The sequence below is a fragment of the Photinus pyralis genome, unplaced genomic scaffold (assembly GCF_008802855.1).
Source record: "Photinus pyralis isolate 1611_PpyrPB1 unplaced genomic scaffold, Ppyr1.3 Ppyr1.4_LG7, whole genome shotgun sequence".
Lineage (NCBI taxonomy): Eukaryota > Metazoa > Arthropoda > Insecta > Coleoptera > Lampyridae > Photinus > Photinus pyralis.
The window spans coordinates 40,004,887-40,076,517 of NW_022170738.1; the positions used below are offsets into that span (position 1 = coordinate 40,004,887).

The 71,631-nt window shown below is 38.3% G+C and overlaps 6 protein-coding genes and 1 long non-coding RNA gene across 8 annotated transcripts; 3 read left to right on the forward strand and 4 right to left on the reverse strand.

Annotated features, from left to right (window-relative positions):
• Positions 1-10,693: 10,693 nt before the first annotated feature.
• Positions 10,694-14,672, reverse strand: LOC116177101 (SLIT and NTRK-like protein 3). Its single transcript, XM_031495975.1, has 2 exons — positions 14,570-14,672; positions 10,694-12,248 (listed from the first exon to the last, which is right to left on the reverse strand). Exons 1-2 carry the CDS (start codon positions 14,570-14,572, stop codon positions 11,097-11,099), a joined length of 1,155 nt encoding a protein of 384 aa, XP_031351835.1. The 5' UTR covers positions 14,573-14,672; the 3' UTR covers positions 10,694-11,096.
• Positions 14,673-20,264: 5,592 nt separating this feature from the next.
• LOC116177188 lies at positions 20,265-24,179 on the forward strand. Its single transcript, XM_031496083.1, has 4 exons — positions 20,265-20,440; positions 20,491-21,789; positions 21,840-21,966; positions 23,183-24,179. The coding sequence occupies exons 2-4, from the start codon at positions 20,517-20,519 to the stop codon at positions 24,111-24,113; spliced, it is 2,331 nt and encodes a 776-aa protein (XP_031351943.1). The 5' UTR covers positions 20,265-20,440; positions 20,491-20,516; the 3' UTR covers positions 24,114-24,179.
• LOC116177189 (DNA polymerase epsilon subunit 4) lies at positions 24,111-24,691 on the reverse strand. Its single transcript, XM_031496084.1, has 2 exons — positions 24,380-24,691; positions 24,111-24,327 (listed from the first exon to the last, which is right to left on the reverse strand). Exons 1-2 carry the CDS (start codon positions 24,596-24,598, stop codon positions 24,187-24,189), a joined length of 360 nt encoding a protein of 119 aa, XP_031351944.1. The 5' UTR covers positions 24,599-24,691; the 3' UTR covers positions 24,111-24,186.
• A 747-nt stretch (positions 24,692-25,438) lies between these two features.
• Positions 25,439-38,138, forward strand: LOC116177187. The gene is given in 10 exon segments (XM_031496082.1): positions 25,439-25,730; positions 25,886-26,849; positions 27,956-28,285; positions 28,338-29,087; positions 32,527-33,992; positions 34,813-35,029; positions 35,080-35,370; positions 35,473-35,984; positions 35,986-36,633; positions 37,062-38,138. Coding segments are annotated over 9 exon segments (5,763 nt in total). The 5' UTR covers positions 25,439-25,730; positions 25,886-25,972; the 3' UTR covers positions 37,734-38,138.
• A 4,058-nt stretch (positions 38,139-42,196) lies between these two features.
• Positions 42,197-48,603, forward strand: LOC116177176 (TNF receptor-associated factor 4). Of its 2 annotated transcripts, none has more exons than XM_031496071.1 (5): positions 42,197-42,346; positions 43,440-43,544; positions 43,598-43,759; positions 47,057-47,374; positions 47,419-48,603. In XM_031496071.1, exons 2-5 carry the CDS (start codon positions 43,473-43,475, stop codon positions 48,031-48,033), a joined length of 1,167 nt encoding a protein of 388 aa, XP_031351931.1. In that variant the 5' UTR covers positions 42,197-42,346; positions 43,440-43,472; the 3' UTR covers positions 48,034-48,603. The 2 variants fall into 2 exon arrangements, with proteins under 2 accessions (XP_031351931.1, XP_031351930.1); XM_031496070.1 differs by lacking the exon at positions 42,197-42,346 and adding an exon at positions 42,595-42,923.
• Positions 48,510-49,516, reverse strand: LOC116176240 (NADH dehydrogenase [ubiquinone] 1 beta subcomplex subunit 11, mitochondrial-like). Its single transcript, XM_031494723.1, has one exon. The coding sequence runs from the start codon at positions 49,514-49,516 to the stop codon at positions 49,079-49,081; it is 438 nt and encodes a 145-aa protein (XP_031350583.1). The 3' UTR covers positions 48,510-49,078.
• A 1,779-nt stretch (positions 49,517-51,295) lies between these two features.
• LOC116176893 lies at positions 51,296-58,780 on the reverse strand. Its single transcript, XR_004146550.1, has 2 exons — positions 58,617-58,780; positions 51,296-51,616 (listed from the first exon to the last, which is right to left on the reverse strand). It is a non-coding gene; the product is annotated as an uncharacterized LOC116176893 (long non-coding RNA).
• Positions 58,781-71,631: the final 12,851 nt, after the last annotated feature.

Below are 71,631 nucleotides of genomic sequence, written 5' to 3' on the forward strand. Positions count from 1 at the left end.
CGTGAATTTAATATAACATTTGATAAGCTAAAGAATGGACGGCTCAAGTAGAGTTCAAAGCAAACCCAAACCCTATTTGACAAAGACTAACATCCCTAAGACTCTTACATACTTTGTTAATTAGCCAAAGGCAAAGGCAGATTCGTACACAGAAAATTGAAGTCGCTAATCAACCCGAATGAGTTTAAAATATCAAATGAAAATTAATAACTGGTCAACGAAAAACACCCTCATTCAAATGTCACATTATGTCTTGATTAGTGTTCTGAACAGGCCATTAATATTTTGAAATTGTCTGTAATGAATCTGTAAGTAATAAAAAGTTAAGCACTTCTCAGTCTCTCCGATATGTTAGGTTATAAGAATAAGAATATGATGGATTTTACATTCGCCTACATAAGAGGAAGAACAGGGACTCCATTTGCGGGGAAAGAGGAGGGCAGTGCCCCCCCCCCTCCCTGTACTGCAAAAATATTTTTTTGCGTTTCTCAAATACCAACAAAAGTTCAAGTTAAACAAGGAGAATCTTGGAGCTTAAAATTACAGTAGGTGTATGTGGTGAAAACTTTCACTTAATATGTCATAGGCCTGCATCGCTTAGCGCTGGACCCCCCCCCCCTCAACCTTTCCAAAGAAAAAAATTAATGAGGCTAAGACCTGAAGGATTGCTCCCCACCTCCCCCTACGAACAACAACGGAACTGCCCACGATGTATTCGAACTAAAGTTTGGTGCCTACAATTTTTTCGAAAGGGGACCAAAAGTGGTACTTTTCATGACCTGTGGAAAAGTAAACGTCGCCTCAAAAATTTCAAAATTTGGGGGGGGGGGGTGCTATTGAAACCTTATTTAATCCTCTAACTTATTATTGAACTTTACTTCTTCTTCGTCCCATAAAAGATTTGCTTCTAATGTTGACCTGAAAGGTTACTGTTCGTGACTATATTTTGAAAAGCTACCAAGAATTTTTTAATGTATTTTTTTATTGCAAAAAATGGTGAAATAAGTGTGCAGAGTTACAGAATCGTTAATCAGGAAAACAAAAAACCTTCCCCATATTTCTAATTCAATTTGTGAATTTAAATAGCGACTAGTTTCGACAGATTATCATCTTTCAAGTTACACAATAGTTATTTACATAAAAGTCCTGGCGAGGAAATAATAATAATAATAATAATGTTTATTAGACCATTAGACAATGTAACATGATATTGATCAAGTCAATGACAGAGGTTGTGTAAAATATCATATAACTAAATATAATTTAAATAAAATATAACATACATAATTGTATTACTAACGATACCGAATGTAATTAAGTACACGAATCTGACAAATACTCTTCCACTGAATAGTAACACTGGGACAATAAAAAATGCATTACCTGAACCTTAAATTGTATTGTAAAAAATATTGAAGTGCGAGGCCCGTTTGGGGCCGAGTACTTTAATTTCCGAGTCAGGTAATGGCATTTTACTGACGTGTTTTGTATTAAATTTTACCCGAAATCGTATTTTAATATAAAATTTCAATTTTTATATAGAACTTTTGATTAATGTCAATCTGTTATTGATGACAGAAGTCATTATAGACATTTGGAAATGTCAAAAATGCGGCCTGTAAAGTGACAGGTGCGGCCAGTAAAGTGACAAGCGGCAGGAAACGTAGTCTGGGTCTATTGGGTGGTGAGAACTTCCTTTCATTAGATGGTTTTAGAAAAGTTAAAAACGGGGCTTTCCACAATAAAGTTAGAAAATTCCTTTTTTCATTGGTTGGGTCCTGACGAAGTCCTTTACAAAAGTGAGCGAAACGTTAACTTTTTGTTCTACATTGACAGGTTCGCATCTTAACTTATGAATCATAAATCGCTTATTAACAATTTAATTTTTATTTTCTTTATTCGCAGGGATGCATTCCCCCCCCCCCCCTTCTGTTGCCATTGCGCTGGGCCGCGACATATGCCAAACAGGGTGGTGGATTTTCTGGATTGGAGAGGTTGTGGGGGGGGGGCTAACTGGGTGTTGTCCCACTCGAAAAGGTACGGCCACAGTTTCGCTACTGGAATATCTGCATTAGAGGGAACTGTGCTTCCTGGTGATAGCCTCTTTTCATTCCGAGGCACGTAGATTCTTAGTGACCAACAGGATATGGTTTCTTCCTTTTGTTTTTAAACCCGCAATATCACAGTTGCCCGATGTTCAGTCTCCTGGTGATCGTTTTCCTTCTAGCAATTCCCTTATCTCTTTTCTTGTGAGGTTGCTGTTTTTCATCATTATGCTGAGTGCCTTCCGTTTCGCCCTCCTCAATGTTTGTCTGTTGCTCTTTGTTCTTCCGTATTCGGATTCGCTGTGTGACTCTGAATGCGTTGATTATTCTGTGCTTACTCAGTGTGCTACTTATGTACGCTCCCAGATATTTTAACTTGTGCTTCATGGTTATCTTCCGGCTATTATGATCTTTTCTCCTTCTTTGTATTGGGTATTGCTTCCTGGGTCAAGTAGCTCTTTTCTTTGTTTATTTGTAGGCCTGCCATTTCCAGGTATACCTCGCTGGTTTGGACGAAGTTGTCCGTGATTATGAGTAAGTCGTCGGCGTACGCCAATAGTGTCGGTAGTTGTAATTGGCCATCTGTGCTGGAGTTCCTCACCACCTCACTCCTTGTTTGCTCTATGGCGTTATCCAGTGCTATCACGAAGAGCCTTAGGGAGAGCGGACATCCTTGTTTGATTCCTCTGGTTTTCATTTGGTGCTCGATCTCCTTCCCATTGTATACTAGTATACTCCCTTAATCATTTTAATTTTACTTCAGTTTTCTTCCGTTTTTTCCATCAGAACCAGTTGCCCAAGGCAAAATGTCAACAATGAGACTCGACCCTTTTGCTAGCCATAACCGAAGGGACAACAGACACACTATTTTTACGAGCTATAGCAAATTTACTTTTTGAAATGGATTTGAGACGAGTATAATATAAGATTAAATTCTTTCATTTGCTCACAATACGTTAATACCTCTTGAATTACAACTTATAGACAAAAAAAGACACAGCTAAAGCCTATAATAATCGACTCGATAGCAGCCTGATGGAAAGACACGCTGCTCGAGGTGTGGGCAGGAAATGACGCCGCAGTTTCATCTCCGGCCTATTTCCTGTTGCGTTGCGCCGCTCTAATACAGGCACCTACTATATACTCGACCATATTCATGGCGTAATTCTCTTAAATGTTTGAGAGAACCCGCAAAAATGTTCGCATCTTTTCGCAAATGCGACCCCTTTACGTTGTCCCAACACCTTCAGCGAGTTGTAACTCGACGCATAAAAAACGTCGTTTGAAGGGCGCGCCGGCAAACATACGTCAGACGTCAAGCTGATTGATAGGCTATTTAGAATAATCCGGACACGTGACCGTGCGAATGTGCAGTAACCGCCCTAGTGGATTAATCCACCCTCATTGAATTACTTAAGTTGGATTATGTTAAAGTTATTTTTCTACAAACAACACTCTGTCGTTAACGTAAGTCAAGTTGTATAGTCATACGTATTTTTGTTCTACCTTAATAAGGGTGGGAAATAAACAAAAGCACAACCTCAACAATAGGATAAAAAACGAAGGAGAACGTGAAAATTATTCATAAGGATAATGGCCCTAAATATGTTCCTATGGGTATACCTACCTTTGAATTTTCGATCGGTGGGCAATGATGAAATTCTACTTCCCCAAATAAAGCCAGCTTTTCATTTTGCACTTTCACATTTTCTGCAATTTGTTGACCACTACTTCCAAAGATACAATTAATAAAAACGTACAGCGCCTCCCAGTATTTAGTTACGGTGGATAAAATTGCACCTTATTATAAAATATAAATGCGGTCGGATTGAAATGGTTACATTAGGGTGGCTGTTATGCGGAGTATAAACATGCGGGAGAACGTCTCTATCATTAAGATAACGAACGTTAATCCGGTAACCAATTGCAAGGTCCCAGATAAACAACACCCCCAGAAAGGACCATGATGTGACAGGGGCTGTGACAATTTCTGCCACCCGCCGATAAGGATAGATTCGTCTTGGTTAAAGAGATGCAGAAGGGACACTTCGCGTTTTCTAGCCGAACGTCTATAAAACCGGACGATGCATCGAATACTCTTCGATATTGCAAATCTATTATCGTTGTAATTTTTGTGAGCAAATTGGTTTTTTATTGCACAAGTTATTGTCACAAATTTAAAAATTGCATATACCTAACTAACATTACGGAAACTTACTCAAGTTCGATGCGAATTCTCCTCTTCATTTGCCCCTAATATTTTATCCTCTCTTTTGAAGTTCTCAATATCCTTTGAAATATCTCTCAAGACTTTCTTTCCAGAAGTTGCCACCTTAAGTTCTCCTCAAAGTACTTTTAGGATCGCTTCTGACTTTTTTGCTCAACTTTTCCTTAAACCAAATTTTCATGTTCCTGTAAGTTTTTCGTAAAACTCAAGCTTCTTTCAAGTTTCTACAAAATTTGTTATTCTCAAGTTCTTATTGTGTCACTTAATTTCCTCTTCAGTTTCCTTCAACGTTCTACTCAACTTCACTATCCGCCATGAGGTGATTTAAATCAGAGATTTAAATTGTATTTAAAATCAAATAGTTTTTATTGCAAAAATCAATTTAAAGTACTTAGTACATTTGATTTCTATTTTCCGTCATTTTGTAATCAAAGATGAAATGAAAGTTTTGAAATTGTGCTCTGCGCGATAGTGACGTTAAATTAAATGATAATGTCATTAGAGTAGTTTCCAAGATATATCCATTTGAAAATCGTCCAATGGGGAAACGTCTCCCCAGCCTGCCACAAACATCGCGATAAAATATTATACTGCTCTCTAAAGATTCCTTGTTTCATTAGGAATCCACTGATACAAGACAAGGTACTTGGCATTGGATTTCGAGATATCTTGAGTTACCTACGTCAAAACGGGTCAGATAGGCTGCAGTTTTGTGTGACGCCAATTTTCGTAAAAAGTTTCCACAATATTAACGTCAATGTTGTTATTGTTTCTGTGAATTACTTTCTTGTGAAGCATTTTCTTTATTTTTAATCAGGAATGCATCTATTTGGTCAAATATTTTTTTGGTAGTTGTGACTTTTGGATGGCCGTTTATTTGGACTCCTAAATACACCTCCAAAAGCCTTTCCCGTTATGCCTTTCGATTTTTTTCTCGGTCTCTGCACTGTCACTCAAAGTCAACTTCCCCCACCAATATCCTGAAGCTCCATCAAGCCTTTCGGGTTCAGTGCCTTTTTTCTGTTAAGAATGCAATGACGGTTTAGTGTAAGAGGCTGTAAACCTGGACGGATTATCGCATAGAGGGCTGTGGAGCAGATTAAGATAAGACCATTTTATAGCAAATACAATTTCACAAAGTTGCAAAATGAATAAAGTTCAAAGTACGCCGTCGTGGTTATTGACCTCAATCATTTTGCGTAATTAATTAGCTTCTCTATAATTGTTTAATGTGCTACCCTTCTGTTATACCGTGGGTTCGAATCCCAACACCAATAAAAAAAATCCCCAGCAATCACCGATGCTGTCAAAATGTCCAGCATGGGTCTACCATCCTGGTCCAATTGCCAAAATAACCCCGGGCCAACCTCCAAAATACCTTGGGTCAACTACTGAAATCCTACCCTGTGTCACGCCCCGGGCCAACTTCCGAAATACCCCAGGGTCCATTGGCAAAATTTAACTCGGGCTTACTGCCGAAATTTTTTCCCACAGTCCCCAGAATTTTTCCAGTGCCCCAATACCTACTATTGCACCATATGAATTTTGGGCCGTCCACTAGTCACATCTAACAAACAAATAATTGACCAAATAGAAGCATTCCTGATGGAAAATAAAGAAAATAGATATTTAGATAAAAGTTAGGAAAATGACACATTACTGGCGAGGAAATAGTTTCCGAGTCAGATAATGTCATTTTACTAACGAGTTTTGTATTAAATTTTACCCGAAATCGTATTTTAATATAAAATTTCAATTTTCATATAGAACTTTTGATTAATATCAATCTGTCACTGACATGAGTCATTTTATACAGGGTGTCAATTTTAAAACTTGCAGTCGGCCATATTTTCCAAACTAAAGAAGATATTGAAAATCGTGCAAAACCGTTTCGGTGGGTATCGAGGAGTCGAGTGGGAACCAGAATGACGTTATGAGTGACAACCCCCCACTCGCTTAACCCGCTTAACCTTAACAAAAAAATTAAATGTTGACAGAGGGATTTATGGCAAATTGGCCAAGAACTTCAATCTGAGCTGCTTCATTTAGTAATCTTGGTAGCTTCGTTTTTTTTACCCCCGAAACGGTTTTGCGCGATTTTCAATATCTCCTTTAGTTTGGAAAATATGGCCGACTGCAAGTTTTAAAATTGACACCCCGTAGATATTTAGCAATATAAAAAATGGCCGGTAACGTGACGGTGTGGTCGGTAAAGTGACAGGTGCGGCCAGTCTGTTTTTCCTCTGTCATGGAAACTAAAATTTCCTGACAGAAAGTAGGCATAAAAATGAAGGTTTCAGGACGATTTTGGGTAAATTAAATTAAATTCCTTACACAACGCACAATATAAAAGGAACTTATTTATACAGAGTGTTTCAAGTAAAAATTGCACCCCGTAATGAATCATTTTTCTAAATCTAAGGGAATATTTCAAATTTAGTTCATTTTTCTGCTTTTACGTTATTCACCTCCTTAAAAAATCTCAATGGTACATGGAATTCCGTGTTACGTCTCTTAGAAGCTCATTTTCTAATCAAACTTTCACTTCAATTTCCTTCGCTTGGATTGAAAGAAAGTATAAGATTATACACGGTCGGTTGTATCAAGATAGCTCAACGTCAGTTCAGTTGACCGACTGAATGAAGAAAATTAAAATTTAAAAAATTATCCAATCAAGTTTTTTTTTAATTATTTCTAAATTTTTAAGGGGGTTGGGTTTCATTTTTTCAGTTTCTCCCAAATCCGAGGTTCCTTTCAAGCTCCTCTCACTCATATTTCCTTCATAAGCTTGTTTCAATTTCCCATTGTAAATTTTGTTTTATTGTCAGTCTTAGAAATAGTGATTCCGTGTGTGATAAATGTATTTCTTCAGAATGACTTATTCCAAATGAAGATCCTCATCCTCAAGATTTCGTTTGACTGAAATTTATAAAGATAGCAAAGTCGATCATACGCGACTTGTATTTTACTTACATGCGGGGGAAGATTTTCGTCAAGTATCGCCCAACACTTTTAGATTTTATTGCGTTACCATCAATCGGTTAGCGAAGAACTAAATTCCCCTAAGCAAAAATGTCATCATAATTTTGTTTGCGTTGGTTGGCGTCTTTTGCTGTTTCAATTGTGCGCATTTAGAACAGATTTAAAGCGACCGCCAAAAGTAAGGAAGTACAATCTTTATGAATAACAAGGAAAATGCAGACTAATACGGAATGTGTATACTATTTTACTACTAGGAAGTAAAATGCACATATAGTAGTAACAATACTAGGCATATTCTGACAAGGTTGACGCATAAGCGTTTTCTATTAATTGAAGTAAGTAGGGAAGTCAAAATCTGGAATATAAAAAGCAATACAATAAACATTATCAGTTTTAATAATAGTATCGTCAAGAAGGTACGTTTCCAACCTCTTGGCGATGATCATAACGTGCTTGTTACTATTGTTGCTAAGAATTTCGATGCAATGTGTAGTGCCCAGTTTCAAAAACAACATAATATATGTAAATTTGTTTTATAATCAACCAATAAGTGGTTGCATTTCACCTGACACCATTCGATTAAATGATACTATTTTCAAAATAGCCGCAGTAAATGAAGATATTCAAGATTAAATTACGGTGCAGTTCAGGGAATTTCAAGTAAACTTCGTATCGAATTTCGCAATACCAGCATCGAGAGATTATAAGAGAAGGGGCCTTTTTGGATCTTCCCCGACTTGATGAAGTGTTTTTCGTCGGAAACGAGCTCTTCTGGATTAGCGAAAATGCATTTTAAGATTTGCTGTCGTTAACTGGAGTGTACCTGTTGGATAATAAGATCACAGATGTGTCGCCGCGTGCCTTTAATAATCTTCCGAAATTAACCGACGTGTCTTTTCACGGAAATAAATTAGAACATTTTGACCAAGCTTGGTTTTATAAGACGCCAGCCCTTGATTTCTTAACATTGACAGAGAATCGCCTGCGTAAGATTCCACGAGGTGCCTTTATCAACCTGCCGGTTATTGCGCATCTATGGATCAATAGAAATGAAATAGAGTTCGTCGACAAGGACGCCTTTATAGGATTAAGAAATTTGCGAACTTTGAATTTGGCTAATAACAAATTAAAAAGTTTTAACTTCAACGCCCCTTCGAAATTGGCGAGTGTTTATATTTACAATAATAACATAACGTACATATCTGATGAAGTACTGGACGTAATACGACCCAAAATGTTACTTGACATACGTAATAATCCTTTGCAATGTGCATGCCTGGATAAAATAATAAAATGGGGTGAAGCCTTGAATATAAGTGTTCCACTTAGGGAATTTCAACAGACCGGTGCCATTTGTATATTTCCAAAGGCGAAACCGAGCCAGTGCCTTAAAAGAAGTGATAATGATTTCCAAGAGGGATTCTGGGTTAGTTTTGGACGTGAATACACACCAATCGAAGATTTTGATTTTTTCAGTTAAAAATAAACCTGATCAGTAGTTATTTATGAATTTTAGAGCGTGCCATTACTCTTTTGCTTGTTCGAATAATAAAATTTACCTCTCTATCTCTGGTTACCATAACCAGTTCCTTCTAAAGCGTTCGTTCTGGTACACATCTGTGCTGATCTATGTTAGGAAAAACTGAGTAATAAAAAAATAAAACACTTGATAGGGATAGAACATAAGCTATAGTTGACGTCACAATCGATAGTGATTTAATTCAATGATCTCTCAATAGTGTGATGTCAATATTGGAATTTAAATTAATTTTTAGAAAAAAAAGGGGCCAACTCGTAATCGGATGCTTCCCCAAAAACAGAGCTATATCTTTAAGTGAATCTCTAGCAAACGAAACAATTACAATGTAATGGTATCGAAAACCAATATAACAAAATAACAAAATTTACATTTGAACAACAAGTCGCAACGTTCTTGTTTAGCTCATGAAGGGCGCGTAGACTGCAAATCTGTAAACAGACAAAAACAGAACAAACAACAAAAGCGTTGCAAAAAATATCGCGTAAAGTAATGTAAGGTTTGACACTGAGGCAAATTGTATACTGAGAACTGCAATAATTAATACTTAAAATGACCTAATAACTCGAATGATTTTAACCTAGCAAAAGTAAAATTGGATTCGACTACTAATTGTCCTTACTTAATTTTAAGAAAAATACTTAAAAAGTACATACAACAATAGCAATGTAAACAAACTAGTATCAGTAAATTCTTCAAACTAAAACAAACCGTAACTGAAGAATCGTTGGTTTTGGTCTCGGACCAAGTATCGTTAAATTCAAAACGTGTTTACAAAGCAACGGTGTCTAATATCTCCAATAACACATCTAATCGGAAGGATATAATGCAATAAAACTAATAGAAATGAATAACGTAGTAACAAAAAGGATCGGCAACAAATGGGTACATTTCCAGGTATAAATCTCGATGTAGGACAATGGGCCCATTATGGGCGACCTCAAACGACAACAGAATGAACTCCTTTTTGATCTCCCTTTGTGACTCTCCAAAATGCTTTTAATTTCTCCCACCTTCATTGCATCCTTCTCTAATAATTCTTTCTTTTCTTCACGCTTAAATTACACATCGTTCATTCTCTTTAATTCATCCTCCTTCTCACCTCCCCCTTTCACGACTGCTCAAATCCGCTTTATTCTTTTTTCCGTTCACCTTCGCCCTCCCTTCGCGCCTGCTTTCTTTATGTATTCTTCCATCATGCTATCTTCTTTCAAGTTTGCTATGCGTTTTTTCATCGTACGCCTCCTTTACACTATCTTTGACCTCCTTTCTTCATACTGACCCCTGCGCGAATCCACGTATTCGTCATTTGTGCGTTATTTTTTCCACGTTTAGCCTTCCCTTTTTCAGATGTCTCCTTTTCACGTATCCTCCGTTCACACCCCCTTAGAAGATCTATTTCCCACAGCTTCCGGTCCCGGAGAAAAATGACTTTAACTTTAGACTAGGGCTGTACCGGGATTGGACGTGGTAGGTGACTGAAAAGGGCGCTCTTTTATCGATTAAAAAACTCCAAGTCGCTGCCAAAATTAAGAGAGTTGGGAATTTTTTATTGAGTTAGTGTCATTGTCAATCGCTACCGCATTTCTCAAATTTGCATTTTCCCTTCAAAAGGAGCAAAACCGAAGGGGGAAATACGCAGGTGTAAGGGATGCCAAATAATAGATGTTATTAGTAAAATTTAATGGGTAATTTAAATTACGTAGTTATTTTATCAACTACAAATATACAGGGCGTAACAGATGAGTTTATTTGCCCAATCCAACATGGAACATTTTTTAGCTCATTTTTTATGAAACATTACTTGCCTTTTATTTACAATTTCGCAAGCAATGCTAGATTTTTAAGACTTTGATCATTACGACACCCTGTATATTTGAAACTTAAGGTAAATAAGTAACATGCCTTTCCAATTTCCTATAATACACTATTTTCACACGAGTAACAGTGCGAGCTTCTAACCTTTTCTACTAGAAGACAAAGAATGGGTTTACATTCAATACAGAGATTTTGGTTGGAGAAAGGTGATCGTCCTTTTATGAAAGCGTTAAAGTAATACAAAATGAACTGGAACCCTTAATCTAAATTTGCGTGCTAAGGACAAACGTACTTAGAATATTCTACTAATTTTGCTTTAGAATGTGAAAGCACTCGTGCTAAAGCGAGATCATATCTAAATGACGCATTAGATTTTTAACGTTTCGCTCACATAAAAAAAAAGGGTAGCTACGAACCATGCTGCAGATTACTATTTTAATTTATTTTTATTTTTGGTGGGTCGTAAATTATACGTAGCAGGCGTTTCTTAGCGAAAACTACATGTGACATTGTTTCGCTCCACATGGAGCTCTTTTAACCTCAGCAGCCCCTTTAATGCGTCACGATCCAGGCACGTCTCTAACAAATTGTCTTGCAAATACAGTTTTTCCACCGAAGACAAACCTTGGAATGCGTTGCCGTCGACCGTTTGGATGAGGTTTCCATTCAGGTACAGTCTACGCAATTTGTTTAGCCCCAAAAACGTACCACTCCTCAAATGGAGGATGTTGTTGTTGCTCAATACTAGCATCGTTAAGGAGGTTAAAGGCACAAAGGATAATGGTCGGATAGCGGAGATGTTGTTATGTTCCAGATACAACACGAGTAACATTTTCAGCCCTTCAAAGCTCACATCTTCGAACGTGAGCTGATTTCTGGATAAATCCACGTAGGTAACGAAGTTTAAGTGAGCGAAAAAGAGTCTTGGTAAGCTAATTAACGCGTTGTTATTCAAGTAGAGACTCTCGATCGCCCCGGAATTAAATGCAATCTCATCCAAGTCTTCCATGTTGTTGTGCGAAATTGATACGACTTTCAGCTTCGGTACGTGGGCAAATGCCTCCCTTTCCAAAATACTAATGTTATTGTAATCCAAATACAAATACTGCAAATTCACCAAAGGGCGGAATACTTCTGGAGAAACGGACTCAATTTGATTACCATCCAGGTGCAGGTAACTTAAACTTACAAGCCCCCCAAACGTTAACTCGGTGAGCACACTTAAGTTATTGTTTCTAAGTGTGAGAATGTCCAAAGATACCAGAGATTCAAACACATTTTCCGTTAAATTCCAAATATAATTGTTGTCTAGCTCCAGGGCTTCCAGAGTTGTTAAGCGTTCAAAGGGAATCTTCCCAACTTCACTGATATTGCAATCATTAAGTTTTAAGGTTGTGACGTTTGCTGGAAATTGTCCGCTGGTAAGATTCGGAAAATTGCAGTCGACGCACTCCAATTGAAGTTTGGGGTTCTCGAAAGCGATGTGGTGCATTAGCGTGTCCAAGGTGTCAATTTCGGAAAGGTCTGCGCACTTGATGTAGTCGGTCTCTGCGTAGTACCAGTAATTATCTTTGCTGCACTCTTGTTGATGTGTTGACGCGAAAAGTGCGAGCACGAAGCCAAAGCGGAATGTTGATAGCTGAAACAAAAATGCGTTTAATAAGATTTGCCACGTAGTATTACTTACATATTCAATTATCTTGAGACCATAGACTACTTTTGTATACAGGGTGGGCCTTTAGTGTGTGGGTGGAAGATTGTGGGTTTATCAACTTCATTGTAGGGGAATGTTGAACAACCCTTAAGCCCACAACCCCAAAATATTTTCAACGAAATTGTAATTGTTATACAGGGTGATTTATATCAAATTTGCATTTTTTTAATGGCACCCCCTGTATATTATTACATATTTCGATGTCAATTGTAGTGTGATTTTATCTATTACACATGATATCTAAAATGAGTTGTTTTGCTGCAACTCGTCGTTTTTTTCAAAAAGTAGATGCCCAGTAAAAATTGAATATCGCAGTTATCATAAAACATAGAAGGCCGTGACTCTGCAGTGTTACTAATCATGAAATGTACTAACAGACGCCGAACGGCTAAAGTTAAACTTCTTTTGTGTTAAAAAAATTACTCTGTGAATTTTCAAAATTTTAATCGAATGTAACTTGATTTTTTTTAATGAAACTACCAAGTTTTTTTTATCGCATGAAATGTAGGATTTTATTACCGCTCCAACGATATAAACATGTCGTATGTATCTCTTACCTACTCATTGCAATTCAACAATTTCTAATAATTCAGTGTTTTTCAATTTTCAAAACTTCTCAGTAATCAGTAGGCCGTTAAAAATTAGAAACACCAATTCAAATGATAAAACATTTACTCCCAACAAAACAAAACAAAAACTCTTGTTTTTCATAGCCTCTTTTGAAAGATAAAATAATGATTAAATAAATCAATTTGAATAGTAAGCCATGAAAGCCATATTGGAAAATATTAAAACAAAATAAAATTAAATAACATCTGTCAATTTAGTTCGAGGTTTAGTTCATTGACATTTACAATTCTGTTTTTGATTGCTAAAAATGGAAAGTTTTTCTTTTATTTTATTTGGTTTTATTTATTTATTTTTTTTTATTTTATTACGGGGCATCTACTTTTTGAAAAAAGACGAATTGCGACTAAACGACTCATTTTAGATATCATGTGCAATACATAAAGTCACACTAAAATTCACCAAGAAATCGAAATATGTAATAATATACATGGAGTTCCATTTAAAAAAATGCAACTTTAATATAAATCACCCTGTATAACAATTGCAATTTCGTTGAAAATATTTTTAGGTTGTACCCTTACGCGTTCTTCAACATACCCCGACAATGAATTTTAAATATGGCCGTTAATGAATCCACAATCTTCCATCCACACACTAATATAATATATTATTAATAGTCCACCCTGTATAATATTGTGACGACTTTTTTGTTGTTTGTTGTTATCGATCTGGTTGCTCGATGCTTTATTTAAATCCTTATGCCATCTATGTAACTTCTTTGTAATTTAGTTTTATAGTCGTTCGAGGTCGCGCAGAACTTTCTTTAATTTCTTCCGACGCGCGCACTTTGTGTTCAAAACGCATTCTCGATTATTACTTGCAAGACGATACACGCAATTGCTTACTTGACAATTTTGTCGACCATTTTTGGGATATACTGGCGCTGTGTTAAATTGAGTGAAGTTTTCTCTCTTTCTTCCAAACTTCACTGACGCTATTTTCGGATTTATCTTACAAGTTTTAAGGCCGTTTTGCAGTATGTAACAATTACGCGTCAACTTTTACTTTGATTAATTGGATTAATTTTGGATTTTCGCAATATTAATATATGTGTATACACTGTACACATACTATTTTTAATATTTCTAATGTGTCAACCGGAATTACGTTAACACGTAAATTTTTTAAGGAAAGCCCTTAGATTATAGATCAGAACTCATTATCACATGCGGGATTACCTATACTTTAATATGGATCCGTTCAGACAGTTGCAATTTTTTTCTAAAAAGTTAGGAAACATCGATAGATAATTTTTGTATCTCAAAAAGAATACAAAGCAACAATGAAACCGGACCAAGAATTGAGTCTTGTGGTACCCCAGACGTGATAGGGAGTTGTGTAGAGCAGATACATTGAGTGTGCCTAACCCCCATTATCCAAGGTAGTTTTCACGCTTTCCACCACATTCCTTTTTCAGATTGAATAAACCTATCTGCTACAAATAAACGAAATTGCGCGTAGTTAAAAAAAGGACGGATCTCTGTGATGACAATAAACAATTAATTAATTATGCTATACAGGTGAAGGTTAAAGAGGCATACTATTTAATTAAGTGATTACCATTGAGAGTAAGTGCAATAATAATAATGTCAATGGACATCAGTAAACATTCTTACCATAATTTAGAAAAAATGACGGTCAGCACACAACTGTTTCATTTAATGCGTTATTGGGGTTATCATCGAAGCATGTATGTTGAGTAACTGCGTTGTAATTTCCGATAAGTAAATACACGTTCGTAGGTCACAGACAAACTATTTCAGCATACATTGGTACATGGTAGGTATTTGTTACAGATTGGGGGATATAAATATAAATGTTGAGTGCGCATATAGTGTCTATTCAAGTTTTGGCGATGCGGTTCACAGCGTCTGTTTTCTATTACCTACATGTAATGACAAAGTGGTAATTAGTCGTCATTTAAATATTTAGTAATAACGAAAAGTTTGGTTTTACTGCAACAATTTGACCTTAGCATCCTGGTTCTCCAATGTTTAACGTAGGATGACTGCAGGAATTTCCTGGTTAAAATAGACAATTTCGAACCTTGTTGCAACGTATTGGTACCAAAGGTTTGCCTGGAATCGTTTTGACTGCGTGAATAGGAGAATTGAACTTAATATCACGATCCTGTGCAGAAACAAAGACTGTCAAGGTCCTTTCTCGAAAGGTCAAGAGTGCTTTTAACGCTGCTTGCTCTTGTTGATGGGAGAATATAGTACCGGGGGATCTGGGAGGGTATGGCGTATCCCCCAAAAATACTCTTTAACAAATAACTTAATAACTTTCTTCACTTACCCTTAGCACTCTCGTGGTAGTCTTCGGGAAAATATAATCAAATCTTCATGTCCAGACCCCCCGGTTCTTCCACAAGAGTATTCAGCCTTAAAGACACTCATGATACCTGTTTTAATCATCGAATGAAAGATGTTAACTTTCCCATAAAACTTTATTTTATAGCAGAAGCACCATATAAATGATTGTCAAACTTCTAAAAATTCTGAATTTAATTTATTCATCAAAAATAGAAAGGTTGGGTTCTTCTGTCGTTTCTGTGGAAACAGTATTGTTTTCTGTGTTGAACATCATTTTATTTCGTGCCCCGCGTCCCATTTTTAATAGGAATGACAGATGTCTTTACATTTATTTCATTTTATCTAAGTACTGCTATAAAATAAAACTTCTATAGGTATAATTTTTATTGCATTTAACTGAATCAACTACTTACCATTCTATACAGTATCCGAACAACTCAAGGCTGTGTTCAGAACTATAAGGCTTAGATCCTAGTCTCTACAAGAAAATTTATTTGTATTTGTTCAATTTTACGCATAGAAAGAAATTTTAAAGGCAAAATATTCGGGAGTTTTGTTCAGGGAGTTCGGGATAGCCCTTTAATATAGCTCATAAGAACTCTAATCTAAATCTAAATGAGTAGCAAGGTTGGTGATTGGCAATTTATAATAAGAAGACTATAGCGAATCTTTAGTTTTGAGACCGAACTACAAATTACTCCCGTGGAAACTTTTGGTAGGGTTTTGTTTAGTCTCTAGAATTTTTTATATTACAACATGCAAAAACAACATATAATGCAGATTTTTTGTAAGGTCTCTTCACCTCTCAACAACCTTACTCTCCGGATAAACTCCATTTTGACGCCATAGTTGGTAAGATACCTATCTGGACCCATGGTGGTGCACATCGTATGCGAAAAGGTGGATGCGGCATCACTAACCACCTTCGGAAAGAACCTTGCAAGCACCAAAGAAGGTACCACCATTCGAGCAGTTCTTGACCTTCCTAGAGGCAAGGTTTCAATAATTGGAATTCGCCAAGGGCAACAAAGCTGTAGAAACCACCAACAACAGAGGCCGGGTGGAAAAACGTTGGGCACGAATATACCACACCAACTAGGATGCTCAATCTGTAAAGAATATCACCTTGTGCCAGTATTCGGCGTAGGGCAGACTGGTGCGCGGAAAAATCGAGCTCGAGATCAAACCCAGGTTACCTAGTAGCTTCATCGTTACCGGGTTAGGGACTTCGCATCCAAGTAAAAAAGGAGAACCAAAAGCCGACCCTCACTACAACGTTCCTGGTCCAATCGACATTGTAATTGGGTCTGATGTACATGATGGACTAAACAAACTGCAAAATACGGAAATGGGCTGGATTGTCGCTAGGAAAGAAGGTAAACCCATACAAATCATGGACTTCATCACGGACGAGAGCGTGCTGACGAAGTTTTGGGAAATAGAAAAAAATCCAAAACCAAGAGACAAAGAAAAAGGCAACCTCCCGCGTTGTACAAATGGAAGGAAGTTTTCCTACGATCGGGACTTCGAATCCAATTACAAATCCTTTATGCGGAACTATGCAGAGCTAGGACATGTGGTAGGTATCCTCGGAATGCATATTTCTTCTATAATTGGAGATAGAAAAATAGCGTAAGAAGAAAAAAATCTGGTAAAGGTACATATTGTCACAAAATTAATTTAGTGAACAATATAACAATTTAAAAACCACAATGCAAGATAATAATAATTACCTACACAACTGATGAAAAAAATGTTAAGAGGTCTAATGTAATAAACTAGTGCAATGTATTTAAACTTGTCTTAAGTTATACATATAATAGTTTTTCGTTTGTTTTCTTCGCTTCCTGTTGTAAATTTTGTGTTTTTGTTTAAATTTCCACAGCTACTGCGATTGGTTCTAAAACACATTAAGCTTTCTAAGGTAATTATAACATATTTTATATCATTGTAAAGGTAATTTCAAGTTCTTTAAGAGTTTTGTTTTCTGATGCTCTTTTGTTTTTGTATCATTTTTTTAAATAATATGTAGCTTTATCAGAAATTGAAATTTTGCTTGGACACTTTTTTGCTATCTCTAATAATAAAAGAAATATAAGTTTGGACATGCATTGGTCGTAGGTTTTGGCACAAAATATTTATCGATTTTTTTTAATGAAGAAATTTATTTAAATCCTCAAAAATTACAAATCAATACTTAACTAAACTATAAGTAGTTTTTGGGAACAAGAGGTTTGTGGTGTTGTCGAAGCCAATTTTGAGATCTCTTGAGTAATGGCATGATACTAGGTCTAGCCAAAATCATCAGCTTGATGTTCGTGGACAAACTGAAGCAATTTGAAAAGGAAGTTATCCGTGACTATTCAAAGCTTTACCCTTCACACTTCCCACAAAAGATCGGGATACACCCCTGTTAGAAATTGCGCACCAGAGAAGGATTTTATCTGCAAATTATCAGGGATTCCTCTACGTTATCCGTATAAGATCCATCGTTTCCCTTCATTTCAGAATTACTCAGAATGAAATACTTTTTCGTCATCCAAAATAATGATTTTCTCATTGGCAAAGTGTACCCTCAGTTGACGATGGCATTTTGGTATACGAAGGAGTTGTGCTTGAGAGTATTTGGGGCACTTACATTGCTTTCATTTTTGCGGGATTAATCCCGTACAGAAATGGAGCGGGATCCCGCGGATTGCGAAATTTATCGACCAAGCTTACCACGGGCACGACATTGTTTAAAACGCGTAGCGGGAAAGTGCAGATATCTACAGGCGGTCCGTAAACAGTAAGAATATTGGCTTTCCGTTTTTCTATACATTCACAACTCCCATGTATTTCATTTATTTCTCAATTTGTAGCGTATTTTCCAAAAGGCAAATTAATGCTATTGTCCGCCTGTCCGTCTGTACCACTACTAATCATCCAATTGCAGCCGTGCAAAACTAACAGGCGATCAAAAAAGGATTGACGTCGAGTCGCGTGTGAACAAAAATTCCAAAGGTGACTCGATAGCAACTCTTTTTTGATCGCCTGGTATAAGCCAGTGTTTTGTTCAACTTGGGGGTCGCGAGTAAAAGAAAAATTCAAATGTTTGTAGGTTCTATATACTACAATGAAAAACTACAATTTAGTGCGAAGCTTGTGTCTGTTTATTTTTCAATAATTTGTTGACACGTGGTTTTATTTTTGATACGCGAAAGATTCCTGATTGAACCTTATTTCATTTGTTTATATGTATATTTTTTCAAAGACGTTGACCAATTAACTCAGTTGTCCAAGGAATCCTTGGATTCCATCCTTAGCTATTGGATACTTTCATGGTAAGAGAACTACATCGTGTTGGTGTACGTGCCGATAGCTACGTATGATGAATTTGAACAATGGAAGTTGCAATTAATGTAGCTCCCGAAATTTGGATCACTTCAATTAAATCAGAAGGTAAAATTGTGCTCAATTTCTCATGTTGCAGAATTCTTACGATTTTTTTGCACAGTTATGATTAACTGTACTTAGGTGTTTATTTTAGATCGATATAGGTCTAAGCAAAGAGTATACAACGAAGTAGGTATATACTCTTTGGTCTAAGTAATGAACATTAAATACGTAGTCTTTAAAGTAGGTAATTTTATTAATGCGCCAGGGGGCAGTGGCGTAACTACAATGCCTCAAAGGTACACAATGAGGACGGGCCCCGACTTAAAAGGGGCTCCGGAAAAAAATGTACAAAAATTTAATTCGTGTATACAAAATCCTGAAAAAAATTGAAAAAGAAACGAAGGGCCATGCACATGCTTACATTTACAGTTTATAGATACAGTCCGCAGAAAATTCTGAATCATGGTTCACGGAGGGTAAATAAATAGCATTCCGAAGTCTCTTACATAAAGTACATGCAATACTTTGTTAATTAGCGGGACCTTCTCCAATCCAGAAGGTATCTGGAGGTCCTGGATATAGTAACCTTAGACTGAAGTTGTATTTCGAGATGAATGCCGCTAAGTAATTTTAACACTCCAGCGGAGTAACAGACATTTAAAAAAGGGCAGATTCATACACAAAGAATTGAAGTCGCTAATCAAACTAAACGAGTTTAAACATTGAAGGAACTGGCCAATATTAAACAAATCAATATAAGGATAATATTTTAAGTGAAACAATTAAATAACAAACAAATGCAGGGGTTACGCACCCCTAGTTACAAATAGTCACAATAAAACGAAGAGTTATAAATAAAATTAAGTACATTATTACCTTTTGTTATGGCACAAATACCACACAAAGCTTGACAATTAAAGTTCGAACAAAATCAACTGGATTCTGACTGAACGCAGTGACGCAAAATGTTACAATGGACCTGTGAACCAATGATTTACAAAATGCAAAATCAGTAAAGCTAAATCAAGACACTATTTTCTACATATACAGATTAACATCGTTTAAAAATTGTTGATATAAGCAAAGAGTAACTTACTCTTTGATATAAGGAAAGGGCCCTCAAATATTTTTGAAGACGGGCCTCTAAAATGAAGTTACGCCACTGCCAGGCGGTTGCCAGGATTTTCAACTTGCAAAGAGGTTGCCTATTCAGAAGAAGGTTTAAAAACACTGGTTTATAAACAAAGAATACTTATATAATAATGTATAAGGGATCTGACGATCCCTAATAATTCAGCAAGTAGGTAGGTAACTACCAAATCATCACAGGTACAATACAAATATTCTTTTTCGTAGATTGTAATTCGATGTGGCAAATTGAATTGAAATACCGCGATTAATCAAAGTACTTTTTCCAGTATTTTATTTGAAGTAGACACTGTCCGAAAGGCATTAATTTTGGAAGACACTGTACGTATTGGACCAAGTGTTGCCCTCTTCAGTTCATATAGGGAACCTTTCACCACCCACTTTTACAGATTGGTTGTTATCTAAACTTAAAGTGTAGATTCCGATGTTAACAGTTTACTAAGCTAACCTCCAGATGCCTGCTTGATCAACAGATGCGTAACTAAATTGAGGATTTTTCTTCCCCAACATCTTCGCACAGGTTATTACAGTAAACATGTACTCCAAATGCAATAATATTTGGATTCCATAGCCCACTAAATTGCAGTAGTAATTCGAGATTCCGTACATCCTTCAGTAATTACAATAGCACCATTTACTGTCTTCGTAAGTAGCACTAAACTGCCTCAGTGTTGACTAGTGACCTTTTGTTACAGCTCTCCTTTAATCATCTTTTAAAGAAATGACGGAATCAACTAAGAAATCGGCAAATGTCGCAATGGAGCAAATAATTGAAAACATGACGTCAGGAATGCATAATTTAGAGGGACAGTATGTTCAGATGAACGCGGCACCGTCCGAACATTCATGGAATGCTCCAAACCCCAATCCCTACATACGATATTCGAACATCGCTCCCGATCCTCACATGGTATACTCGTTAAACCCACAACTGCCGCACTATCCTAGAAATATTCCCTACAACTATCTGCCACACGCAAACTTATATCCTGCCGAGCCGTACGAGAACGACGTTCAGTGCAACTCCAATTACGTGATGTTTCAAAACAAGGACATTCCCGCATTTTACCAAACTGACTACAAGTATTTCCTACGGCATGACAAGCCACCCCCGCATGGCGATCATTTAATTCACAACGCGAACGACGTAAGTGCGACTTCGAACGCGAATCCCACTCAGTTGATCGACAACGTTGTGGGGAATTGGGTGCCGAACATGACCGGAACGTATTCCCCCTTCGGTAGCACGCAACCGCTGAAAAAGGGCATCGCGAACATTTTCGAGGTACAGCAAGACACGGGCTGCTTCAACAATATCGCCTCGTTCGAAGATTGCAAGCTGCTCGACGGCGAAAACAAGGAGGAAGTGCACACTTTCAATTTTAACCGCGACACGAAAAAACCTCGCATGGTCGCCGAGGTGAAACCCATGCGCCCGACGTATTCCGACGTTCTATCGAAGTGTGCGCCCCCGGTCACGACGAAACTCGAAAAAATTGATCTCAAAGACACCAAAATACGAAAAGAGAACATCAAGAAAAGCGCCAAATGCGAGAAGGTCACGAAGACGTCGGCGCAACAACCTCGTTTGAAGTGCGATCCGAAGGAGGAACGCAATGCGGCCAATACGAAAACCAAGAGCGCCAAGTGCGAGAAGGCGGACGAAAGTCGTAAGTGGGCGTCACTTGACAATGTCAGCGAGTTAAACGACGACGAAAGGCGCAAGAAGAAATCCGAGGACAGCCCGTTTAATACCAAGGCGTCCTTTAGAACTGGTGGCCCGGTTAAAGTTGGAAAGTTCGGATCCGACTTTGAAGATGTCGACACCGGGAACAAAAGTGACATATTGAATATAACTAAGACAACTGTACGTAAGGGGAGTAGGTTGAGTGTTAAACAGAAAAGCTCCGAGTGTTTCGTCAACGGTGAAAAGCCGCCGCCGGGCGCGAAACGTGGCCAGCGGACGCGCAAGAGGGAGAATCGCATGCCGTTCGGTAAAGATCTGTGAGGTTTTTACAATGTTACATCGTACGTTTTTTTTTAGCAATTATCGGGCAAAAAATGAAGCAATACATTCCGGGATGGTGGAAGCTGTTTGTTCATTTCTGTTTGTGGCTTATTCATTTGATATTTGATATCTGCATTTTGAGCATTCATTTAAGCCGGGATGTGTAAGTATACCAGAGTGTCTCAAGTATCCCCCTTTTTTATAGTAGGGATCAATTACACTTTTATAGCTCCACCACTAATTGAAATGTATACAGGGTGCTTTTTTGGGAGCTCTAGATAAACGTGAAATAGGCAGGTTTTTGAAAATGTGTAATTAGGAGTTACCAAATACCTTAATATATTAACATTGAATTTATATTAATACAGGAACTCGCTACTATTTGCATTTGCGTAACGCAAAACAAGGAAAAGAGCGCCATCTACACGGCCCGGTGTGGAATGAAGGAGCAAATTAATTATACAGGGTGGTGACTTGCGTACGCATCATAGGGATTTCAATGGAAAATTCATAACATGATGCGATTATTGGCTCCCCAAATTATTTTAGAGCAAAAATGTATTAAGGTTTTTTGTAGAAAAAAAATTTTTACGTCAATCAACCGTATTACTTTTCAATTTTTTGCATAATAAAGACGGAAAATTGGAAAAATTCAATCCCCATCTTTTTCAATAATCTGCTATGCCATGGAATTTTCTAAAACAAAAAGATCTCCAGTTATCAATTAGCAGCAGTTCGAAATGGCTTTTATGATCGACTTGGTTACTATCTTGCAGTTAATCGTGACTTATTCAAACATTTATTGTAAATTGTTATATTAGGAAACCGTTTCTAGTAATTTGGTCTTTCTTCATGTTGAATTCGCTGTTCTAAATATAATACTTTTTGATAGAATTTGATTTGTTTTATAGCAGACATTCCATGGCATGTCGGATATTGGCGTACTTTTTGTATTATAAAATTCCATGGCATCACAGATTATTGAAACAGATGGGGGTTTTATTTTTCCAATTTTCCGTCTTTATTATGCAAAAAATTGAAAACTAATACGGTTGATTGGCGTAAAAAATTGTTTTCTACAAAAAACCTTAATACATTTTTGCTCTAAAATAATTTGGGGAGCCATAATAATCGCATGTTATGAATTTTACATTGAAATCCCTATGATGCGTTACGTAAGTCACCACCCTGTATACTGGGTGTTGAGAATACAAAGTCTATTCGACATGGGTTTGAAGACTAAAATAGGCAAATGTAAAAAATATCGCATTTTCACCAAGAAAATGCAATTTTTGGCTTTTTTTCTTTGAGGGTTCCTGTAACACGATTAGGCTGTAGCATAAAGTTCAACTTGAATTCTAATTGTACGCAATTTCCAGGATATGCAACTTTTACAATTGGATAACCGTTCAAAGATCATCATTACTCGATATAACCGTTACCATTCTAGGGCGAGTACGATTTTTTAAATGGCTATGGAGTAAATTCGCGAAGAAAAACGACACGGAAGAAACAAACAGACCGTTCTTGCATTCGGGTTTACACCACAACATTACGATGCCTTCGACCGGTGAGGAAGCGATGAAGCGGCTGCTCGCCTGCAAAGGTAAAGATCCCTACAGCATTCTGGGCGTTACTCCGACGTGTACAGATGACGATATAAAAAGATATTACAAAAGGCAAGCCTTCCTCGTGCATCCCGATAAAAATCAGCAACCGGGGGCGGAGGAGGCGTTTAAAATTTTAGTCCACGCGTTCGATATGATCGGGGAACCGGAAAGGAGAGCTTCGTACGATCGGGGGGTTGCCGAATCGGCGCAGGTCGAGCAAGCCTGGAGCGAGCTCACTGAACTTTTAGCGCAATTACAAAAGAAAGTGGAGGCAGCTGCGAATACGATTCGTTGTAGCGCTTGTGGCTTACGACATAAGCGCATAAAGGTAGATCGTCCGAGCTACGCGGCGCGAAACTGTAGCAACTGTAAAATTCATCACGCGGCTAGAGAGGGAGATATATGGGCGGAAACTCGTTGTCTGGGATTCCTGTGGCACTACTACGCTTGTATGGAGGGTGGCGTTTACGACATTACAGAATGGGCAGGATGTCAAAAAGAAAGCTTGAAGCATTTACGACCAAACTCACACAACGTTCAATATCGAATAGCACTAGGAAAACAAAACAATCAGTCCCGTCATCACAACTCGCCCAGAAGTGAAAGACCTCCGGATCTTGAAAATTTACTAAACAGTTTGTACGGGAATCAGGACTCAACGATGAATTCAAAACGTAAAAATAAAAAGGCAAACAAGTAATATTAAACAATATATTCCTCTTCATGCTTTAGTTGTCTGACGAATTACATTTTGTTTATACAAAAATTGAGTTTTAATCTAATGCCCCTTCTAAAAAACAAAGCTGAGGTACGCTATCGATTACTGTATTAATATCACGCCTTTGAACTGTTTTCCTTTTTGACTGCATTGCGTATTTCGCGGCTTCTCTTCCCAAATACTGCAAGAACAGCTCCTAGAAAAGATAAAATGCGTTATGTGCGTCTAAAGATAAATCTCGCGCTTACTGCTGCCTTTGTGACTAGGACAACACTATCCTGACTAATTTTCCCATTCTCTGGGTCCAGTTTCATTATAGTTTTTACTCTGGTTAGTGGTAGTTTTGGTAGTTTCTTCGGCTGTTCCTTTTCCGGTTGTGGGGCTGTTACATTTGTAAACAGTTCGCCGTCGTCTACGTTAATCTCTAAATCGGAATTTGGCAGAGTTGAGTGCGCGGATTCTTCCATTTTTCAAGAAAACATTAATCAAGTTCAAAATACTGGGAAAGAAATGTAAATAAAAAAAGTAAGGTTAGAAAAGTATTTGTGATTGTGAATATTGCATCGCTCACAGTATACATGGTGGTGCAAAAAGATGTGTATGATTGACAATTCCAAATTCGCACTACTGCGACCATTGCGTACTGAATTAATGACTTGTATAAACATTCCTATACATGGAAGTCCACCATTCGCCTGCTTCTTTGTCATTCTAGTTTTAGGTTGTCATTTCAAAATTAATGAAATTTCGTACCGTAAATCCTCTATACCTACTGAATATCGCTTAATCTCGAGATATTTTATTTTTATTTTACGTTTCTTGATCTCATACACGAAAACAAAAGTAAGAGATACGTCGATTAAATTATTGGAAAAAGCTAGCTATTGATACAGAAAATCAGATATATTATAGTAACAATTTTGGATTAACATGTGCTTTAATCTATCTTTGAAACTCGCTTTTGTTGGTGCATCTATTATCTCCTTGGGCAGTTTGTTATAGATCCTAATCGTCATACACTTAAAACTGGCATAAGTGGGGATTATACGTAATATCGAGATGTAAGTCGGGATTATATTTAATCCCAAGATGTATGTAAGTTTTTAACTTTTTTCCGTTTTGTTTTTTCTCCAACTGAAGACATCACAAGAAATCGTTTTTTGAGATTTCTAGTTATGCATTGGGTAACAAAATTTAAGAATATTTTAAATGAAAAGCATCAGTTTTTATTACTTGTTTTGTAAACCTCCTGTATAAAAGAACAAGTGGAACTACTCCCTTGTTTAGTTCATTAGAACTACAGCAAACATAGCAAACTCTACGTAAGTGGCGGCGCCTCTGTAGCAGAGATTTGTTAATAGCACTTTTTGTGTATATCATTTTGGATGTTTATTTAATATATTTAATGGATTTCTGTGCATTTTTTACGAACGGATGATACAAACACAAAAGAAGTAATTTCGAAAGACACGTCCGGCTCCATGGAGGCACGCAAGTCGTTCGTATGAAGTTGCTGGTCTCAACACAATATCAAGTAAACCATGATGGATGTTCTAAAGAGGAATTTAATTTTTATTTCCGATTTCTGCCTTTATATCGGTAAGTGCACAAATATTATTTTACTTTTGCAACCCTCTGGTCACAAGGTACTCCACAAATTACGCTAATATCTTATTGTTTATGTTACCGGTTAAACAAAATATTCGCGTAATGGCGGCAAATTCAAATGTTCTAATCGCACCTTTTTTTTGCAGATTGACCTTTTCAACCGTCGGGATTGGAGTATAATGTAAAATTGCGATAGGATTATTGTCGGACGGTCTTCTTTGTTATTATACAACATGGACCCCGTCCTTCAACATTTGGGAGATGTAACGATACAACGTCTTGAAAAACCGAAAGCCAAGCAGGACTTACCCGTAACGGAATCAGAAGCGCAAGAGCCGCTGGAGGAGGATGTGCCTGGTGAAGCGAATGAAGGCTTAAAGCGAAATTTGGAAGATCCCGCGGAGGTTGTACCAAAAAAACTTAGGATAGGTTCTAGTGAAATATCAATAACGGAAAAGTCGAGGGCTACGCCCTCCCTCCCACACCCATCTCAACTGCCAAGCGACGAAGAACTATCGGATTATGAGTCCGAGTCGGATTTCGATTACGAAGGGGAGGACAGTGAGACGGCTAGTATAAAGAAAGAGCTTCCGAGCATTCTAAAAGAATCTCCGATAGAAACGGACTCTTCATCTTTTCTAGATCTTGTAGACAATAGCTTTCTTGATAATAAAGCTCCACCGATTACCATTAAGACTGAAAGCGACAGCGGCGACGCCGACGATTACGAGTACGACATCAAGGAGAAACTGAAGGAGATGGGCGAGATCAGCTTCGAGACGGTTAAAAAGGGCGAGAAACCGAAGAAGGTCGAAACGGTCAACGAGAACGAGGTGACCGTTACTCCGGCGAAAAAGTCGACCGACGAAGAGGGACTCGATAGAAAAGGTCCGCTGTCTAGCAGTATGTTGCGGCGTAATATTCGCGAGGTGATGGACGAGGCCAAATTGGACGAGTCGACTTTGGCCGCCCAACGACAGGAGATGGAGAGGTTGCAGAGGGTCCAGGAGCAGCAGAGGATAATACGCGAGGTGCAACGACAGGTGGCGCAGGAGAAAATGCAGAATAAAGTGCTTTCGCTTTTGCAAGGAGGGAATCTTTCTAAACCAGGTAGGGTAGGGGTTTGGGGGATGTAATTATAATGTGAAAAAATGGGTTGCTTTAATTTAACGATAGGTTTTGATTAGGGTTAAGGCGAGGGGGAAACCACTTCCTTAAAATTTGTACACCAGATTGAAAATGGAAATAATGAGAGGATTGAAGTGTGTAATGAAAGATTGAAATAATAATGAAAGAATGAAATCGTAAGAATTGAAAATGAACTATTCGTTTTTGTAAATAATGAAACCGTTAATGAAAAATATTTATAACCATAATAAGAAAAAATGAGGAAATGAAAAATAAATGAAGAGAATTAATAGAATGAAAAAGAATTAATCTTAGAATTAATAGAATGAAAAGAGAATGAACAGATTGAACGTAATGAAACTGATAATGATAATATTGAAAGATTGAAAATGGAATGAAACTGGAATGAAAAATTCATGTACACCAAATTGAAAGAGTGGTTTCCCCCTCGGGTTAAGGTAATGGGACAACAGAGAAAAGGGGGAAACCAAGAGGCAATTTTTAGCCATTGAAAAAAATCTTAGTTGCTTAAAATGAATTGGTCAACCCCTCAATCAAAGACCACAAACAAAAAAAGTATAGCTTGGAGTGCATTTCAACTGTTACTAACATTCACATGTCACATTTTGCACTTTGAGAGATCAAGTGGGTGTTTGGGAAATTGCCCAGTATTTTTTAGAAACAATTGAATTTTGAGTCAAAGCATGAAAAAGGGCGCGGAGTTATAACTCTTGGGTGATAGTTTCAAAGTAACCAGAATCTTTTGTTTGGATTCGATTCTTATCAATAAGTACAATGTGAGTCTGTTCCCATGGGTCGATTTCTTTAGGAATATTAAAATTACCTCAAAATTTTACATACACTTTCAAGAAAAATTTCAAAATCAAATGTTTTACATTCATTTCTCAACAAAACATCCGCGGGTAACTAGATCTTGCTGAATAAAAATTATTTTTTACTTTATTATTATTTTTGGTGCATCTGCGTGCTAATTAAGTATTGACGAAGCACTATGATTGTTAATAATTCCAACCTCGCAAACTTGGAGAACACTTTTACTTTAAATGAAAAAATTTGTTTTATTTTAGGGACTTCCGGTGCAAGGATTGGAAATACAGTATTAGTTAAGTTACCTAACGGCGAAACAAAACCTATGACGAAAATAGGAAAACGCCCATTCGAATTATTAAAAGTACAAAAAAGCCCCTCGTGTCCCTTACGACCCCCCAAAAGTCTACTATCGCCAGTGAGGCCTTCCGCTCAAGGTCCGATGATGCAGCCCGCTCAAGGTCAATTAACGCCATCCGTTAGCATAGCACCCGTAATGAAAAGGCCGATGCAACTATCTCGACCACCCAGTGACAGCGACAGCGAAAGCGAAGAATTTAAATACCAAAAAATGCTGTCGAAGGCTAGAGGTAAGGGTTTTTTGAACTTTCGGCGTGTAAGTACAAAAGTGTTGTTTAACAGTTAAGGAGGCGCCGAACGTCGCCGCCACCATTGACCTATCGTCCGACGACGACTGTGTTGTCGTCTCCGAAACGGAAGGTGACACCGGTGGTGATGAAATGGTGGAAGACCCCGCCAATTCGGGCATGCATACGAACGACGAGTTTAATCAACCCGATGAGCAGGGCCGGGTGGTTATCAATATCGGTCATCCGGATGGCGAACCCGACATATACGTCGCCCCGCAAATAGCGCGCATTATAAAACCTCACCAAATTGGCGGTGTTCGGTTTTTGTACGACAACGTGGTGGAGAGTGTGAACCGTTTTCAAAATTCCACCGGCTTCGGTTGCATATTGGCCCACTCCATGGGTTTGGGTAAAACTCTGCAGGTTGTATGTTTTAGCGACATATTTTTACGTCATACCCCCGCGAAGACGATTTTGTGCATTATGCCCATAAACACCTTACAAAATTGGCTGGCAGAATTCAACATGTGGCTGCCTACGGAAGAAGACGCGAACAGGAGTCCACTGCACAGTTACGGTGAGGTTAGGTCGAGGAATTTCAACTTGCATGTGCTTAATGATAGTCATAAAACTCTGGTGGCACGTTCCAAGGTCATACAGGCGTGGAGAAATGACGGTGGGGTTCTACTCATCGGGTACGAGCAGTACCGCCTACTGTCATTGAGGAAGCAACCGAAATCTCGACGGAAAGCCAGCTTAATTGAACCGGAAGATGAGGATAAAAATAAACTTATTTTTGACGGTAATTTTTTTGTGAAGGTTTTGCCCTGGCAATTTTTTCAAAATGAATCTATTAGCTTGAAATTTAGACAGAAGGTAGGGAATAGCCTAAGGGTCAAAATCTCTATTATACCAAAGGGCACTTTCGCCCTGGGTGTGGTTGCCACCCTGTTTCAGGGGTGGCAATTTTTTACTGATTTTTTAAGACTAATTAATTCTAAGCAAAAAGTGTTCTATATACATTTTAGAGGTGTCACACGCAAAAAATGGCAAAACTATGCCTTTTTCGATAAACATTTCTAGAATATTATTTGAAGTGTTTAAAAAAACCTTTCTTCTTTTTTTAAAAATCAACTTTAGCATTAAAATTGGACATTAGGGTATCACAAGAACTGAAATTTCACGTAGAATCCAGAAATGCAATTAAAAAAGGGGATTACCGTTTAAAATAACGAAGATACTAGCTACTTCCGGTATATCCGGAAGTGCGGCCATTTTGAAAATATTCTACATCGATTCTTCCTTCAGAGTATCTCCTAAGTACAAGTTTTCAAAAACCTACCTATTTCACTTTCCCAGAAATGTTTAACTAAAGCTCCCAAACAAACACCCTGTATACAGTGTGATTCAAAAGGAATATCACCACTTTGTAAATCTGAATTTTAATTAAAAAACAAAATAGAAACTTAAAGTAAGTATTTTCCACTAGAAAATAGAATATGACCCCACTCTAGAGATATCGATATGTTTATACGTGTGCGGCTGCCCGAAATTGTTCCCTTTGCACAAATACATAAATACTCCTCTATGAGCTGTTTAATGTTTATATCAATGTTTAATACACCACCCATGTTTTAGGAGGTTAAACTTTGTTGGAAATTCATTTGTCATCAATAATAAATTGTTAACTTTTTGAGGGTAAATACTTTTTTTTATTAAACCACAATAAGGGTTAATTTTGAAGGGTTGAAATACAGGGTTGGCCATTAGTGTGTGGGTTTTATTAACGCGCATATGTAAAATGCATAGTGGCGGAATGTTGAGGGACCCTTAAGGCTACAACGTAAAAATATTTTAAACGAAATTGCAATTGTTACACAGGGTGATTTATATCAAAGTTGCATTTTTTAAAATGGAGCCCCCTGTGTAATATTACATTGATTCTTTGGTCAATTTTAGTGTGACTTTATGATTTCTAAAATTAGTCGTTTAGCCGCAATTGGTCGTTTTTTCAAAAAGTAGATGTCCAGTAAAAATTGAATATCGCACTTATCATAAAACTTAGAAGGCCGTGACTTTGCAGTGGCACTATACTGCATTCATTATAAGAAGGTAGTAGATGGCGCTGTGTTTGAAGATAGTCACACACAGGAAAAATATAAAACTGCAAAAAATTTGAAAAATATAAATATAAATCACACGATAACACGCTTGGATCTTTGAAATTCACAGCTAATGACAGTTCGACAGTTTAGTTCGTAACTGAAACTTCTAACAGACAGAATTCGTCACTCATTTTATTTTTCAGGGTAATACTAACTCGGGTTTTAACCAATCACAGTGAAGGTCAAACTGTCCCTATGCTTTCTACCACTACCTTCTTAAAATGAATAGAGTATAATCATGAAATGTACTAACTCTGTCAATTTTCAAAATTTCAATCAAAGGTATACCTAACTTGATTTTTTTAAATGGAACTACCAAATTTTTTTTATTGCATGGAATGTAGGATTTTATTACCTTTCCAACGATATGAAAATGTCGGTATGTATCTCTCACCTTCAAGAATTTCTAATAATTCACTGTTTTTCGATTTTCAAGGTCTCTCAGTAATCACTAGGCCGTTAACAATTAAGAACACCAATTCAAATGATAAAACATTTATCCCCAACAGAACAAAACAAAAACTCTTGTTTGTCGTAGTCCATTTTAAAAGATAAAATAATGAATTTTGCATTTAAACCATGCGTTAAATTAAATAAATCAATTTGAATAGTGAGCCACGAAAGCCATATTGTAAAATATTAAAACAAAATAAAATGAATTGACATCTGTCAGTTTAGTTCATTGGCATTTACAATTCTGTTGTTGATTAGTTAAGTTAATTTGTTAGAAAAACGGAATTTGAATAACATATTTTAAACGGTGCTCTTTATTATGAACGAAATGTTCTGGTGCACATTGTAGGATATGGTTTCAGCACGATGGTGCTCTATCCCATTTTGATATAAACGTTAAAGAATGGCTGAATCAACAATTCCCTGGGAGGTGGATAGGTCGACGAGTCCCTATAAATTGACCAGCGGCCAGTGCGGTCTCCATACCTTCACCAATGGACTTTTCTCATGGGGATAAATGCAAGGAACTGTATGCAAAGGAATCCCAACAAAAGAGCATTCATAATGCTTTCGCATTCCTGTACTTCGTCGTGTCAAAGAATTTCTAAACCCATTGCTTTTCTTTTATTTTTATTTAAACTGTTTATTTTGATTTTTTTTAGTTTTTGTTTTGTTTTTTTTGGAGTTAATTTTTTATAAATTCAATTGTTTTTAATTTTTAACGGCCTACTGATTACTGAGAGGCTCTGAAAATCGAAAAACACTGAATTATTACAAATTGTTGAATTAGAAAAAATAGAAAAAACCCATTGATTTTCTTTTATTTTTATTTAAACTGTTTATTTTGATTTTTTTGGAGTGAATTTTTTATAAATTCAATTGTTTTTAATTTTTAACGGCCTACTAATTACTAAGAGGCTTTGAAAATCGAAAAACACTGTGAATTATTAGAAATGGTTGAATTACAAAAAATAGGTAAGAGATACGTACCGACATGCTTATATCGTTAGAAAGGTAATAAAATCCTACATTTCATGCAATAAGAAATTTGGTAGTTCCATTTAAAAAAAAAACAAGTTACCTTTGATTGAAATTTTGAAAATTGATGGAGTGATTTCTTTTAACACAAAAGAAGTTTTAACTTTAGCCGTTCGGCGTATGTTAGTACATTTTGTGATTAGTGCCACTGCAAAGTCATGGCCTTCTAAATTTTATGATAACCGCGTTATTCAATTTTTATTGGACATCTATGTAATAATATACAGTGAGCTTCATTTAAAAAAATGCAACTTTGATATAAATCACCCTGTACGATAATTGCAATTTCCTTGAAAATATTTTTAAGTTTTTAAGGGTCCATCAACATTCCCTCACTGAATTTTAAATATGCGCGTTAATAAACCCACAATCGTCTACCCACTCACTAACGGCCCACCCTGTATTCAGAAATAATGTTTTATGCATTTTGGCAAAAAGGGGTAGTTTACACCCTTAAAAAATGAAGAGCGCCTATCGATAGATTTTGAAGTGGAGGGTAAGTTGAACTTAATTCCCAATTTTCATGCATTTTGAAAAAATTGCCCGGTTTTAAGTTTCGTTTTATAGCTAATTATTCCTTTTCAGATATCCATAGCGCCTTGGTTATGCCCGGTCCGGATCTGGTGATTTGCGATGAAGGGCATCGCATTAAAAATTCCCACGCGTCCATTTCTCAAGCTTTAAAACAAATGCGTACTAAACGGCGCGTTGTACTAACCGGATACCCGCTCCAGAACAACCTGATGGAGTATTGGTGCATGGTTGATTTCGTCAGACCGAATTATTTGGGTAGTAAAACGGAGTTCTGCAACATGTTCGAGCGCCCCATTCAAAATGGGCAGTGTATCGATTCCACCGAGGCCGACATTAAACTAATGCGGTACCGCGCGCATGTGCTGCATTCGCTTTTGGTCGGATTCGTGCAGAGACGATCACATGAGGTGTTACAAACTGCTCTTCCACAGAAAGAGGAGTACGTCTTACTGCTTCGAATGTCTTCGTTTCAACGTAAGCTTTACAATACTTTTATGAACGAGGTTGTGAGAGTGCAAGCTGTCCCCAATCCGTTGAAAGCTTTCGCGGTCTGCTGTAAAATTTGGAACCACCCGGACGTCCTGTATCACTTCTTGAAGAAGCGCGCCGGTGGCGAGGCCGTCGACATCGATCTGGAGGAAGTTTCCAGTAATTCCACGACCGACAGTTCGGGAAAATTGAAAAAACACACCAGAAAGGCGGCTACCCCCAAGGGCAGGAAAGGCACAAAACCCGCCGCCTCGGTCACTCCCTACAATTCCGCCTCCATCTCGGATTCGGACGCGAACCAATCTAAACCCTTCCCCTCGGTCGGACAAAATTCGAACTCCTTAGATGCCCCGTTTTCTCCCTCCTCCGACATGATGGACAACAGCTTTAACACACAAAACTTCAACAAACAATTGAAACCCACGTGTTTCCCGCAAGCCGCGACTTCCTTCGCCGAAAATCGGAAACTATTCTCCCAATCTTCGAGCTTCATTCAGGGCGACGAAAAGTTCTCCCAAAACGCCAACACATTCCCGCAGCAAAACTTCTGGCGATCGAAAGACAACGGCGAACCGTACGAGAATTTTAAACGGTCCTTTCCTCAGTCAAACGACATGATCTGCGACAACGCACAAATGCCCCAGTGGATTAAAAAGGAGGAGGACAGCAAATCGAATTTGATCAGTTCGATAAAGGCGGAAGATAGTAAACCAAAAATTAACATAATAAGCGACATCAAAATAGGCGGTTCATTTTCGAATCAACTAGGCAAACCTTTGGATCATAAGAAAATCAATATCATAAGCGATATTAAGCTCGATGTTAAAAAGGAGGAGTCGAACGATGAGAAATTGGTACCCAGATTTCCGTTCGACATTAAAAGTGAGGTTAAGTCATCCCTTCATAACTTCAGTTTTCCACCGCGAACTGAGACTCGTACCGATGACGACGATGTTAAAATTATTTCCGATATGCCTCCGCCGGCGAGGGTGAAGGAGGATGCTCAGGATGGAATACCGTATGATTGGGTAAGTATCTTTTGGTTATTACACGGGTCTAACCAATCAATTGATTTAGATTACAACTTCCAGAATTAAAAAATGTTTTTTTTTTTCATAAAATTGTTCATAGTTTCAGAGGTATTTGAGCATGGAATGCTCGGGAAAAGTTTGGGAAGGATCAGAGAGGGTTTACAAATCTCTGGAAATGGCCTAAGACGTTCACTTAATTTTCTACTAATTTTCTAATTAATTTTTTACTTAATTTTTACTTGATTTTCACTTAATTTTTACTGAATTTTTTACTTAGGTAATTAAAAATCAATTTTTAATTTGTACTTAATTTTTGCCGATGCGAAAATGGTCAAAAATCACTTTTTTAGGTTTTTCTAAAATAACTAATTTGATATTTTATTTGTGCCTCTGGCATCTCTAACTTAGGAAATCCATCAATTAAAAGTTTCGTGTTTTTATCAATTCCCAACAAAATACTAAATATACTAAATGACAAGAAAGAATTTTGCCTTGCTGCACTTATCACAGCGTGTGACAAAGAGGTACATATATTGCTATATTTGCTCAGTTAGGGGATACTGAAGTATCATATACAGTTGAGATTGTATATCAGCCAATAAGAACATTCCTTATCGCCTTGCATAAGTTGAAACTTAATTAGTTTCAAGATAAGCACGTGTTATCGCTGATAAGAAAACCACAGGTGCACAGTTTATTTCGAAGCTGGCATTATTCAAATTTGTTTTTGATTGGCTGTTGAATACAGTTTTTTCTGGAGTAGCTATCAACAGTGAAAGCAATATCAAAGTATTTATATAGACCATGTTATTTTTAGGCAATCGAACTGTTACGCGATTATGTTCCTGGCTGCATAGAAAACTCTGGAAAGATGGAAGTGCTATTCTGTATAATAACGGAAAGTATCGCCTTAGGAGACCGGCTGTTACTATTTAGTCAATCGTTAATCACTTTAGATCTAGTAGAACAATTCCTTCAAACGAACGAAGTTCCTGGTGAGACGGAGAAATGGTGTAAAAACGTTAATTATTACCGTGAGTAGAAAAAAACAGAACCGTGGCAAACTACTTTCAATTTTTCTTAGGCCTAGATGGATCGACGAGTGCGTTGGAAAGGGAGAAATTAATAAACGAATTTAATTCTAATCCAAAAATCCATTTGTTTCTCGTTTCGACAAGAGCTGGCTCTTTGGGTATTAACTTGGTCGGTGCAAATCGGGTTGTCGTGCTGGATGCCTCGTGGAATCCCTGCCATGATACGCAAGCCGTTTGCAGGGTGTATCGTTACGGGCAAAGGAAACCTTGTTTCGTCTACAGGCTGGTTATGGATCACTGCCTCGAGAAGAAGATTTACGACAGGCAGATCAATAAGCAGGGTAATTTGATTTTTTTATAGATGACGTCCGCCATCTTCAATATGGCGGACGAGTCTATTCAATTATTCTTTAAAAAAAATCTAAAGTGAGAGTTTTATGTAGGAATGTCTGATCGCGTGGTCGACGAGTGTAATCCGGATGCGCACTTAACAATGAAAGATGTCAGCACTTTATGTTTCGATGATTCTGAAGAGGGAGAAGAAAAAGACTGGTCACATGTGAAAGATCGTTACATAGACATCGTGCTTCAAAAAGTGTTGGAGCTTTACGGGAATCGTTTAAATAAGCCGCCTTTCCAGCACGAATCTCTACTGGTGGATAGAAAAGATAAGCAATTATCTCAACAAGAAAAACGGTTCGCCAAAAAAAGTTACGAACGCGAGAAGCAGGCGGCTCGACAACCTGCATACGGAATGGCGGCTGCTGGCAGAAGTCACCGGCCGATTGCGTCAGTGCGACCCATGCAGCAAGGCGGGGAAAGGTCTACCAGATGGATTCCGGCCGAACACTGGCAAAGGCAAGGGATGACGGCGCAAGAAATGACGTTGCCCCTTGATGTGGTCATCCCTACCAATCAACCGGATAAGAGCAACATAGTATTAAAGGCGGGTCAAAAAGGTTCTCGTACTAAAATCTCCCAAAGGGGTTTACATGCAACTGGAAAATGGCAAAATCGTAGCGATTAAAACTGCTATTAAAGTAAGGGGGAAAGCGGAGGACGAAGTCGAAAAAGCAATGAAGCCCACTTTCCCGCCAATTCTAAAGCCGCCGCCCGGATTGCCGTTAATGCCGCCGAAACGTATGGTACGACCCTTCAGTCCCGGCGTGGCTAAGCTCAACATGAGAAGCGTTCGTCAGGCCGTACCGAACCTTGTAAACCGTATGCAGACGGCGTCCCGAAAAATCCAAATGGCTAAAACGCGTCCCTACCAAATGGGAGAAGAATTAGCTCAAACTGCCAACCAACTAAAACTGGAGGAGAAACTTTTACTCGGTAGAAACGAAGAGTTACCTCGCGCGAAAAGCGGCCCCAGAAATAACGCCTTATCTCAGGAAATCGCTCAAAGGTTGCTGAGCGAGGAGATAACAATGGAAAGGTACTCTCCTAAGGCGGAGAAGAAATATCAATCGAGAAACGAACCACCTAGTAATTCATCGAACGCCGAGTTGCAGAAGCTGAGGAGTAGATCGCCCAGTTCGACGATACAGCAGTTAGAACAATCGACGTCCGCTATTATTTCACAAACCTCCAAACGTATACACGTAAGTAAATAACGAAATTAATGGGAAGTTCAAATTGGTAGTCAGGTCTACTGATTATTTAAATTTGATAATTTGAGTATTAAGAATAAAGTTTTTGATTTGCATTCTGTCTTTTGGCAAATAAACGTCATTAAACAAACTTGTTAGTTGATAGGATTGGCTGTTTATTTTGCCATTTGTTCATTTGTCTGTATTATTGTATCCATTCCAATCCATTCAATTTGTACACAAAAGCGCCCCTAGCGGGTAGTTGTGGAGTTATTTAATTAACTGTGTTTTAGGAGGTATAGTAAAACCGACCTATAAATTGCACATTTGACGGCATATATTTAATTTCTAACAAAAAACCAGACCTTTTTTGATCTTTCGCTTTATGTTTTTCTTCTAACGGTAGTCGTGAGTATAATAGTGGATCTTATTAATTTTAGGACATCAATGATATCACTAATTCATTTCAAGAGGATGAAAAACTTCAATCCTCATCAGAAACGTCCAGTTTGGCACCTATAGATTCCGATCACTTACAAGATCTCGATACGACTGATGAAGTTGAAGACTTAGACTCTCATTATTCCGAGGAACCATCCAATCACGCTCCCACAACTTCAACATCCGCGGATTTACCGATACCACCGGAATCGATCAAAACCGACATTCCCAATCAAGATTACAATTACAACGGGTACTACGGCTACAACATGCAACCGTACCCACCTCCTCCTCCGCCACAAGGCTATCCCAATTACCCTCCCCAACCGGCTCCCTACGACTACAACTATCCTCCCCCTCCTCCGTCCCAGCAGCCGCAGTATAGCTATCCCATGTACCCCTCCGTCTATCCTCCCCAACCGCAATATCCGCCACCGCCGCAGGCGCCGCCGTACGACTACGGACCGCCTCCTCAACAACCTCCGCCGCCAATGTATAGTGGATACCATTCGCCGTATCCGCAGCAGTACCCGCAACCGCCGGCGCCGCCCCCCAACAATCCGTATACGCCGGTCCAACAGCAGCCTCCTACATATCCAGAATATCAATACAACACCGCCGCCCCGCAACAAAATCCCCAAAATGCGGCACCTTATTTTCCTAATTCTTAATTTAGTGATTTTATTTATTTTTACCGTCAAGTGTTTGGCAAACATTTATCAATCATCGGGCAGGTTCACCCTGTGCACGTGTTGTAAATAACACTCTGTTTATGTTTTAAAGTATCGAGCAGACGTGTAGGTGGTAATAAATGTACGAATTAAGCAAACTTAATGGAAATTTTCTTGAGTGTAATAGGTATAGATGACTGTTGTATGTACTGTACACAATTAGAATGTGTATCACGTTTCCTTTATACTTGTCGAAGTAAGTATTGCAATTCGTTTCAGCTAAACTCTGTACCGATCTTTCTATGAATTGTATAATTGTAATTATTTGAATTTTTTTATGAATATTTTAATTAGAAGTTTTAGTGGCAATTTATATTGTAATTATGGACTCATTTATATTAAATTATACTCATATTAATAGTGAACTTTTTTTAAATGGCATCTGTATTTTGTTGTACGGCGACGTTTAAGGTCTGCCTAGGATAATTGCCTGCCTCACGATACCTACCAGACCACAATTGCATGAGAAATCTAGGTGAAATAAAACGCGACGGCACCATTTAAGCCCCTGGTGAAGTCTCAAACTAAAAAGCGACGGTTGCGCCTTTTAAGCTCCTGGTGGAATCTCGACGAACTAAAAAGCGACGGTGGCGCCATTTAAGCCCCTGGTGGAAACTCGACGAACTAAAAAGCGACGGTGGCGCCATTTAAGACCCTGGTGGAAACTCGACGAACTAAAAAAGCGACGGTGGCGCCATTTAAGCTCCTGGTGGAAACTCGACGAACTAAAAAGCGACGGTGGCGCCATTTAAGCTCCTGGTGGAAACTCGACGAACTAAAAAGCGACGGTGGCGCCATTTAAGCTCCTGGTGGAAACTCGACGAACTAAAAAGCGACGGTGGCGCCATTTAAGCCCCTGGTGGAAACTCGACGAACTAAAAAGCGACGGTGGCGCCATTTAAGCCCCTGGTGGAAACTCGACGAACTAAAAAGCGACGGTGGCGCCATTTAAGCTCCTGGTGAAAACTCGACGAACTAAAAAGCGACGGTGGCGCCATTTAAGCTCCTGGTGGAAACTCGACGAACTAAAAAGCGACGGTGGCGCCATTGAAGCCCCTGGTGGAAACTCGACGAACTAAAAAGCGACGGTGGCGCCATTTAAGCTCCTGGTGAAAACTCGACGAACTAAAAAGCGACGGTGGCGCCATTTAAGCTCCTGGTGGAATCTCGACGAACTAAAAAGCGACGGTGGCGCCATTTAAGCTCCTGGTGGAAACTCGACGAACTAAAAAGCGACGGTGGCGCCATTTAAGCTCCTGGTGGAAAATCGACGAACTAAAAAGCGACGGTGGCGCCATTTAAGCTCCTGGTGGAAAATCGACGAACTAAAAAGCGACGGTGGCGCCATTTAAGCTCCTGGTGGAATCTCGACGAACTAAAAAGCGACGGTGGCGCCATTTAAGCCCCTGGTGGAAACTCGGCGAACTAAAAAGCGACGGTGGCGCCATTTAAGCTCCTGGTGAAAACTCGACGAACTAAAAAGCGACGGTGGCGCCATTTAAGCCCCTGGTGGAATCTCGACGAACTAAAAAGCGACGGTGGCGCCATTTAAGCCCCTGGTGGAAACTCGACGAACTAAAAAGCGACGGTGGCGCCATTTAAGCCCCTGGTGGAAACTCGACGAACTAAAAAGCGACGGTGGCGCCATTTAAGCTCCTGGTGAAAACTCGACGAACAAAAAACCGACGTGGCGCCATTTAAGCCCCTGGTGGAAAGTCGACGAACTAAAAAGCGACGGTGGCGCCATTTAAGCTCCTGGTGGAAAATCGACGAACTAAAAAGCGACGGTGGCGCCATTTAAGCTCCTGGTGGAAACTCGACGAACTAAAAAGCGACGGTGGCGCCATTTAAGCCCCTGGTGGAAACTCGACGAACTAAAAAGCGACGGTGGCGCCATTTAAGCCCCTGGTGGAAACTCGACGAACTAAAAAGCGACGGTGGCGCCATTTAAGCTCCTGGTGGAAACTCGACGAACTAAAAAGCGACGGTGGCGCCATTTAAGCTCCTGGTGGAAACTCGACGAACTAAAAAGCGACGGTGGCGCCATTTAAGCTCCTGGTGGAAAACTCGACGAACTAAAAAGCGACGGTGGCGCCATTTAAGCTCCTGGTGAAAACTCGACGAACTAAAAAGCGACGGTGGCGCCATTTAAGCCCCTGGTGGAAACTCGACGAACTAAAAAGCGACGGTGGCGCCATTTAAGCCCCTGGTGGAAACTCGACGAACTAAAAAGCGACGGTGGCGCCATTTAAGCCCTGGTGGAAACTCGACGAACTAAAAAGCGACGGTGGCGCCATTTAAGCCCCTGGTGGAAACTCGACGAACTAAAAAGCGACGGTGGCGCAATTTAAGACCCTGGTGAAATCTGAATAAACTAAAAAGCGACGGTGGCGACATTTAAGCCTCTGGTGAAATCTCGATGAACTAAAATTTCTCGGGAAAACACTTTTTCTTATTAATTTTGGTGCGTAGAATCCTAATCAATTCGTATTTTTTCGATTAGATTTCTCAATCAAAAGTTTTAGACCAATTTCGAAAGAAAATTCAAAGGGCTGTAACTTTTGAACTAGTAGCCCAATCTTGGAACTGTTTGAAATTATGGATTCTACAGGCCTTTTCCTTAAAGGGCAGCTGAAAATGTGCAATTTCATGTAGGATTTGTCGAGCAAATGTACTTCAATGATCCAGTATCTGGAATTGTCTTTTGTGTATTCAATTGGTACATTTGCGCCATCTCTATGGCAATCCCTATACTTTTCCAAGTTTAATTCTTGTAATAGGTGAACCAGTTCCAATGAAATGTCGCCACGTACTACACTAACTTCACAAAAACATTTTAATTTATGCACTTAATAGCCACGTCCGACTCAATTTTCCTTAAAGGGCAGTTGAAAATGTGCAATTTCATGTAGGATTCGTAGAGCAACTGTGCTTCAATAATCGACTACTCCAAAATTTCTCGGGAAAACACTTTTTCTTATTAATTTTGGTGCGTAGTATCCTAATCAATTCGTACTTTTTCGATTAGACTTCTCAATCAATAGTTATAGACCAATTTCGAAAGAAAATTCAAAGGACTGTAACTTTTGAACCAATAGCCCAATCTGGGAACTGTTTGAAATTATGGATTCTACAGGCCACAATCTATAAGAAAATTTTCCGGGTCGATCTGGGACAATTTTTTCTTCTTGCCTCAAAAAAAGGCAGTGTACAACCTTCCCTTTTTATCAAAAATCGACTGCACCAAAATTTCTCGGGAAATTATGGAAAAAGTACGAATCGTTTTGGATTGTGCGCAGCAAAATTTATAAGTAAAAGTGTTTTCCCGACAAATTTTGGAGTAGTCGATTTTCGGTAAAAAACTTGGTTTTCTTTTGGGGCCGAAAAGAAGAATTTTCTGCAATCGACCTGAAAACATTTTCCTATATATTTTGGCCTGTAGATTCCACAATTTCAAACAGTTCCAAAATCGGACTACTAGATCAAAAGTTACAGCTCTTTGAATTTTTTTGCGAAATTGGTTTTTTGCCCATAACTTTTGAATGAAACGATTTACTACTTGATGTAATTATCTTCTTTAGTACTTACCTTGATACTGTAACGGCAGTTACAATTGTAGAAAATGATGAAATATTTCTTCCAATTTTCTTCGTTTTCTTCTTCTGTTGTAGTACGTTAGGAGCTACCTTTCGTACTTTACTATCCGAGCTGGCTCAGGTAAAGGTTAAAACGAGTAAAGAATTCAACTGTTTTTTTTGTTTCACTATTAACTTCATTAATAAACAAAACTTCTTAATTAAAGATTTGAAAAAAAAACTCAAACTTAATGGAATATTCACAATCTAATATCTTAGTATGTTTGGAAATGTTGTGTCTTTCACATTGGCGTGTCTTTGAATAGTAACAGGAAAAACGTTAATCAGTCTTCCTTTGCTGGGAAGTATTGCCTGGAGGTATTCCATTCCCACCAAAACACCCGGAATTACGATCTTCCCACACACGTATAGTATTAGCAATAACACGATAAATTTTCAGAAAAAATCATCGAAATTAGCACCATGATCTTGTGGAAAATGGAACGTTTCTTAGAAAAGGAAGTATGCGAATGTTCTTCCAGAAAATTAATACTAGTGTGTGGCACCGTGGGTCTGGGGGATGGGACGTAAGGGGGGTAGAAGTTAATTTTATCTTTCATGGTATTCTAATTAAAGTTCTCAACGAAAGGAACTGTTTTCTACCATCTACCGCCCTTCTTTCTGACCCCTTCTCTATGGACTTCATTCTTCTCGCATTATATAGCGGAGGTTTTCCGACGATTCAGGCCAAAGAACGTGCGCGGTCTACCCTGACCTCATTCGCCCTCGTCCTTTCAGCTTATTAGCCAGAGTATGCATGGCAGGTGGCTTATCCACCTGGCCTGGGCGCGCGGAAGATCCTCAGTTCATGTTAACCCGACAATGAAATGTGAGCTACTGGGTAGAATGCGTAGAATGGGTGCCAGTCAGGGGCGTTCTTGTCCTTTTCGTCCCGCTGAAGGATCCTGTTGAGTTGGGGTGAGTTACCAGATGTTAAAACTGGCGTTCATAAATATGTCAAAAATCGTTGATTACGTTACGTGTTAATGGCATCGATGCATAATAAAGGATGCCACCTTCTCCGGAAGAACAACATTAAAATGAAACATACCTACCTAACCTTCGCCGTCCCCTTCTTCGTCGACAGCTGCGAGAGTGTAGCTACCGAACAACTCGGAGGGGATCTGCGGAGGACTGACCGACTAATAACTGAATGGAAGAGAATAATGAATATAAACAGCAGCAGTTTGTGCTGTTATTTCGCTACAAACGGTTCTTTATTTTGGTGCGAAACTGTGCCTTTCCCATTACCTAATGACTCGTAAAATACGAACTGATCTAATTAAAAAAGATGGTTCGTACTTTGGTACATTGGACTAAAAGTTTAAGTTTTCCTACACGAATTTCAATAAATAAAAATTCAAGGGAAAATGTGAATACAGTTAGTCCTGCAGTGACTCCCACCGTTAGCAGCAATTCTTTGTATCCATCTTGTTTAAAAAATAAGGAAATTAACATGAGCCACAGTAATTTATTAATCATGGACGTTGAGCAAGTAAGTTTTTTTCCATTTTGAACTTTTTCAATCCAAATTTACTGAAGATTGATCTCAAATTTTGAAAGGTGATAATCCGAAGGTTTCGGCAGGTGCGGTGACGAAATTGTTCTTTGATTGGTGCTTACTCACCTACCTGCTCACTCAATAAATAAATTATTGTTGATAATTAGACGTGTAATTCTGATTCTCACCCGAGGACCTCATTTAACTACTTCCTGCCAGTTCCTTATTAAGTATTACTATCGGAAGAAGTCCCGTTAGCTAATTTCAAAAATGGGCGTATTTTAAAATAGCAAAAAACCAGAATTTAACGTCATTCGTCGCGAAATTCTTGAATTTATTTTGTACCGGATGTTAGTGACGCGCGCTTTAAGAAATGTTGACTTGGAGTATGTGCACCTACTTAATCGCCAAGTCTTTTAGGGGGAAATAAAACGTTAACGTTACCTAATCGCCGAACAAACTTTCATCTTCTTCATTTGTAATGGTGACGTAAATTCTATTTTATTGCAGATTTACCCAGATCCCGACTCTGAAAAGTCTATCATGAAATCCGTTGTTTATTGCATTCATAATAAGGAGGGGTGTAAATGGTCAGATGAACTACGAAAATTAAAGGTTAGTGAAAAAAACATGATTAAGTGTTATTTTTAATGCTTTTTTGGAATTAGGCACATTTAAACACATGCAAGCACGACGCAAAGCCATGTACCAGCAATTGTGGGGCGCAAATACCAAGGGTGCTTATGGAAGACCATTTGAAATATACATGTCCTCATAGGAGAGCCAGGTGCGAGTTTTGTACAAAGGACTTTACGGGGGAGTCATTGGAAGTAAGTATATCTATTTTAATATTAAATTATACCAATATATGTAGGTAACTTTTCTGGTTTGTAATTACCAACAAATGGTTGTAATAAACATAAACATGTTTATTAAATGTTTTGGTTTGGGAACTACCCTAAACAAATTCAGCATAATTGAATTTTGTTTAATTTGAGAGCCATCAGACTATCCAGAAAAGTGGCACATCTGGATTAGGAACACCCTTCTCGATTTTGTAGTAAAAAATTCCGAAACCTTTACCCTAAGATGAGCGGGAGTGAGAACAAAAATTTGGTATTTTGTGGTTATTAAACATAAATATTCGGAATAATTTTTTTTAAGTGAACAAACTCATACGTCCTTATCTTTTTTAAATAAATTTATGGGTTCTAATAACAGGGTAGGAACTAGAGGGTGCGGAATACTTTCCAGTATACGAGGTTTCAATTATCCTTTCCCAAATACTACCCGGAAAGTTTTAGGGGTGATAGAAAAAAAGTTAACCAGTACTCTTTGGCTGGGGAGTATTGCTGAATACCCCCCCCCAAATCCCCCGGTACTACGTTCTTCCTACAAACGTTTAATGGAGAAAAGACAATCGAATTGATCTTGTGGAAAATGGAACATGTCGTAGAAAAGGAAGGTTTTAATGTCCTTTCCGAAAACGATCACAAGCATCTTTAAGGGGAGAAAGTAGCACCGGGGAGTGGGGGTGATATAATACCCTCAAGTATATGAAGGTTCAGTTATCTTTTCTCCAGGGAAAAAAGTAACCAGTCCTCTTGGATTAGGAAGTATTGCTGAGGTAATACGTGAGTAAAGCCAATCGCACTTAGTACCACAATCGTGTGGAAAATGGTTTAGAAAATGAAGATTCAAATGCCCTTCCCGAAAACTATCAGGAGCATCTTCAAGAACAGACACTGTTGTGGGAAAAAGTAGCACCGGGGGGTCTGGGGGGTATGGAATACCCCCCAGGAAACAAAGGTTGAATTACGTTTTCCAAAATGCCACGACGAGCGTGTTAGGGGTGACAGAAAAAAAGTTAACCAGCCTTTTTCGGCTTTGAAGTATTCCTGGGGGGTATTCCATACCCCCCAACCCCCCGGTAATACGTGAGTAACGCCAATTGCACTTAGTAACACAATCGTGTGGAAAATGGTTTAGAAAAGGAAGATTCAAATGCCCTTCCCGAAAACTATCAGGAGCATCTTTAAGGACGAACACTATTGTGGGAAAAACTAGCACCGGGGGGTCTGGGGGGTATGGAATACCCCCCAGGAAACGAAGATTGAATTACCTCTTCCAAAATGCCACAACGAGCGTGTTAGGGGTGACAGAAAAAAAGTTAACCAGTCCTTTTCGGCTTTGAAGTATTCCTGGGGGGTATTCTATACCCCCCAGACCCCCCGGTAATACGTGAGTAACGCCAATTGCACTTAGTAATACAATCGTGTGGAAAATGGTTTAGAAAAGGAAGATTCAAATGCTCTTCCCGAAAACTATCAGGAGCATCTTTAAGGACGAACACTGTTGTGGGAAAAACTAGCACCGGGGGGTCTGGGGGGTATGGAATACCCCCCAGGAAACAAAGGTTGAATTACGTTTTCCAAAATGCCACGACGAGCGTGTTAGGGGTGACAGACAAAAAGTTAACCAGTCTTTTTCGGCTTTGAAGTATTCCTGGGGGGTATTCCATACCCCCCAGACCCCCCGGTAATACGTGAGTAACGCCAATTGCACTTAGTAATACAATCGTGTGGAAAATGGTTTAGAAAAGGAAGATTCAAATGCTCTTCCCGAAAACTATCAGGAGCATCTTTAAGGACGAACACTATTGTGGGAAAAACTAGCACCGGGGGGTCTGGGGGGTATGGAATACCCCCCAGGAAACGAAGATTGAATTACCTTTTCCAAAATGCCACAACGAGCGTGTTAGGGGTGATAGAAAAAAAGTTCACCAGTCCTTTTCGGCTTTGAAGTATTCCTGGGGGGTATTCCATACCCCCAGACCCCCCGGTAATACGTGAGTAAAGCCAATCGCACTTAGTACCACAATCTTGTTGAAAATGGTTTAGAAAAGGAAGATTCGAGTGCCCTTCCCGGAATCTAACAGGAGCATTATTAAAGACGAACACTGTTGTGGGAAAAAGTAGCTGGGGGGTATGGAATACCCCCCAGGGTACGAAAGTCGAATTAGCTTTTCCGAAAAACCACCACCAGCGTGTTAGCTGTAATAGAAAATCAGTTAACCAGCCCTCTTCGGTTTTGAAGTTATTCTGGGAGGTATTCCATACCCCCAGACCACCCGGTAATACGTGAGTAAAGCCAATCGCATTTAGTACCACAATCTTGTGGAAAGTGGTTTAGAAAGGGTACGAGATACAGGTAGTATTGGTGGGGGTATAGAATACCAGGATATATATTCTATGTCACTAAACCCCACAGTCTGTTCATCATGAAAATGTATGAGGAGTAATAGGAAAAAAGTTGACCATTTCTCCATGACTGGACGGTATTGCTGCAGGGTATTCCATACCCCGCAAACACCCTGGTAGTACGTTCTTCCCGCAAACGTTTACTCAATAATTTTGGAGAAAAAAATGGAACATTTCTTATAAGAGGAAGATTTCGAATGTCCTTCCTGAAAACTATCACGAGTGAGTTTAGGGACGAACGCTGTTGAGGGAGAAACTAACATCGAGGGGGGGGGGCTGGGCCACTCCCAAGAGTATAATATTCGTCAGGAAAGAAAGATTCGATGGCCTTCTATTGAAGTATGACGGGAGTTCTCAAGGTATAACGTCTTGTGTGTATGAGTATACAAATGATACTTACTCGTGGTGGCGGGAGGGGAAGGATTCCATATTCCCCAGACTCCTCGGTTCTGTTTTTACCCAAAGATTTCATTCTTATGGGTAGGGATCCCTTATTGAGACTATTCGAGCGGTATTTTCTTCTTCATCCTAGTTGGATCATCAGACGTGTGTACGAAATCGGTTTAAACAACTTCAGTGGGGAAAATTTCAAGCTTTCTGTAATGACCTCCATCTCCAACCTGTTGGGCTCTTCAGTACCCCACTGACGTCCACAACTATTGACCGCGCTGACTTTTTCATGAATATGAAAATTAGATACCTTTCAATGTGGAGCTGATACCTGATAATCTTAGCTATGACTGGGTCTCTGGGTTTGTTGCTCCTTCATAATTGACAGATGCAGTTCTTTGCGTAATGGGTCAAGTCTTTTTTGTGTACAATTTGAGTAACTACCACTGTATGATGTAATAATGATTTTATTTTCAGAATCATATCGGCAATTGTGGCCATGAACCGGTATATTGTGAAAATAAATGCGGGTTAAAAGTACAACGCCGAATTTTAAGCCAACACAAAACCTCCGATTGCTTCAAGCGGCTTGTAGCTTGTCGCTACTGCAAAAAGGACTTTATAGCCGACACCATGGCGGCGCATCACATTAAATGCGGGAGTGTTCCAGTTGGTTGTCCCAATAGATGCGAAACGACAAATTTAACACGTGAAGACATGGAGCTGCATTTGAAAGAAGAATGTACCATCTCCGTGCTGAGTTGCTCGTTTAAAGAAGCCGGATGTCGCTTTAAGGTACCTAGTATGGTTAATTATATCCTACTGATCTTGTTCTTCAGGGTCCCAGGTTTTCAATAGATAAACACTTAGAAGAGAGTTCGTCACAGCACCTTTCCCTAGTGTGTAATCTGGTAAACAAGCAGCAACACCAAATAGCGTCGCTCAAAAGTGCACTGTCGCGCCTTTCCCTAAATTATTCTGGAACGTTGATTTGGAAAGTGAGCGACTTCTCAGCAAAAATGAGCGAGGCCAAAACGAAGGAAGGCATGGAGTTAGTATCACCGCCCTTTTACACTAGTCAATACGGATACAAGTTACAAGCGTCCTTGTTTCCGAACGGAAACGGAGCGGGAGAAAACAGTCACATATCAATCTACATCAAAATACTGCCAGGCGAATACGACGCCCTGCTCCGTTGGCCTTTCGCCCATTCCGTCTCCTTCACCCTGTTCGACCAGTCGATGTGCCCCGAGAAGGCGTGCAACATCATGGAAAGCTTCATTCCCGATCCGACGTGGAAAAACTTCCAAAGGCCCAGCATAGAGCCGGACTCCTTGGGCTTCGGCTTTCCCCGCTTCGTATCGCACGACATTCTCAAGAAGAGAAACTTCGTCAGGGACGACACTCTTTTTATACGAGTTAAAGTTGACCCTAGCAAAATAATTGCCGTGTAGGATCTCAAGAAAATATGCGTTCATCCGGGCGAAGCGGACGCGATGGACGAACCGCATAATGTTATTCCATAAATCAAAATGTAAATACGTTCACTAGAACGAAGCCGCTGACCGCAATTACGTTTAATTAAAGTGTGGCGAGGCGAGTCCTGATCAGCCTGAATTGTTATGATGATTTTGGTCCAAGCGAACATTACGCCCTATTCGTTTGGATGAACGCATATTCTTTTTTAACCAAGACTGTTTTTGATTTTGTAAATATAAACCATTCTAATAGGGGATCCACGATTTTTGGGGAAGTTCGTGTAGTGGCTATGACTTTGTGAACTAGGCAGAATTAGTCCATACTAAATTTTACAGTTCGAACAAGAAGTGCTCAATATGATAACTTTAGTACCTGGGTCTAGAACATTGTACGGACACAAGACCTAGTTTACAAAGTGTAGTAGGTACCTGTAATTGTAAAGTCGCTGCAGTTTAATTTTCCCTACAAGTTTGTAACAATCTTAGATAAGTTTTAATGTTGTAGGTAAGTTGTGATAGCTGAAGTAAACCAAAGTTATATTAGGAGTTAGTGTTTTCTTTTTGCCCTTTTTGATGTCCCGCCTAATCTCTGACCTTCCTGACTGGTTTCTGGAGTGGCATTAGATCATTGAAGGTCTCTTGTCCTTGGCAAAGACAATATGAATAGGTACGGTAGGGCCAGCATCATATCCCACACAACACAGTCCTTTCACTGGACGTCCATATTTGATCCATTTTAGGTTACGACGTCCCATGTAGCAAAAGTGTACGTACAGTGGACGTCCGATGATTCCCTCTTATGGAATATTTCCATAAAATAATTACAATGTACGTCCAGTCTAATTATGGCGCGCACAAATTCGAGTACACATCAGCCCGGGCACGCAATGCGAAAACATTAGCATTTAATTAAAGTCTGGAATGTCAACACATCTAATTTGGAGGAGAAGGGTCTCTCATGAATGGGGATGTGAGCGATTATTAACAATACCATTTATTCCAAAAGTTAGTAATTACAAATTCATATGATCACCTCAACATCACACAGCTGATCTTCACTGGGGAGGGTAAACTTTGAAGGATCGACCAAGTTGCAATCGATCGGTTTTAAACATTTCGCCTCGCGACGCCTAAGCTGGATAAACGCCTCGCGCTGCGCCCACGACTTCAATTTGACGTCGGGCGCATACATGAAACCGTAAACTGTGCAAACCAGTCCTAACGTAACGCAAAAGAAGAAGCTGAGATTGGTTTCTATACGATCGGTTCGTTCGTCCTTCCTATCAAATCCGTACGATATCCAATTGGCGCTGATTTTCTCGATGATCTCGGAGGTTTTTTTGGGGTCCATCACTTCCTCTGCACACTTCGATGATGATGATGATGATGATGATGCTTGTCTTGGGAGTGATTTCAGTTTTTTTAGGCTTAGTTTGAAGATGCGCTGCACGTACGCCATTTTTATGGAAAGTGTCACTAATGACTTTTGACGTTTATGCAGTTCAGGTAACTAGATTGGCAACTAATCAATTAGAAATTGAGGAAACCACAAGGCTTTTTGAAGATTTAGTGCTGTCTGATGACAAATGAAAATTTACAATAATAAAAACGGAAACTGGCGGACAAAGAAATCGGTCAAGAGCATTTGGTCGCTTTGAAGAACGATAACAGTCATTTTTCTCTGAAAAACGTGAGTGTTTCACTGGGATTCTTCCCCAAACAGGTACCAATGGGTTCATAAGGGCTCTGCGTTTCCAAACCCAGCATTCTGAGACAATTTTCAAAACTTTTTCCGTGATACGCCCAAGTCTCGTTACATTATGTCGGGAAAATCAAAATTTTGGCAATCTGTTTTGAGATGCAGTGTTACTTTGTGCAAAAATTCCCAAACAATGTAATATAACCCAAATTCACAATTCCATTATTTGTGGAGATGTCGAATTGCGTTTTTTTTAAGAAAGAGGACGGAGGAGGGCGTGTAGTGTAAAGAATTTGAGCCATCTTTCCTCAGGAACCGTAAGACGCAGGTGACTGATATTTGTAACCTATACACTTGGATTCTATGCATCCGAGGAGCAATTTTCGTTCTCTCTTATCCTTACTAAATCGAGTGAGTAAAATCCCAAAAATAAGCTGCAGGATCATTTTCGACGTTGAGGGTACTTTTCTCAGCAACTGTTTTCAAAAACAATTTTTTCTCTCTATAAAACTGACTGGCTGTGCCATTTTGGGGGGCGGTTCAATCCACTTTTTGAATTAAAATGTTATCAACAACTTCCATATGTTTAAGAACTTACATCAGGTCAGACATCTTAGCTTACTTCTTATAACGAAATAAGCTGTTTCGAACCAACATACACAACGGGCGGAAAGTCCAAATTACTAAAATTTATAGTTGACAATTTTTTACCTATTACTGGAAACAGAATTAGAAAATTCAAAATCGTTAGCAAGTTATCATGTACACAGACGGACGGACGGACGGAAAAAATCATGGACGAAGTGGGTAGCTCGTTAATAATTCGGAGTAAATTGAATGTATGTACTTTATGCGAGTCGCTACAATTGTACGCCCCCCATTACACCCAAACTGCCCCAATAAAAAAAAACTGTAGAAAGCTTTGTCAAAAAAAGTGCAATTAATTACATTCCCTCTGCTTCAATTTTTTTTTATTGTACGTAATTAAATCTAAAGACGCGTGCATTCCGCGCAGTAAAGTTGGAGTACTTTGTTTTCCATTTAAAGTTGAGACAATAGGAAAAGCTTTCATGCAAGTACTACATTTTCTATTGTTGCTTTTCTGCGAGGTTGCATCGAGCTTTACGAAAGTTAAAAGCGCGCCCCCTCACAGTTTTGCATATTGTTAATCGCTTTAAATTCAGCGGTTAACTCTTCGGCCAATATTTTAGTGGCGGCGAGCTCGTAAACTTTCACATATTACTTCTCCAAGGGACTGATACTAAAATTTATCTATCACGGCCCGCCATTGAAACTGAAACTCGAGATATTGCCCTAATACACAAAATGAAGTGCTAAACTTTATCAGTTTGAAAAAGTTCGATCGGAATTAAAGTTGTGTTCTTTTATTTTAGAAGTAAAGCTTCTCCAACTTTTACTCCCCCTTTTTTTTTCGCAAATCGACACTTCGCTAAAGTTTTCATTAACTTTGTTACACCGAGAAAGAGCCACCGTTAAAGGTTAGGATAAAGATTTTATTGATTATTAAAATTATTAGTGTCACTTTTTTTGTTAGTTTTTTTTACATTTGTGATTTTAAAACATAAGAAAATAAATTAACAACATTTTTAGGACTACTAAACTTGTCATAATTTATATACAATAACCCTACATCCAAATTATCATTATTTCCCAGTAACGATGGATTTTCGACATATGTTAGTGGTTTTCTTTACACGGTTAGAGCGTCAGAAAATTTCGACAGCAAACGACTATAAAATTAACAACATGACAACAAAACGAAGCAAACTGCAGCAATCACTGTTAGGGGTGGGCATGTCCGCTGGATGCCGCCATGTTGCATTGCTTCTGGGTGTTCACCTGGAAGCAAAAAAAAATCGGTTAGTGCTGTGGCAATTGCTGTAAAAATGCAAAATTTAAACAATTCCAAACCATGGGTAAGTACCATTTTCTTCAACATTTGCCAAAAATCCCCAACAGTGGAAAATGAGTTAGTGCGCATGAATTAAACAGCTTTCCCAGAGGAGAAAGTAATTAGAGAGCGTTTTTCTGCCATGGGCATGGTACTGTAGGGCGGATGCAGTAATTCTGTAAAGCCACGTTTTGTGATTATGGTTTGAACATGGCGAGCCGTTTGTTCGCCAAGAGTTCGGTCGTTTTGCAAGCTTTCAATAGCGCTTCCATAAACCTCACCATTAAGCGTGGTTCCTTTTGCCATGTATTCAATCAGTAAGCCCCAAGAAATGGCCACCATCAACTTTCCAAGCGAAGGTATCACAAGTCTTTAATCCAAAATCTGAACGCATCTTGAATTTATAGGTAATCAATGATAGTTATACAGTGTGTCCAAAATAAGGACGTCTATCATGGGAATCTCAGAAACCATGGAAGATACGAAGATGGTCAAATTAGGGAAAAGTGCAATTATCGAGTTATCATGCTTTCAAAAAAAACTAGAAAATTCCGATTACTTCCGAAGATATGCCAAAAAACCGATTTCGTTCTTAGTTTTTTCTAGTGTTATTTGAACAGATACATAAAGAAAAAAAACTTTCTCATTGATACCGTTCAGAGATTGCCAATACAACGTTTCGTTTCGGAGAAAACATCAACTTTATTTTTTTATATGGCCCGTAAATAAACTATACACACTGTATTGAGTAAAAAAACCAAACTTGGGAACTGTTGGTTCCAACATGATGGTGCACCCATGCACAACGCCCTAATAAAACGAAATCAGAAAATGTCTGTTTTTTTTGGCATGTCTTCGGAAGTAACCGGAATATTCTGGTTTTTTTTAAAGCATGATAATTACTGATTAATTGCACATTTTTTCTCTAATTTTTATGGTTTCGGAGTGCCCCATGATAGACATCCTTGTCTTGGACAGAGTGTATACCAAATCATATTTAACTCTGAGTAACCCCATATACAGAATCATGAATGTTTAATCCTTGATTATCCTGAATCCTTAAAGTTGGCGCCGCCGCTATAAGTGAGGTGGCCAAGGAATAATTGTTTTTCAGTTTTTCAGTCATGTTTCATAAAAAACAGAATTATCAGAATTGTGATATAAAAACGATCGTATGCATGTGAAATTGGTCCTACGAAGCCTGTTGTCAAATAAATCAATATCAAATAGTCTGAAAAGATCAATGGACGAGGAGGTCTTTCTGTTCCTAATACACGTCGTATTTGTTGAAAAAACTTATTTAAAATTTTTCTAGCTGCAGGAGAACATAATGCACGAAGAGCTCTTTCTGTTCCTACTACACATGGTATTTGTTGAAAAACTTACGTAAATATTTTCTGGCTACCAGGCGAACATAATGGACAAGACTTCTTTTCCTATCACCACCTATAACTAAAATTTCAAAGCTTTATTTCGGTTTAAATTTTTCCCAATTTGGCATCAGGAAAATATACTGCACGAGGAGGTCTTTCTGTTCCTAACACAGCTGTTATTTGCTGACAAACTTGTGTAAAATTTTTCTGCTTGCCAGGCGAACATAATAGACAAGAGGTCTCGTCTTTTTCTATCACTATGAGAAGTATTTCAAAGCTTTATTTCGGTTTAAATTTTTGACAATTCTGTATCAGGAGAATATAATGCACGAGGAGGTCTTTCTGTCCCTAATACAGGTGGTATTTGTTGACAAACTCTTATAAATTTTCCCGATTTTATCAACCAGAAGAAGTAGGAGAAAAGGAAAGTTTATAACAATCCAGTACAACACCCACTAGCTTGGGATTAGTTTTAGCTTATTACTCATTCGTGTACCAAGTTCTTGTGTGTCAACTTCCGAGCATGAGTTTTGGTTTGAGACACACAAACGAATGGACCGACAGTCATCGACTGTATTTTATTATGTAGTATAAATTTAGTGGGTTCAGCACTATAATTTTAGTGGCTGGAAACCTCCACTCTCTTGTGTGATGAATTACAGCAACAACTTTAGCATTGGGGACAAAAAAATGCCTCCTTACATTTAAAAGTGAGCGAAACCGCTAGCACAAAGAGACTAACAGTCAGAATTTAGACTTTGCGTTCCAAAAAATCAACATTCGAAGTGATCCCTTAAAGAAGGTATACCTTTCAATTTTCCACTTTGAGGACAATTCGTTTTATATTCGTATGAGGGAAGACCCGCAAAACAAAAAAAAACTTGAAAGTAATTCGCGACGCGGAGAAATAAAAAAGATTGTCCTGATCTTCCAATTTCAATACCGAGCACGTTTGCGCCTTTAATGGGGGACGCATTTTTTTTTCATAAATAAACTCTTAACTCGAATTTATCTCGCGAGTGTATTCCCAAATTGAATCGGACTGATTTATTTTGTCGAGAGAACTGCGAGAATCAATCAAACGCCTCCGTTTTATAAAGTCGATCTCATCTCGAGTTCATTTGAATTATTATGTATCTAAGTTAACTGCCGAGGAAATTCTTCTTAAGGTCCTCGTGCAAAAATGACGTGTCAAAGTAAATTAAACGAGTGGTTGCAACTTTGAAGAAATACAAATTATGGGTGCAAGTGCTCCATTTCGTCCCTTTCAGCGCTAAAAAGTTCCCTTTTGGTTGGATTTTTCCAGACCTCCTCTTTAAACCGAAATAGCTTAGTAACTGGTTGGGTTGTAAGGTAGTAGATTACTATCGACGTTTACTTTCTTGGTAGATGATTAATTGGCTCTTGACAACATTCAAAGCTGGCATACATAAAAAATCATCCGACACTCCATTCTGCAGATATTTGCACTGAAAACTTTAACATCACCTTCTCCCCACAACGATTTCTATCTCAGTACTTTCTGCATAAAAGTTAAATAAGGTTGGGCTAAGAGGACAGTTCATTTAAAGTCCAGAACATTTCAAACTCTTTTCCTCCTATCCCTACCCTAATTGTCGTATCTCCATATAACACCTTGATTCTGTTCTTAAAAATTATTATCTATTTTCCCATCCTCCATCAATTTCCATACTTTCCCCCACTGTCAAACGCTGCCTTTAACTCCACAAAAAAACGCTATCACCTTTCCATCCTGTTTTTCCAATGCTTTGTCCACTAATCTGTATAGTACCCTTCCTTTTCTAACTCCCATTGGTATTACCTCTAACATCCTCTTCTCTTCTACTTTTCTTTCTAACCTTTCATTCACCACTATCGTATATATTCTGTAGACAGTCATTATCGTGACTTCTCTATAATTTGATCCCTCTTTTGGAAAACGGCGCTATTACATTCTTCCGGTAGTCCTCTTTTCCTATTTTGTTTGTTAGTTTGCACAGCTTCCTCTTGATACTAGATATCTGTGGCGAAAATTCTCCGCCGCTTTCCCTTTCTTCAATCTCTTCTCTTCAATCACCTGCTTTTCTCCTGATTTCCTTGTAGCAACTTCCCGTCCTCTATTCGTATTTCTCTCTCACTTATTATATTTTTCCTATTTCTTCTGTTTATCATCCTCCTTCTCTGTTTTTGTTTTCACACTCAGCCTATGCACCACCATCATAAATAAACCTACGAACCCAACGCTGACTACAAAACAGACCGATTGGGCACAATTCACTGAATACATTACTCAACACATTAATCTTAACATAAGAATCAAAGACTCAGTAGATCTAGACGAAGCTGTACGACTTCACGACTCTGCTGCAAAAAGCTGCGTGGCAATCGACTCCCCGTGTCGAACCCCTAGAGGCCAGTTCCAAAGACATCCCGCTTCACATCCGACAACTAATTAGCGAAAAAAGAAGAGCCAGACGACTATGGCAGAGATCACGCCACTTGGAAGACTTGCACTATTACAGGAGGTTATCTAGACAACTTACTGCAGCACTAAAAGAAGCTCAAAACTCCACCTTTGAAGCATACATTCAAAAACTATCCTCTGATGAACATAGCCTATGGAAAACCACTAAAAAATTTAAAAGGCTCACTCCACCTAAGTCCCCGATAAGAATACGCGCCGATGAATGGGCCCGCTCTGACCAACAAAAGGTGGACGCTTTTGCAATCCATCTATCCCACGTATTTCAAGAACCAGAACCACCTCCCGGTGCCCTAAATGACGATATTGAAGCATTCATTGACATCCCATGCCAGTTGTCGCTGCCAATAAAACCAATCAACCTTTCTGAAGTTAAAACAGAAATATCGAAACTAAAACACCATAAAGCCCCGGGATACGATCTAATCACCAGCCAAATCTTAAAAAAGCTGCCACACAAAGCTCTTGTCCTCCTAACGACTATCTTCAATCGAATACTAAGCCTCTGCTACTTTCCTACTGCATGGAAATACGCTGAAATCATTATGGTGCACAAACCCGGTAAACCTCCACATGAAACATCTTCATTCAGACCTATTAGCCTGCTGCCTATCCCGTCTAAGCTAATTGAGAAACTAATACTTAAACGAATTCAATCAGACCAAGACCTAACAACCTTACTGCCTGATTATCAGTTTGGTTTTCGAGAAAGTATGTCAACACTCCACCAAGTCCACCGCATAGTGAATCAGATCTCCAAGAGTTTAGAAGAAAAACTATACTGCAATGGGGTCTTTTTGGATGTCTCTCAAGCATTTGATAAAGTTTGGCACATAGGTCTTCTCTACAAGCTCAAAAATGTGGTTAGTAGCAACTATTACCTTCTCCTGAAATCTTACCTCACTGATAGGAACTTCTCTGTTAAACTCAATGGCTCTGTCTCTCCCCACTATCCTATACATTCTGGGGTCCCTCAGGGAAGTGTGCTCGGCCCGCTCCTTTACCTATTATATACTGCCGACTTACCCGTCTTGCATAACGTAACCGTTGCGGCATTTGCGGATAACGTTGCTATTCTCTCCTCTGTGACCACGATCCGGTTACCTCCTCCGTAAACATGCAATCCCAACTCGACATGCTCAGTGAATGGTATTCCAAATGGCGAATCAAGATTAATCAAGCCAAATCAGTTCAAGTCACTTTTACCCAACGCAGAGAAATCTGTCCGGCCGTATCAATCAACGGTTCTCCCATACCTGTAAACACTGTAGTAAAATACTTAGGACTCCATTTAGACCAACGACTGACGTGGCAGAAACACATCCAAACGAAAAGGAAGCAGTTGGATCACAAAATCAAACAAATGTACTGGCTCATGGGACGTAAATCTAAACATTCTCTCAGAAATAAACTCCTGCTGTACAAAACCATGGTGAAACCCATCTGGTCTTACGGTATCCAGCTTTGGGGCTGTGCCAAACCCACTCGTTTAAAACCAATCCAAGCGTTCCAAAACAAAACACTCCGAGCAATCGTTAACGCCCCATGCCAAACCCACTCGTTTAAAACCAATCCAAGCGTTCCAAAACAAAACACTCCGAGCAATCGTTAACGCCCCATGGTACGTTAGCAACTTCATACTCCATCAAGACCTCCAAATTCCATATGTCACGGACGTAATCACCACTCTCTGCCGCGTACCAACAACGAATTACAGGTAATCCAAACGTCCTCATAGAAATCCTCTACAGGGATGGACCACCCATCAGATGATTAAACAAAACCTGGCCTGCTGACCTACCCCCGTAACACTAAGTGATAGTGAACTATAAGGTGGATTGTCAGTGGACACTTCCCCTTCCAAGTGAAAGTCATATATCACATTTACTTAATACTCTAAATGAAGTAGATTGTAAATTTGCAATAAAGATAAAAAAAAATGTTCATATTCTTTCTGTGTCTTCATCTTTTCTTGTTTGCATTTTCCTTTGTAATTTTTCTGTTCTCTAAACTCCTCCTCTATCTCTCTTTTGCTTTATTTCTCTATCATTGTTCTCAATCTGTTTCTTTTGTACACTCTCGGCCCCACCCCTCTTTCTATTATCTCTCCCTTCTCCTTCATTGCCATACTTTTGTCTCCTATTTTTTCTCCCTCTATAAATCTCCACAGTGTCTTTTGTGCCCCTTCTTCCATTTCTTCATCTTTTTCAGGGAATTAAAAAAATTCCCTTTCTGTGATGGTTTTGTCCGTCCGTCTGTCTGCCTGTTCCTCTTCTAACTCGATAACGAAAGGAGATGTCAAACTTTCGCTAATCGATTTCTCGTTCAAGAATCAGTGTAGTACAGTAGTGGTACAGACGGATAGACAGACAAAGTGCGGACAATAGCGTTCATTTTCCGTCTGGAAAATGCGCTAAAAAGAGTAAAGTAATGAGTATAGGGGAAGAAAAGGACGTAGTAGTTGCTGGAGCAGGTAGATCGATGCAAGCACACAGGTACGCAGCTGGAATTAGAGAAGGAGAAAGCAAGGAATGGTTGGGGTGGTGGCAAGCATCAAGAAAAGTCCAGGATAGCAGGATACATGGTTGAAGAAAGGCATAACGCAGGATTTGGTAAAGAAATGAAGGGTAAAAAGGAGTGGAAGCCGAGGAGAAGGAAAAACCGCACAATTTGTTCTTTCACTTGGTATGAAAGGGCGAAATTTAAATGGAAATAAGGCTTAAAATTCACACAAATATCAAATAAACGAAAGGAACAACAATAAACTGACAAGCAACGCAAATCTGTTGTATTAGGAGGGAAATGTAAGACATTATGGAGTAAGATGCTCGTAAACTTTAATCAACCGCCCCTGACACTCAAGAATACTAAATTTTGGTTCGTTAGGCCCTTCACGCACAATTAATAAAACCGAAATAAAACACAACATAAAAAGCAAAACGGCCGAATAAATTCCGAGATCAATGAAACATTTGCGCGGATAAATCTCCCGAGGATGTCTTGGGATAATTGTCGCCGTATAAAGCGGTAGGGCTTAGGGCGATTTCCAGGCAGTCAGCCGTATACGATAATATAAACTTTTGGTACACTTACCGTTTAGAACATGTACGGTGACGTTAGCGGGACGAGCATTAGAAGGGTTACACTGATAATTTCCAGAATCAGAAGGTCGGGCTTTTTGGATAAGTAAAACACTGCGACTCGTCTCTCCTCTTTCGGTTGCGACGCTTACACCACCTCGGGAACTCGAGTAGCTGATTATCTGAAACGATTTATTATAATGAAACTAAAAGGGTATAATAATACTAACTAAAATTGGTTATTAAAGGGTATAAATTAGAGAATGGTTAAGGAAAATCCAGCAGGATACATGCATAACGCCCGAGGAGAAGGAAAAACCGCACAATTTGTTCTTTCACTTGGTATGAAAGGGCGAAATTTAAATGGAAATAAGGCTTAAAATTCACACAAATATCAAATAAACGAAAGGAACAACAATAAACTGACAAGCAACGCAAATCTGTTGTATTAGGAGGGAAATGTAAGACATTATGGAGTAAGATGCTCGTAAACTTTAATCAACCGCCCCTGACACTCAAGAATACTAAATTTTGCTTCGTTAGGCCCTTCACGCACAATTAATAAAACCGAAATAAAACACAACATAAAAAGCAAAACGGCCGAATAAATTCCGAGATCAATGAAACATTTGCGCGGATAAATCTCCCGAGGATGTCTTGGGATAATTGTCGCCGTATAAAGCGGTAGGGCTTAGGGCGATTTCCAGGCAGTCAGCCGTATACGATAATATAAACTTTTGGTACACTTACCGTTTAGAACATGTACGGTGACGTTAGCGGGACGAGCATTAGAAGGGTTACACTGATAATTTCCAGAATCAGAAGGTCGGGCTTTTTGGATAAGTAAAACACTGCGACTCGTCTCTCCTCTTTCGGTTGCGACGCTTACACCACCTCGGGAACTCGAGTAGCTGATTATCTGAAACGATTTACGTTAAATTATTAATATGGAATTTAGGGCGCGCGCCCCTCCCCAAAATCAGAATAATGCTAATCGTATGATACAAACCCGGTATGTATCTAACTAGGGTAGCAAATTGCCTTCAAGCTCTGTTAAGTCTTAAAAGGGTATAACCGTAATTACATGTTGGGGAAACGTGGAGGATTTACTTGACGTTTGTGTAAGATATAAGCTGTTAATTTTAGTTTAACTACATATTACAAACGCAGATTAATTATACACGTTTACAAAAAACCGACCCGCCCCTTGAAAACATTGAAAATTTTGTAAATTAACCAAAATTTGTCTTTCCTTTTTGATAAAAAATGGGAACGGGACCAAATTGCCAACGTTTATAATGTACTCGAAATTTTGTCATTATTTAAGCGTAAATTACAATGAGTTGTAGTATTAATAATTGATGCGTTTTCTGCTCTTGTTTTTATAAAATCACCTATCATTAATTCAATATCCTTATTTAGTACAACTTTAGCAAGAAAATGAAACTGGTAAGCCACGTTTCAGATCAGAAGACCTCAAAATTGGGGGAAAATAACATGACTAAATAAAAGAGTAACGGAGGGTCCCCCATTTTTCAGTGAAATGTACCTGATCGGTTGCTTCCAATGCACATTTGTCTCCATGTAAATTTACTGTCAGATGAAACATACAAAGCTGAAAATTTTGCAATAAACATGAAGCCCTACTTAACGGGTTATATGACGGGCTAAATGATTTATGATATTCATAAGGCGAAAATTTATAGGCGAAAGTGTGTTAGACATTTCGAAAAGTGTTTCGAGTGAATGACGTTTTATTAAATTTTACAACGGGACTCGAAGTTGAACTGTGCAAAATTAATAAAATGCACTTCTCATAATAATAAATCGAGTCCTTCTTAGTAGATTTGACGTGGAACATTTTTCGCTCCCCGACAGATGGATCAATTATATAGTAACTATAAAGCGACAGGAACAGGAAATTTATATTTCACCGAGACGATTTTTAGAATCTTGCGTTTTCAGCATTAATTTATGCAAAATGCGTTTAACGCAAATCCGGAGCGCTACCGCTGATTAAAGCCTAGACTTCAGTGTTTAGGGGATAGGCCTACATTAATTTGCACAAATCAATAAATCGCAATTATGTTTAATATTGTAATCCATAAGTGAAATATTTTATTAATCGCGAAACAATTTCAATTAGGGTCATTTACAGTCAATGAATCGAAAAAATAAAAATAAATAATCGTTTGTTGTGTATGAAAGGATCCTGCATATGCAAATTGAATTGCTAGTATTAAATTTATTTTCAATTTTTCACCTTCTGCAGCTTCTAACAGGGCATTCGAGAGGGAAGGCGTGTGAAACATTCGTAGGTCAGATCTGGAAGAGAAAGCTCCAAACGTTTTCTTTTTAATTTAGAATGTTGGCTCATAGCTCCTTCATTGAGTTTTTTAATTGTCGTTTCTGTTCAGTCTTTGACAAGGCATCGTGATTCGACGCTCAAACAAAATTCTTTCTTCCAAATTTGCACTGGCAATTACATCCCACGGCTTTTTTTTAAATTCAAAGATACCTAATGGATCCCCTCTACGTATCCCTCAGTTTTTCCATCCAAGAAACTAGCAAGCAGGTTGCATAAAAAGCAGATCAACGGACGACCAGGAGGATGATTGCGAAGTCTAATCGAAAAAGTACGAATCGTTTTGGATTCTACGCACCAAAATTAATAAGAAAAAGTGTTTTCCCGAGAAATTTTGGTGTAGTCGATTTTTGGTAAAAAAGGAAGGTTAACACTGCCTTTTTTTGAGGCCCCAAAAAAAATTGTCTCAGATCGACCGGAAAAAACATTTTCTTATAGAATATGGCCTGTAGATTCCATAATTTCAAACAGTTCCAAGATTGGGCTACTAGATCAAAAGTTACAGCCCTTTGAATTTTCTTTAGAAATTGGTTTTTAGTCCATAACTTTTGATTGCGAAGTCTAATCGAAAAAGTACGAATTCGTTTTGGATTCTACGAACCAAAATTAATAAGAAAAAGTGTTTTCCCGAGAAATTTTGGTGTAGTCGATTTTTGGTAAAAAAGGAAGGTTGTACACTGCCTTTTTTTGAGGCCCCAAAAAAAAATTGTCTCAGATCGACCGGAAAAAACATTTTCTTATAGAATTGGCCTGTAGATTCCATAATTTCAAACAGTTCCAAGATTGGGCTACTAGATCAAAAGTTACAGCCCTTTGAATTTTCTTTAGAAATTGGTTTTTAGTCCATAACTTTTGATTGCGAAGTCTAATCGAAAAAGTACGATTCGATTTGGATTCTACGAACCAAAATTAATAAGAAAAAATGTTTTCCCGAGAAATTTTGGTGTAGTCGATTTTTGGTAAAAAAGGAAGGTTGTACACTGCCTTTTTTTGAGGCCCCAAAAAAAATTGTCTCAGATCGACCGGAAAAAACATTTTATTATAAAATATGGCCTGTAGATTCCATAATTTCAAACAGTTCCAAGATTGGGCTACTAGATCAAAAGTTACAGCCCTTTGAATTTTCTTTAGAAATTGGTTTTTAGTCCGAGAAATTTTGGTGTAGAGATTTTTGGTTCTCTTCCCGATGATGTAACATGTTAGTACCCTAATCCAAGAAAATTTTTCAAAGAAATGCATTACGGTACTAACATGTTACATAATCGAAAAGAGAAAAAAAATCTCTATCAAATAAGCCTAATGAAAAGGCCCACTGCCATTTAAAAAAAATGCAATTGTTTTTCGTAACTGATTTGTTTTCTGAAATAAAAACAATTGAAAGCTGGCTTATTATGGGAAGCAACTTTCATATAGAAAAATGTTGTGTACATTCGATATTTACCGATTATGCAATCTCATTATTTTAACACTGCCGACTATGTAAACTACTTGACATTCTTTCTTTTTGAATTAAACTCAAATCTTCTTGTTAAATCCGGTGAAAGATTGCAAAAATGTTTACGATGTTTAAGTACCTATAGAAAAATTAGAGAGTTGGCTAGTCTCTGAAACGGTCTCGAATACTTTATTGTAAATTTTAACCAATGTTGTTTTACTTCCGTTGCAATTATACTCTAATTATAATTTCAGAACGGTTAATTTGTTCAGCACCACCGAAAAATTCTTTTTTATCCCATGCTAATTAATTTTCTTGTCCTTCATAAAACTTTTCTGGCTCTAGATTCACTCGCACAATGAATGCGTCCAAGTTTTCCGTTCTGATTTTGGAACTGATATGCCCTGCTCTGTTTGCTACTTTGCAAAACCGGAAACGCCAACTCGCAAGTTTTCATTTACACAAATGAGAAACAATTCAACTTGTGCACGCAGAGCAAGGGGTGGTTTACGTGTCGTAGAAAAGCAACAGTTTTACAAATGACTGCGAACCTTCAGAAATATGACATTAACGTATAAGGATTACAATAGCCGATTAATTAACCCAGTTGTATTCTGCCCATGAGTGTACACAGATCGAACGAGTTTTCGCGGGGGGTAAAACTGACGCGCAACTGCGGAAAAGCCGGAGTCCTCGCGTGGTGCCACTTGCTAGCGCCATCTGGCTTAGTCCCTCCTCAGGTACTTGGTGTTGTGGGTGCGTTATCCTCGCGTTATCCTCGAGACGTCGCGCTTCATATCTCCTGACTGTTTGGATTTCCACGTTTCGTATGCACTCCTTACCCTTGTCGTAAATAAAAGTGAACTTTCCCCTTCTTTCAGCCCCCATAGTATAGATTTTAAAGGATTATTGTAGTTTCACATGAACTGGCGAATTTTGTAAAATTATGTGAAGTTTCTCATGGTTCAGAAACTTTTTGTGGCAATTCCCCCGTAGCATTTAGAGGAGTGATTGATAAGTGATCGAAGAATTGGATTTAATCGAAAGGTAATTTGTTGTGCGTAAACATTCACTCCGCCCCCGCGGATAATTAAAATCGTTTTAAGCTACCAGCGCCGTTCGAACGCTTCGATTATACAACAAAAAAAACAGTTTACTTCCGTAGATAAAAGGAGGTAGATTGATTCTTTTACGCGATGAGTAGCTTTATCGAAAGACTTATTCTTTACAAGCACTATATATCATGCTGCTGCTGCTGTTAAGTCGGCGAGTTTCTAGAATTTATGGGTGCCCGTTAAGGAAATGTATACCTGTATCCAATATTAATGTTACCGTCTTATATAATTGCACTTGGAATGTGTTATGTGTTAGATTTAAGAGAAACTGTCAATTCTCTTTAACAGAGTGCATGATTTTGTGTGGAACATTTTTTTCATAATGGGGAAGTTAAACGAGTTTCATGCGATATTTATTGTTCATTTGCTTCTTCGTCATTTCTGCATGTCTGTTGTAGCATTAACAGTTAGGTGTAGACAACAAAGCATTCGGTGTGTGACATTTAAACCAAAAGATGAATCCAGATACCTACTGTGTGATGCTTGGTGTACAACAACGTGTTGGCGATTTCAATCGAGATAATAATTAATTAGTATCTGAAACATCTCATGAATCCACTGAACACGTGTTTTGTAAACTAATTAATTTTACAATTACGTTTGATTACACGCATCATCAGAAGCTGATTTAAAAATACATCGTAAGAGTGTACCAGTGGTGAAGTTACAAATGTCCTTTAGGAAACGAAAACTATAACTCAATAAGTATTCCAAGAGACGAGAAGCACTCGGAAATTCAAATACTAGATGGTATTTCCAGAACTATTTTCTGGAAAGATTTATTCTAATGACAATGACATTGATTTACCAAATTTCCAGAAGAGGGTCACAAATTTCTTATAAGGATTCCTTGAGAGATTTATATGAAAAAAGATATCAAAGACTCTCAGAAGATTTTTAAGGCAGATTTTTTGAAGACGTCATTTTCAGAGTCTAGCAATCTTTTTAATAAGAGCCCTAAGATCTTGTCTACGGCGATATGCACAAGAGAGCAAACTTCCTTAGCAGAATTGCAGAAGTGTGATTAGCCTATTTCCTATAGCAAATATTTTTAGGAGAATTTTGAGGCACTTCATAATCGAATTTGGATCTTTAAAACATTCCCCTCTACGCCTATTCCCGGAGCTGATTAGCTTTATTAGGAAGTTCGAAAATCTCAAAAAACTCTTAAGCCGATAAGTAACATAACAAGGCGTAGAAAAGAGCTAAAGGAAATTTACTCAAAGTTTATTATTCTATGAACTAAATGAGATAAATATCTACAAAAATCTATTGTGGACCCACTCAATTTGGGCACTTTTAAGGACGTATTTGCGACCTCATTTGAGAGAAGATATGATTTTCATAACTTTGAAACAGCTGTATTAAAAAATGGTTTTCATCGAGTACACACAGCAATTTGTTCTTGTCACGACAAGAATTAAAGTTTCAAAATTTCAACAATTAACTTCGGATTCATTTTCATTTCAAAACGTCCCCGTGGTACGTCGTCTTACTGTAGGGGTTTTATCTCGGATTTCTTGGCAAAACTGTATGGGCACATCCCAAAATCTAGGAGACACCGTTTTTATATGACTTATGTAACGGCTTAGTTATATTTACAGGAGTTGGAAACCTCACTTGTAGAAAACAACTTTTAATCTCTACGGTACTGGTAAATTTTTTCGGTAACAATTAATTTTTTTAATGAAATAACAATGCCACGGCTAGCTCAATAATGAATAAACTTTTAATGATTCTTGCGGAAGTTTGGTTATTTATCTCAACTTAATCTGAAAATGAAATCTAATGCTCTGGTTCGACCACTCGTTGAAAGTGGATTTTGAGAGACGGTGGACTACTCTAAATCGGGAACAAATTGGGTTTCAGGTTTCTCTAAATCTAATAATTGAACTTTTACTTATTCACTGTAATAATTTACCGATGTTCCCCAGTAGAGAAATGTCACAATTACCTACTACCTCGCCTACTACCCACTGTTTCATTCAGAATCACAATTTTGATTAATAAGTTTGTTATTTATCGTAACTAGCCACATGACACAGTGAAATGTGATGTGCTTGAATCGCAATGCTTTCAAGGTAACAATTTATTTAAACGTGATTACGCAACTCCAATAATGAACGAAACGAAAATTTTCGCATACGTATTAAGAAAGCAATGTAGTATATTTACGGTTGAATATTTTTATCGGGTTGAATATAAATCAGCCGTCCGGTCAATTCCGCGACACGACCCTTTTGCATGAATATGTCACTTATTATTAGTTTTGCTCGTAATGGCACCTCACAATGAATTGAAAACGCACCCACGACAATAATTTCGTCGAAATGGCGGTACAGTTTTCCTTTAAGGCCAAGTCACATTTGGCCACCTAATAGCTGCTACCTAGTCGTTGTCAGTAAAATAGCTGCAATTAAAGTTCTCACACTCAAAGATTGGTAGCTACTACCTAGTAGTTGCGATTATGAAACTCCTTACCGACAATTAACGCAAGGTAGACCTTCCTCGGAGCCTCACAACGGGTCTATTATCCTTTACAGATTTTACTACTTATGATTGTGTCTATACATTTCGAATTAACTAGATTAATTATTCAAGTGGCCCCGGTTTTTTTGAATTTTGAACTTAATTTCGAATCTAATAACACTTTTTACACACGGTTCTCATAAAATATAATTATAATGGACCCACTAAATTGTAACTTCTCTCGTTATTGAATTTTGAACGATCCAATACAATTATTGATTTATTCTATTATCTAAAAATTCAATTACAGTGGGTTTCTAATGGTAAAATACATGAAATACCAAAACGGCTTCAAATGGTTGATCTCTTTAATAACATACAAATCAAAGTTTTATCTTACTTGACCCAAATATAATTTACGATGATTTTTTAAAGTTTCAGACCTTTAATTTTACATAAATGGAATACCGGTACCTCATATAAGACGGCCCGGCCTTTTTGTAGTGGAAGATGTTGATACAAAATTAGGCTGGAAGCAACCCTCCTTACAGTGAAAATGATAACGGAATTGCAACTTAGAACCTTGCCGTTGGGTTTGCATTATGCGGGTCACTCTGTAATTGGGCGCATGCCTGTTGAGGGCCCAAAAACAAGAGAGGGATAATGAAATAAAATAAAAAATAAACTTCTTCGGTGAACTTTCAGATGATTCAGTTGTTTTCTAGGCATAGATTTTTCACGGCGCACAAAGGTTTGGTGCCAACGAGCTTTACGAGAAATCAAAACGTTTGTTATATTACCCCAAACAGGGGAAATATTATCTACGTAACAGTTTTGTACTTTTTACGACTACTAAGATAGATCTAAAATACACTACATTTTTAACCATAAGGCGAGTATATATTGGCGCCGCTAAATTAGTTGGTCCTTGACTGCGTACGACTGTTATAATCTCCTTACGGAACGCGTTTTACTATACGTTACTTGTTTATCTCTTAATTTAACGATAACACGTATTCTTGCGGCGCGGATGAAACTGACATGCGCTGTTTTACGTTCCAATAAGAACCAAATTCCCGTAATCACCACTGGGTTCACGAACCTCTCTGAATACAATTTTACTATTTTTTTTTATTTCGTACTGTTTGCTCTGGTAAACCAAAACACGGACTAAACTGCCCGAAATAAAGCTAATATCTTAGATCACGTACTAACTATCTTGTTGCCCAGGATCGAATGCATCCCAAAAATTTCCCCGTGAGGATTCCTACTATCCTTTCTCGTGAACTACCACCTACCGCCCAGAGAAATGGCTGTTAACAAATCAAATCCCACCTATGACGTTGCAATTTCCAGGATATTGAAATAATTTCGTGCGTACTTAGTGATTTAGAGCAGATAAGGCCAATTAAGATGTCCACTTTAACTAAATTTACAGCGAGATCTCATCTCCAGACATCCAGCACGCATTATGAAAATAATGCTGTACAGAAATTAAAAGAAGCAGAAAGGACAACCTTCAATTTCAGTAGATGCTTAAAGATTTGTGCTTGAAATTCCACTAGCCACATGTTTTATTGGAAAATCGACACGAAATTTCAACACTAATCCCCAAGATCTCAAAAATGATAACTTCCTATCAAACTCGAAAAAATAAATCCAAATTTAGAAATATTTGATAGATTATTGTGGTTTTTGTAACTTCAGCGGCTTCAGCAGTTTTAGTGCCTCCAGCGCTTTTTAAACCTACATTTTATACTATTGAACGACCATCTCGAGAGATATAACCATCCCCTAACGTACAAAAAATTCGTCTAACACCTGCCAAGAAGGGTCAAATCCTTATGTTTTTGAAGTTCTTAAAAAGTAGTACCTATACAAAAAAAAAGATCATTTAGCGATCTTCCGGCAGGGTGTAATCATCCTCTAGTGTACAAAAAGATCCGTTTATTACTCACAAAAAAAGTTTCAAAATCTGATGATTGTTAAAATGCTTGTATTTTAGTCACTTTACCGCAACAGACAGCATTTAATGAATTTTTTTATATTTTAAGTATACGCTAATTTTTTTTTTAACAATTTTATTTGTAATACTTTAATGTTGTAACCTCTTCTTAAAAATAACAATGAAATTATGTAAATAGCATTCTAAAAATAAAAATATCTAATCATTAAAATGTTTATATTATTCTTTACAACGACTCAAAGAATTCAGGCGAAATCGGCTCCTAACGTACAAAAAATCGCCGCGAAAAAAATTTCAAATACTCATATCTGTAAAATATCATGATTCATCTCCAGTACTTTCAAAAAGAATGTCATTCATTTAGCGAGGGGTGTAATCCGCCCGTAATGTAAAAAAATTCGTTTCATGCGCGATCAAAAAGTTTGTTAAAGCGTTAAGTTTCGTGTTTAGTACTTCCTAAAAATTGAAATTTATTTAGCGACCTTCCATGAGGTTGAAATCAGCCTTTTATGTATAAAAAAAATCGTTAAACGTCCACGAAAAGGAGGTGTTAAATTTTCATGCTTTTAAGATGTTATTCATCTTTATTATTACTACGAAAAAATTGGCATTCATGTAGGAGAGAGGCTCAAAACCGCCCCTAATGTAAAAAAGAAATCGTTTGACACCCACCGAAATAGGTTGAAAATGTATGCATATTTAAAAAAAGGACCATCTTAATCAAAATCGTTTGGAATATGACATTACAATTGAAAACATCGCCCCTCAGCGCTCGTTAAAGAAGAGTTAATTTTTTGGGGAGATGAAAGTTGAATGTTAACATCATTTTTTTGGCGAGTGTTAAAACTATTTTTTTATTATACCTGCATTAGAATCGCCTGAGCGTGCGAAAAAAGGCGATTTGAGCACTCCGATCGTTAAAGGTAGCTAAGTAACGTTCATTGCTTCGAAAGATGTTTCCTATTTACCCACACCAACAACCTTTCTTATTCTTTATAATAGGATTTTGCAGGTACCAACTTTTTCCTGCTTCTGCAACAAGCCTCTTTTAATTGGGAGTTAGCTCGATCACCTTAATTGTTAGGTTTTCCATCCATCCTTTACTCATTCCATTCATCGCTACAGCAATTCCTTTTTAACGGTTTACCCGAGGGTAAGCAACAACTTTTGGCTTACCTGTGCTAAACTTAAGCACTCTTCCCAATGCAAATGAAATAATGAGAGGGTGGGTTGATAAAGCGAGCCTTGTTTTAAATACCTCCTCCCTAAATCTGAAAGCATTATGGAATAATTACACTAAAGCAATTTTCCATTGGAGGATTCCTGCATTCCAACGCAATAGTACAATTAAGATTAAACACATTCAACGTGAAAGTATGCAGCGCGTTATTTAAAAAGATAAAAATATCGCAGTAGTTAGCGTTTATGGCGTGTTTTTCATTGTTAAAGATAACTAATTATTTCGACAGAGGGTTTGTCGCGCTACGTTATAAACACGCTCCTCAAGCGAACGATAATTGATTATGCTGGTATGCAAATTAGAACTTCCATCTTAACTCTCGTTTCTTATTTATTAAAAAAGTTGGATTTCAAATTTGTTTTTCGGATTTCATTACTGGGATCCCTTCCTATTGTGCATGACATTCAGCAATTATAGAGGCATTTTTCCGATCGTTGATGGTTAAGAATTTTATGTCTCGGCTGCTAATTGGAACTAAATGAAATTCGTGTAGGGGTTGACTCTTTATTTACGAGATGGAGAGAAGAGTAATGATTATTATGGAGGCGACAGTCGTTTAGAAGTAATCCTTCACGACAAATAGTAAACAAGGTGCTTGGTCTGGGAGCGTTTCTTACAAGAACTATACTAAAAGACCTTGTAACCATGCATCAAAGTTTTGCGTTGTAACGCCCCGTAAATGCTTCAAAATTCATTAATCAAAGTGGGATGTAGGTATGTTAAGGTGAAGAAAACTGGATAGAATACGTCTACTAATCTCAAAAGGAAGTCCTCATTAAAGCCTAAAAGGGGAGTCGAAGAATTCCACGTTTGTTCATTCTGCAATTCAAATACATTAGATACAATAGGCTTTATGTTCAAGGAATGGGTATTGAAAGAAAGAAATTCTTTGATGGTCTATTTTGCCTTTAATTGCTCTGAGATTATGACAACAAATTTAGGAGTTCGTGCATAAAATTTAACAAGTCCGGTGCACTGTAGGGGACTGTCAGCAAAATTTTGACTAGTCACTGAAGACAACACTGTGGAATTAAAGCCTTTCATTACACACTTGTGTAAATGTCAGTCAAAGAAATGCCAAACCGGTAATAGTAACTTATTTACAAAGGACAACAAATTCAGGAGGTTTTTTTGATAATAATACACATAAACAAGACAATAACTTACATAGTGCTCGACGACTGTAGAATCTTTCATTTAAAGTTTAATCGTGATGATACAATAATTTTACCTTTTTCACAACGGATCGTAAAGCTGTCGATTGAAATATAAAACAGAATACAAAAATGATAACTAACCTTTTATTTACAATTCTTTCGTCGATGTGGTAACTTTGAATCAGCGCTCTGGGGCAGTTATCAGTTGGCTGCAACTTGATGCATGCTTAAAAACAACCCGCCGTCCTGAGTGTTTTTTAACAACGGCTCTTTGGAGTGAAAATTTTGTTTGTGATTGATAGTGAAATACGGGCTGGTTCCGAATGTTACCTTTTGGTTGTCAGTACTCTTTTTATTGACGAAAATGAGCATTGGTATAAATTCAATTTTCGTGTATTGTTGTTAAAACTGGGTTTAATATTTTATTTTACTCCTTTATCCTTTGGCGAACTCTCTTTGACATATATCGGTCGCCATTGATGCACGTAAATTACGCTGATTATCGCGAAAGCTATAATGCACTTCTCCAATAATCCGAAATGACACCTGGACTTTTTCTTCTGGGGCAGAAAATTACTGATTAAACTGGACAGTATGGGTCGCTTTGAAGCTGATTAACAGTTTCTTTTAAGCTCGGTAATTCCGAACGCCCAATTAAATTACTTATGCTCAAAGGGCGCTATACGAAATTCAAAAACTTAGAACACCTATTTAATGGTGGCATAGTAATGGCGCAGACGTTCGTTAATTTTCATTGGCTCGTCAATTTTCATGGCCGACTCGACTTTTTCCAAGGCATGCTTAATTAGCAGCGCAGGATATGTAACATAAGATGACCTCCTTTTAGCATGAAATGCAGAGTTCGGAGCTCTGCTTTAAAAAAATTGCGGCCAAGGACGCTAAGCTCTCATCGGTTGGCCGTTTTGACGAATGAGGGTGCAGCACGTTTTTAGTTTGCTGCCGAATGTGCATGCGGCGCGAGGAATGTTAAAAATTGAAGGATTTACATAAGACTGAAAAGTCCGAAAAACTTTAGGACCAGAATCATTAAAAAAACTGAATGTTCTGATGGAACCATAAAATCTAAAAAAACGACAAATTTGAAAACAGCTAAAGAATCGGAAAAACTTAAGGCCAAAAAAAAGGAAGATTTCGAAGAACAAAGCATCCGAAGACGTAGACGTAAAAGAATTTAAAGAATTGAAAAAATTGAAGAATCTGAGACTATGAAATGATCAACAATTCGAAGAATGGGAACATGTTAGATAATCTTAAGGATTG

Excerpts from the sequence above, each read along its gene's own strand:
- LOC116177188 (XM_031496083.1), top strand. The coding sequence starts at position 20,517 with ATGACGGAATCAACTAAGAAATCGGCAAATGTCGCAATGGAGCAAATA. Across the intron at positions 21,790-21,839 it reads GGAGAATCGCATGCCGTTCG|CAATTATCGGGCAAAAAATG; the intron begins GTAAAGATCTGT and ends GTTTTTTTTTAG. Across the intron at positions 21,967-23,182 it reads ATTCATTTAAGCCGGGATGT|GATATGCAACTTTTACAATT; the intron begins GTAAGTATACCA and ends CGCAATTTCCAG.
- LOC116177189 (XM_031496084.1), bottom strand. The coding sequence starts at position 24,598 with ATGGAAGAATCCGCGCACTCAACTCTGCCAAATTCCGATTTAGAGATT. Across the intron at positions 24,328-24,379 it reads TCCTAGTCACAAAGGCAGCA|GAGCTGTTCTTGCAGTATTT; the intron begins GTAAGCGCGAGA and ends TATCTTTTCTAG.
- LOC116177176 (XM_031496070.1), top strand. The coding sequence starts at position 42,720 with ATGGTTCGTACTTTGGTACATTGGACTAAAAGTTTAAGTTTTCCTACA. Across the intron at positions 42,924-43,439 it reads TAATCATGGACGTTGAGCAA|ATTTACCCAGATCCCGACTC; the intron begins GTAAGTTTTTTT and ends ATTTTATTGCAG. Across the intron at positions 43,545-43,597 it reads ATGAACTACGAAAATTAAAG|GCACATTTAAACACATGCAA; the intron begins GTTAGTGAAAAA and ends TTTTGGAATTAG.
- LOC116176240 (XM_031494723.1), bottom strand. The coding sequence starts at position 49,516 with ATGGCGTACGTGCAGCGCATCTTCAAACTAAGCCTAAAAAAACTGAAA.